This window comes from Silene latifolia, chromosome X (assembly GCF_048544455.1).
Source record: "Silene latifolia isolate original U9 population chromosome X, ASM4854445v1, whole genome shotgun sequence".
Lineage (NCBI taxonomy): Eukaryota > Viridiplantae > Streptophyta > Magnoliopsida > Caryophyllales > Caryophyllaceae > Silene > Silene latifolia.
In genome coordinates, this window is record NC_133537.1 from 32,743,133 (window position 1) to 32,815,221 (window position 72,089).

Here is a 72,089-nt window from a genome sequence, read left to right on the forward strand (position 1 = left end):
AACAATCAAGCCTACCCATTACCCATAAGCCTTTAACGGCTAGTAGAGAACAATATGGCAACCAATTCTCCTTTGCCATATTTGATATATTCCATATAATTGTTTATAGCTTAGTATCTTTGTATGTATATATACTTGAACTTGTGTACATTGCATCATATAATACAACGCAGCGATTCTATTCTCTGCATCACATCCTCTATTATTCATTCCTAATATTACTCATTCATAATATTTTGAGAAATGGAGAGAATCTTTACTCATTTTCACCTGCCATTGTTTAATTTTACACAAACTTAAAAGATAATGGCCTTGCAGCAACCCAGCAATTCAAAGATAAATTTAGTCTACTAAATTTTGCAAGCATTGGCATACTCCGACAAGGAAGGAATCGCCACTGCCGCTAACCGTAGTTTAAGGTTACACTCATGGCTGAAACGGATCCAATCTTTCTGATTGGGCAAGTTTAATGGACAACACCACACATAGGTAAAAAAAGTCATTTATTTAACACCAACATTTCACTAGGAGTAATGACTGAATAAATGTATGTAATGACAAATTTAGAATACACAAAGACCAGGCACCACATAAACAGTTTACTTTGCTCGTCCATAATCAGCTCGAGATGTCCCCTCTTCGAAATTTCTTTTCATCTCGACGGTTGTTTCGCAAACTGTGTGCGAAAAATGTAAAATTGATAGCAAAATGTCTACTGAAGGATTGAAACTAAAAAGAAAGAAAATACACAAGGAGAGATAGAGAGTATAAATTTGTCGAACTAAACCTTGTAAGAGCATCGAATAGGTGCCAAGATGTGGTACCGGTTGGAGAAGTCCAGTCTCCAAGTCCATTTTGTAAGCCGGTTTTTTAAGCAATTCTTGACCAATTTTCACCAAACTTTTCCAAGTTTTCCTTTGTTGATATATCCACGATGTCTGTTGCTCTTGTTAAGCTATCATCCTGTTCCATTTCCACGCTTATCATACTTATATACGACGGCAGTTGACATATTTAAGACGATTTAAAGGAGAGGGGAGCGGAGGGCCGCCATCCCCTATAGGAAATACAATCATTGTAAAATTTGCGAACAACAATGACAAAAAGTTGAATAAATTTGCAGTTCATTGTTAGATTTTAAAAATGTCTTTTTCGATTGTGTCATTTAACAAAACGACAAATTACCTCAATTTCGTCTCTGGGGAGTAAGTTTCAACCAATGTTTACTATTAAAAACGAAAAAATTAACGAGTCACCGTAATTCATTCCACATTTTAGGGACTTACCGAACACGAAGATACCTATCTTGGCAACGATGAGAATGAAACAGAACATTGTTATGGTAATCAACCATGTCACCAAACCTCATTGAAATAGTTAATTATGGGACATGAGCCACCTTCAGTTAGCCAAGAAAGCAGACCCCACTTTGCTGCTTTCTTAGCGTCAAATTTATAGTCGTTCCTTGCTGATCCTGTCCCCACTGATATAACCAGCAGTTTATCATGTATACTCCTATAATATGAATCTTCTTTCATTATATCTTTTGTCACTTCACTTATTGCCATAAAGGTATGCCATAGAGAACAAAAATAAGATGAAATAAATATGAATGAGTTGACAGATAAATGAAATTGACACTTGCTAGCATCTGATACTGTGTGTAAGCGTTGATTAAATAGTTGATGAAACAATTATTATTTGGAATAGAACGTCGTGGTTGATTACGGAAAAATGAACCAGGAAATTTTTAGTCCTAATAAATTCATGGTGATCTTGGGTATACTTGCTTTGCATCTTTCGCCCAAGGTTATAAAGATTATTGGTTGTTGGACCATATAGATATATGATTAAGTTTTGATAATGACAAGTGTATGTCTTATTTTATATACTCTTGCTCGTAATTGTTTGTTCAAGTCTTTGTTAGATTAACTTAGGATTACAAGTTTAGCAAGTAATGTTATAGCTCTCTTAGCTATAACATTGAAGATTTGTGAAGAATCATTCAAGTCATGTTATAGCAGCTTGAGCTATAACATTGAAAGTTCTTAAAGCATCATAAGCAACTGTAACAAGTTTCAAGTATGATGATCATTCAAGCAAAAGGCTAGATCAAGTCTCTAACAAAGCTCAAGATGAAGAGCTTTTGGTCAAGATAAAGAGAAGATCCTTTACTGAAGATCTCCAGGAAGATTAGTTAGTATAGGTCTTTATCTAATGACGGTATCTTAAGATAAGAGTATTGGGAAAGTAAAGTTATAGCTATTTCACCTATAACTTTACTAACCAAACTTAAAGTTATAGTTGTTTCTACTATAACTTTAGGTAGCATTTTAAAGGCACGATTTTAATAGTTTTAAAATCATTTTTCAAAGAGTAAAATTCTCTTAAACTTATTTCGAAATCTTTTGTATATAGTAGAGTTGAATTATGGGTTATTATAATTGGTGATTTGTATATTCCTATTGGTTAGTAAAACGACTTATGGGTCGTCATGCTACCTAGGGTTTGCTAGTCTATCTAATCTAACCCTAATCCAAGGAGATAGGTTTTATCCAAGATGGACACGGGCCTAGGGTTTCAGCCGTGAGCTGCAAACCATTGGGGCGTGTGAGGTTGTTGAGATTAAGTAAACTATCTAATCAAATCTAGCTTATATTTATATAAGATACTTTCCTATATTTATAATATATGATTTGATTTGTTTACTTATCCTAACATTTTAAAGATATAGTTTTACTTGTTAAATAAGATTTACTTTTATCTTATTTACTTAAAACTAAATTATCTTGGATTAAATTTAGGGAAGAGATAAAAGTCTATCTCTTTTACCCTTGCCGCCTATCCCACGGCATTCTAGGGTTTCGTGCAAACCCTAGTACCCACTTCTACTATAAATACAATTGATCATTCTTCATTTATCTAAGCTTTTCGAAATACAAGAAACTTTGCAAAACATATTTGAGTTTAATTCTTAATTGTCTTATTGTTTTGTTTTAGAAAATATTTACGAAAAGTCGTGCTCTTCAAATTGCTTATCTTTCCTTAAGATTACGTCATAAGATAATAGTACTTCATATTGTTTCTTACTCGTTCAATTGTGTGAACACTTAGAAGAACAATCAAGTGCTTTCTTAGTAACTTAAGATAGTCAAATCGAATATCTAGTGATATTCAAATCGAGTTATAGTTAGAGTTAACTATACGAGTTGGGTTGATAATTTTGTAATCCGGAGTAAGGTACTAAAATTATTAATCGAGAATAGTGGACGTAGGCTTCGACGTGTGAAGCTGAACCACTTCAAATATCGTGTGTCTTTGCATCTTTCGTTTCAAGTCATTTCATTCGTTCATAATCAATTAGTTAATTAGTTAAAGTTTAATCAATAAACTTTAAGTAATTAATTACCTTGATATAAAATAAAAAGTAGGCATAATTCTTAAATACTCAATTCACCCCCCCCCCCCTCTCGAGTATTTCGGGTGTGATAGACTCTTCAATTGGTATCAGAGCCTCGTGCTCTTGATTGCCTAACCGCAAAGAGGCTAGATCCGTCTATCTTTTTATCTTTTTATTTTATTTTTATTCCACTGCCTTACACGTGTGAAATGGATTCCAAGTATCTAAAGTGTCCTGTCTTTGATGGGAAGAATTATGGACTTTGGAAAAACATGATGACACACTACATAAAAGGACATGATTGGGAGTCTTTGGACGATTATAAGGAACGGACCACACAAAATTTTGGTCGCATCTTCAAAAGGCACTACCTATGAGAAAAAGGAAGAAGACTATGTTGAGGCTGATTACAAGAAGGCTGAGAAAAACTCGAAAGCGATAAGCCTGTTACAAAACGGCATGACATCGACTGAATTCGATCGTTTTTCTTCTTGCACTTCGGCCAAGGAAATATGGGATGGTCTTGAGTTGGCCTATGAAGGAACATCGACTGTAAGGAAATATCGCATTGATTTGCTTTGATTCAAAAATATGAACTCTTGAGAATGGAAAATAATGAATCACTTGATAGCATGTCAAGACGATTTTCTACTATAGTCAATGAGCTCAAAAATCTTGGTAAAACTTTCAACTCCGAGGATATTGCTAGAAAAGTACTTAGAAGTTTAACCAAGAAATGGCGTCCCAAGGTCACGGTTATGGAAGAAGTAAGAGATCTCACTTCTCTCCCTTATGCAGAACTCATTGGTGCTCTTATGGCTCATGAACTCGTCTTGGATGACGATGAGGCCGAGTCCAAAGAATAAGAAGAGCATGGCTCTACAAGCTTCGCCAAGGAAGAAGGAGATGTAGAAATAGAGGACGAAACGGTCTTGTTTGCTAAACGATTCAACAAACGCATTTTCAGAAATAAGCAAGCAAAATCGTTCAATAACAATAATAATAAGTTCACCAACAAGAAAGTTTCAGAGTCAAAGAATACGTTTGCTAATAGAGGATGCTTCAAGTGTGGAGAATCCGGTCATATGATTAAGGATTGTCCCACATGGGAGAAAATTAAGGATAAAGCAAAACGTGAGAAGACTAAAAGGGAATTCAAGCAAGTAATGATAGCGTCTTGTTGGGGAGACCTAGACCCTGAGGACGACGAAGCATCAGAAGAAGAAGAAGAAGTTGCTAACCTATGCTTAAGCAACGTCAGTCTTGACCTCTTCTCAGACAATGACAAAGATAGTGTGGACTCCTCCGCCGCTTCCTAGGAGACTCGATTCGAGAAGAAGAAGATGAGGTAAGCTATCTTGAACTTAAGAAGAGGGTTAAGAATTTGTCTAAGAATGCCTTAATAGAATATTTTGAGCAATCTCTTGATAAGTGTCACGAACAAGAGATGGAATTGAAAGATTTGAAAGAACAAATTCTTGATATCGCTGAAGAGAATCAACTCCTTAAAGCAAAAGCCAAAAAGCTCAAATCTAAAGTTACAGCTAATACGGCTACAACTTCAGATACGACAAATGCTGAGAAGAAGGCTCTTGAGTCTAAAGTTATAGCTAATGAAGCTATAACCTCAGACCTAAAACTCAACATTAAGCATCTTCAAGCCAAAGTTATAGCTAGTGAAGCTATAACATTGGAATTGAGGAAAGTCAAAGAGCTTCTTGAGTCCAAGGCTACGGCTACAGAAACTGTAATCTCAGATCAAAAGAAGGAGATTGAATCTCTTACTCAGCAATTAAAGGAATCTAAGACCGTTCTCTCAAATACTAAAAGAACGCATACCGAAATGGTTCGAGTTCTTAATGATAGATTCCAGAACTTTCAGAATAACTATGAAGAGACTCATCGTCCCAAAGTCATAGAGTCGACCATTCCAAATGCAACAAAGAAATAGAATCCCTAAAAGAATTACTCTTGCATGCTAGAAAGGTTCATGAGAAATGGGAAGGTAGCACACGTGTTCTAAACTTCCTAACTGAGCAATCAGATAATAACATGAAAATGGGATTAGGACACGAGTGCTACGGTCGTAGAGATCACTCTAAATGCAAATCAACCCCTTCCGAACAAGACTTTAAAGAGAAAATATACAAATTTACCCGAATACTTGATTTGCAATCACCGTGGTCATACTTGGACATATCCAAGAAAATTGTGTCAAATATGCTCGTGGATTTAAGTAAAGGAATTGACTTTGTCAAAACATTTGACACTATCTTCGAGGAAAGCATAAATACCCCATCCAACCAAGTACCAGTGAAAAACGCAACAATGATCATCGTTGGTTCTACGATATGAGCTTCGATTTTAAAAAGGCTACTAAATCAAAACAAACACCTGAGCCCTTCGAAACCAGAGCTCCCCCCAAACAACCTGAAAGACCACGACATAAGGAACCCATAACTCAACCCAAGACGGTTCATAAACAAACCAATTCACCTCCAAAACGTAAAATCATAAAAAGAGTTTGGGTTAGAAAAGACCTAGTTTTTAGAGTGACTAACGTCCAAGGACCCAACTTAGCTTGGGTACCTAAAAACTGTATCTAATCATTTTGCAGATTGTGGTGAAAGAAAATAATCTATGGTACCTTGACAGCGGATGCTCGAGGCACATGACCGGAGATATAAACTTATTTCTTTCACTTGAACCCTTTGATGGAGGTAAGGTCACATTTGGTGATAACAAGAAGGGTAAGATCATCGGTGTAGGTAAAGTTGGAATATCATCCTCTCATGCAATTAGTGATGTTTATCTTGTTAGTGGTCTCAAACACAACTTACTCAAGATCTCTCAATTATGCGACAAAGGAAATAAAGTTGTTTTCCATTGATTCCGTCGAATAATAATTGAAGGAACGAGTAGTGTTGTGCTTGAAGGACACCGTAGAAGGAATGTCTATATGATTGACCTAAATAACATTCCTACTAATTCATTCACATGCATGAAAGTAACAACAGATGATCCGTGCCTTTGGCACAAAAGATTTGCTCACATAAACTCAACAACATTGAATAAGCTAAAGAAATGGGATCTGGTTGAAGGACTTCCATCAATCAAATTCGATCAAGAAACTCTATGTGATTCTTGTGCCCGTTGCAAGCACATTAGATCATCGTTCAAACCTAAGAGAATAGTAAGTACCAAGGAACCACTAGAACTCGTACACATGGATCTTTGTGGTCCAATGAAGGTAAGAAGTAGAGGTGGATCCAGGTATGTCTTCGTTCTAGTTGATGATTATTCCAGATTTGTTTGGCCAATCTTTCTAAACTCAAAAGATGAGACTTTCGAGGAGTTTGCAGTTCTAATGAAACTTGCCCAAAATAAGTATAAATCAAAATTAATTTCCATTCGTACGGATCATGGCACCGAATTTGATAATCAAGCCTTCATACAATATTGTAGGGAAAATGGTGTTGGGCATAACTTCTCAAAGACCACGAACCCCACAAAGAACGGTGTTGTGGAACGTATGAATAGAACATTGGAGGATATGGCACGCACGATGTTATTATGTAGTGGCCTACCTCGAAACTTTTGGGTGAAGCTATTAGATCGCATGCTATGTTCATAATCGAGCTTTGATTAGACCTATTCTCAAGAAGACTCCTTATGAGCTTCTTAGGGGACGTAAACCTAACATATCACATCTACGTTGCTTCAGGAGTAAATGTTTTGTCCATAATAATGGTAAAAATAGATTAAGCAAATTTGATCCGTAATGACGCGGTATTTGTCGGTTATTCTAATCATAGTAAAGCATATAAGGTTTTTAATAAAAGAACCTTATGCATCGAAGAAAGTGTTCATGTTGTTTTTGATGAGAATAACATGTTTGACAAAGCTGAACAGGATGAGGAAGAAGATTTGAACGAACTTGATTTCCGGCTATCCAGGGATGAACTTCCAGAATTGGATGAGGAAGATAAAGAAATTGAGGGCACAAATGATGAACAAGGAACCCTTTCGAATGATAAAGGAAAGAGTCGAGAGTTTAGTTGATGATACTACAACCTCTTCTCAATCCAAGCAATTGGAGGATAAAGTTATAATCGATGAAGATATAACTTCAACTTCAAATCAACGAACTAAGTCCAAAGTTATAACCGATTCTCGTTATAACCCCGCACTTGGACTCGTGGGGAACAAGGCTTGGACCCCAATCATTCGAAGAAGGCGAGACAAGTTCAGATGAAGATGTGCCTCATATTTCTAAGAAATGGAAATATAAGGATTCCCATCCAATGGAAAACATCCTAGGAAGTTTGAATGAAGGCGTTCGAACTCGGAGAAGACTTAACAATTTCTGCTCTTTCTACTCATTTTTGTCAACCATTGAGCCAACAAATATCAAAGAAGCACTTGCCGAACCAGATTGGATCGTGGCAATGCAAGAAGAGCTTCAACAGTTCGAACGAAACAAAGTGTGGCATTTGGTTCCAAGACCTAAAGATCGAACGGTCATCGGTACGAGATGGGTGTTTAGAAACAAGTTGGACGATACAGGAGTGATTGTTCGAAACAAAGCTAGATTGGTTGTACAAGGGTATAATCAACAAGAAGGAATTGACTACAATGAGACCTTCGCTCCTGTAGCCAGACTTGAGGCTATTAGATTATTAATGGCATTGGCTGCTCATAAAGGAATAAAACTTTTTCAAATGGACGTTAAAACAGCTTTTCTTAACGGTTATTTGAATGAGGAGGTTTTTGTTGAACAACCACCAGGATTTCTCGATAGCAAGTTTCAAAACCACGTTTTCAAATTGGATAAAGCTTTGTATGGTTTGAAACAAGCTCCGAGATCGTGGTACGACAGATTGTCAAAATATCTTCTAGAAAGTGGTTTTAAAAGAGGATCGTCGACAAAACCCTATTCCCGAAGACCGAGGTTTCCGATTTATTAGTCGTTCAAATTTACGTTGATGATATTATTTTTGGTTCAACTAATAATCGTCTATGCAAGTATTTTTCAGATTTAATGACCTCAGAATTCGAGATGAGCATGATGGGAGAACTCAAGTTCTTCCTTGGACTCCAAATCCAACAAACTCCTGAAGGGATTATGATACACCAACAAAAATACATCAAGGAGCTAATCAAGAAATTCGGTATGGAAAATTCTAATTCTAAGCCAACTCCTATGGGTACTGAGAAGAAGTTGACCTTAGATGAGAATGGTAAGTCTGTCGATGAAACGACTTATCGAGGTATGATTGGCTCACTTCTTTATTTAACTGCTAGTCGTCCGGATATTATGTTTAGTGTATGCGTTTGTGCTCGATTTCAATCGTGCCCTAAAGAATCGCACATGATGGAAGTTAAGAGAATCTTGAAGTATTTGATCGGTACATCTAAATTATATCTGTGGTATCCTCTTGAGTGTAATTTCGATCTCATAGGGTATTCAGATGCAGATTATGCAAGATGTTCACTTGACAGAAAAAGTACTTCCGGCATAGCCACATTTGTTGGACCATGTATCATCACGTGGGGATCCAAGAAGCAAAATTCCGTTGCATTATCTCTCTGAAGCCGAATACATTGCTGCTGGACTGGTATGTTCTCAACTTTTATGGCTTAAGCAACAACTATGTGATTATGGTGTTAATGTTGGGTGTATACCTATTCTGTGTGACAACACAAGTGCTATAATTATCTCTAAAAACCCTGCACAGCATTCACGTACTAAGCATATAGACATTAGACACCATTTTCTACGGGATCATGTAGATAAGGGCAACATAAGAATGGAATTTTGTAGCACGTAAAAACAATGGGTGACATTTTTACCAAAGCATTGGCTAGAGAACGTTTTGAGATTTTACGATTGGAAATTGGTTTAATTGGTGGCAACTAAACTTGTCACAAAATTTTATTCTCTATATGATCGACTAGATTTGACGAGATTGTATGATCGTGTCCGTATTTTTAGTTGCACCTTTATGTATGTCAACTTTATATTATATTCTGAGAATATTCCGTTTTCTAGTCATATATATTTTAAGTTTATTATGAGCCAAGAGTCGTAACCAACTACTCGTTTCTCTTGCCAAAACCGAAATTTACCCTAACCACTTGTCTATCTTTTGGTAAATCCTTTATTAACAAAAAAAAAAAAAAAAGGGAAAGTTACCTAACTCATCTCCACACGCCACCTCCACTATCCTACTTCCCCTAAATCTCTATTACCATAATGAGATTCCAACTCCCATAAATACTCCCTCCTACCGTCACCATCACCATCACAAACACAAAACCCAAAGATCACTTTTTAGACTTTTCTACACTCTTAACCTCCAAAAATCCTTTCACCATCATGACTCCTCCCTCAACCCGTTTTCACTCGCCCTCAACTCGGTCCACAACTCGGACCGGGTCATCCAAACCTTCATGCACTAAAACCTATGTCCCTATCAAGACTCCCTCACCTTCTTCAAACCAAAAACCAACTAACCCCGATCATAACCGGGTTGATCCTAACTTAGAAGGGAAAAGACGGAAGTTGAATAAAGGGAAAAAGAAGGATGTGGGGTTCGAAGACTCGGTGGAAGAAACTGAGGTTGTAGCTACTCAAGAAGGTCCTCAAAGAACAATGTTTCGGGAATATATGCCGAATGCAACATCAAAGGGGCTTGATACTCTTCGACTCACCGCGGATGAAAGAACTCGTGTCAACAATGTTATGAGATACGGTATTCATGGTGGTCGTCTCTATTCCGAAAAGTGGTATGGAAAAATCGAAGCCTTGCAATTCTTTAAGGATTTCTTGAATTTTCAAGAATGGAAGAAAGTTTGTTCCTTTGTTGGTCCGGTTTATCCTATAGAGGTAATCCAATTTCATTCTTCCGTCTCTGTCAAAAATAATGTGTTGCATGCGGTGGTAATGATACGAAGTCAAAATCTCTCCTTGCCGATTTTTGTACTGTTTTTGGTCCCGATGATGGGATCGAAATAAATCCAAGTGCGGAATGGGGAGATGTGACGGAGGAAGAGAAGCTTAAAATTAAGAAGTCGTTTGATGTTGATGCTACGGGGTCGAGTAACATGCTTGCGGGATCGTTTACCCCAAAATTGAAATTCTTTCTTAATTTCATTTGGAACACGGTTGTTCCGCGACGGGGTGGTCGTGATAAGTTGTCTAGCTATGAGATGTTGTTGTTGTCTAGGTGGCTCGAGGGAACCAAAGTTAGTCTTCCTCGTCTTGTGTTTCATAAAATCATTCAAACTAGTGTTTGTGTCACTGAGGAAAAATTCTATACAACTTTGGATTTGCCTTATGGCATGTGGGTCTCTCGACTTTTGGAACAAAAAGGGGTGATTGGGATTTCCAGTTATGGTGTAAGGGTGAAAGATGAGATGAGTGACACTCATCTTAAATTGATGAAAGTCGGTGCTATTGGACCCGACTTGGTGTTTTTGTCAAAAGGGAATGTGGTGGAGAAATCGTCTGATGTGGTCTCGGTTATTGAACAAAAATTGGAAGTGTTTATGGCTAGTATTTGTGAGAAATTGGATGCACAAAATAAGATGGTTGTGGAATTGGTCTCGGGTTTGGGAAAAGACAAGGGTGAGGCTTCGGGTTCGAAGGGTTCGGATCATGGTGAAGTCTTGTCTTATTTACATGGGCTTGAATCACGAGTGGATGCTATGGCTAAGGATGCGGCTAGGGCGGCAAAAGAGTGTGTTCGTCATTCTAGCTCGTTAGCTAATTTGGCTAGTCAAGGTGGAGCCTTGTGGAAGGAAGGGAAGGCTATGCATGAGGATATGCGGGTTGTGTACGAGGCTACTCAAGCCTTGTCAATGAAGGTGCTTAATTTTGAGCGGTGTCTCACGGCTCAAGCTAATCACGTCCGTTCATGCTTCGATCGTCTCGACTCTCTTGAGTTTAGGACCCGTCCCGGTTATGTCAACCCAAATGTCGTGAAACGTGACATTCCTTAAACCCGTCCTCTTCTTTTCCTTGCCTTTTCTTTTGTTAGACTTTATATTTTGAATAATTGTCTAATTCGGCCCATTTTGGCTTACTTCTCATTCGGCCCATTTGGCTTAAAACTCTTGTTCTTATTCGGCCCAGTTGGCAATTAGACTAATTTGGTTTGTAGTATGCTTATTTTCTATTTTGGCATGTTAATGTAGATTACTTTCTCGTTTTCTAATATCTCGTTGCATGCTTACATTGTGTCTCGACTAATATTATTCTAGTTGTTTTATGTCTTTTCTCGTCTTTAATCTTCGTGACTTAAGTATTTGCCTAAGCTTGCTCCTTGTCGGAATCTTTAATCTCTTAAGGTCCTTAGAAGCTATACTTTGTATATAAGTGATTGTTCTTGCGTTCAACTGTCTATGATTTTTTATAGTATTTTGTTGAGGGGGAACTTACACTTAGTCACAAATCTTAAGAGACTTGTCATCATCAAAAAGGGGGAATTTGTTGGACCATATAGATATATGATTAAGTTTTGATAATGACAAGTGTATGTCTTATTTTATATACTCTTGCTCGTAATTGTTTGTTCAAGTCTTTGTTAGATTAACTTAGGATTACAAGTTTAACAAGTAATGTTATAGCTCTCTTAGCTATAACATTGAAGATTTGTGAAGCATCATTCAAGTCATGTTATAGCAGCTTGAGCTATAACATTGAAAGTTCTTAAAGCATCATAAGCAACTGTAACAAGTTTCAAGTATGATGATCATTCAAGCAAAAGGCTAGATCAAGTCTCTAACAAAGCTCAAGATGAAGAGCTTTTGGTCAAGATAAAGAGAAGATCCTTTACTGAAGATCTCCAGGAAGATTAGTTAGTATAGGTCTTCATCTAATGACGGTATCTTAAGATAAGAGTATTGGGAAAGTAAAGTTATAGCTATTTCACCTATAACTTTACTAACCAAACTTAAAGTTATAGTTGTTTCTACTATAACTTTAGGTAGCATTTTAAAGGCACGATTTTAATAGTTTTAAAATCATTTTTCAAAGAGTAAAATTCTCTTAAACTTATTTCGAAATCTTTTGTATATAGTAGAGTTGAATTATGGGTTATTATAATTGGTGATTTGCATATTCCTATTGGTTAGTAAAACGACTTATGGGTCGTCATGCTACCTAGGGTTTGATAGTCTATCTAATCTAACCCTAATCCAAGGAGATAGGTTTTATCCAAGATGGACACGGGCCTAGGGTTTCAGCCGTGAGCTGCAAACCATTGGGGCGTGTGAGGTTGTTGAGATTAAGTAAACTATCTAATCAAATCTAGCTTATATTTATATAAGATACTTTCCTATATTTATAATATATGATTTGATTTGTTTACTTATCCTAACATCTTAAAGATATAGTTTTACTTGTTAAATAAGATTTACTTTTATCTGATTTACTTAAAACTAAATTATCTTGGATTAAATTTAGGGAAGAGATAAAAGTCTATCTCTTTTACCCTTGCCGCCTATCCCACGGCATTCTAGGGTTTCGTGCAAACCCTAGTACCCACTTCTACTATAAATACAATTGATCATTCTTCATTTATCTAAGCTTTTCGAAATACAAGAAACTTTGCAAAACATATTTGAGTTTAATTCTTAATTGTCTTATTGTTTTGTTTTAGAAAATATTTACGAAAAGTCGTGCTCTTCAAATTGCTTATCTTTCCTTAAGATTACGTCATAAGATAATAGTACTTCATATTGTTTCTTACTCGTTCAATTGTGTGAACACTTAGAAGAACAATCAAGTGCTTTCTTAGTAACTTAAGATAGTCAAATCGAATATCTAGTGATATTCAAATCGAGTTATAGTTAGAGTTAACTATACGAGTTGGGTTGATAATTTTGTAATCCGGAGTAAGGTACTAAAATTATTAATCGAGAATAGTGGACGTAGGCTTCGACGTGTGAAGCTTAACCACTTCAAATATCGTGTGTCTTTGCATCTTTCGTTTCAAGTCATTTCATTCGTTCATAATCAATTAGTTAATTAGTTAAAGTTTAATCAATAAACTTTAAGTAATTAATTACCTTGATATAAAATAAAAAGTAGGCATAATTCTTAAATACTCAATTCACCCCCCCCCCCCCCCTCGAGTATTTCGGGTGTGATAGACTCTTCATTGGTCTTCGCATCTCACTCGGACTAAAATAAGAAAAATTATAACTTGGTATTCTTATGATCAATCCTCAACTATATTATTTGTCGTTGTGCTTATGCTGTAGGAAAACGGAATTCAATACCAGGTTCAAATTGTCATAGAACAAATGTTAAGAACGCTGAAACTCCATACTTACCGGATTATTAGCAACAACTCCGCCATCAATAAGGTGGAATTCTCGAGTCTTTCCATCTCCATATGTGTTTTCGAAGTAATGAGAAGGAAGAATAGTCGGTGCAGCTGAAGTGCCTAAACATATATCAGATAGTTTTGCATCCAGAGAGGGGTTGCTTGCAATCTGCATAACGCCCAAATTTGCAGTCAATACTATTGTTCTAATTTTGTGTAGGGTAATTGACAAATCGAACTTGGATAACTTGATGATCACGAAATGTATCGCTTTCCTTAGAAAGTATTTCTACCCTATTAAGCCTTTGGGTTGCAAGAAATCTTTCCTAGGATAATACACCAAATTCCCTCTTGTTCTAAGGCAAAACAAGAGAAACTTATGAAGTTTTTATGTTTTATTTGTTATGCCAAAAATCTGAAAATAAAGTTTGTGTTTATTATTTTCTCTAACCCTTTCTCATGCACACTTTAAGTATATATATACTTATGCAACATAATCAGAAAAACGAAAGGTAGTTACTTTCCAAACGGAACATAAAGACAAGTATGAAACAATGCAACACGGTTCATAGAACCCGATAAATGACACTCACCCCGATCGGGGTTAGCGTCCCCGATCGGGGACGTGGTTTTCCACTTTCACGTAAAACAAAAAATTGAAAATTTTAACTAGGGAACAATGGCCCCGATCGGGGCTAGCAACCTATTTTTCAATTTTGTGCTACGATTTCATCGAATAATTTGCATTGTAACTTATTCTTTAAATTTTCTCATTCAAACTCGTTTATATGAGCGTGTACTCCACACTCCCTAACCCATATTATAACGGTCAAACTCGCTACGATTTTTTGGCCAAATCCCGATTGCATTCAAATGATATGGTGATTAACAAAAATCACCAACATTCCTCCCCCATTTAAATGCAATCCTTGATTCAAAACAACAAACCAAACCAAACTTATACATAAAACGAAAATGTCACGAAGATTGAATTTTCATCTTAGTGAATTATACATTCTGCATTCGAGTATCGGGGTGTCACAATGGATTGAACCCTTCAAAGTCATTTGAATACATGAAGATAAAACACATATAAATTTATTACAACTTCATAAGCTAATTAACCGACACTATATTACACGGCCTAGTGTCCCTATCCATTCATGAGTGCTTAAAAGCCAAGCCCGAGCTTCCTGAAGCGGCCAACTTCACCCTCACATAGGTAGACTATTTTCTTCATGCTTCTACAAAAGCAATTTTTCAAAAGATCCATTAAGAAGATGAACTTTATCCTAACATATCATGTAGGTCTAAGCACATACCTTCGGGATTATTTAAACTTGTGCTTCAACTTAAAATAGTAGGCTTTCCTCATTGAATTCTACCTCTAATGTCATATTAGAGGGGAATTGGGTGTCCTACCACCATAAGTTAAAAGGGCTTTAAACCCATCCCAATCATTGACTTGTACACCAAGTCCCTAGCCAATCCCTTGGTCAAATGATCAGCTAGATTTTGTTGAGATCTCACGAAACTCACCGATATCACCCCTTGAGTGATCAACTCTCGTACCGCGCTATTTCTAACGCCTAGGTGTCGCGACTTACCATTATATAATTGGCTATATGCCTTAGCCAAAGTAGACTCATTATCACAAAGGATAGAAACTGGTGGTATAGGTTTAGGCCACAACGGAATCTCATAAATTAAATTCCGTAGCCATTCCGCCTCTTTTCCGGCTGAAGCCAAGGCTATGAATTCCGACTCCATTGTCGAACTTGTAATGCAAGTTTGCTTCATAGAAGCCCACGAAATGGCACCTCCACCAAGCAAGAATACCCATCCACTTGTAGATCAATGATCTTCCACATTGGAAATCCAACTTGCATCCGAATATCCTTCTATAACCGATGGATGTTCCATATATGTCAAACCATAGTTCATGGTTTTCTTTAAGTATTGTATTACACGTTTAACCGCTACCCAATGATGAGTACTTGGGTTACTTGTGTATCTACTTAATTTTCCTACTGCATAGGCAATATCCGGTCTTGTACTCGTCATTGCATACATTAAACATCCAATCACTTGCGAGTACTCAAGTTGTGAAATTGTATCACCCGTATTGGGCATAAGTTTCACTCTTGGATCCATTGGGGTACTAACAGGAGAACAATTATCATACTTAAATCTTTTAAGTACCTTCTCAATATAGTGAGATTGAGATAATGCAATTCCTTTGTTCTTCCTTATAATCTTTATACCGAGTATAACATCCGCCTCCCCCATGTCTTTCATTTCGAAACTTGACGATAAAAAAGCCTTTGTAAGGTCTACTTGATTTTGGTCGGTACCAAATATTAACATATAATCAACATATAGGCAAATTATGACACCATTTCCGGCATCACCAAATTTACTATATACGCACTTGTCGGATTGGTTTAGCTTATAACCATTTGACAAAACCACTTCATCAAATTTATTATGCCATTGCTTAGGAGCTTGTTTGAGTCCATATAAGGATTTGACAAGCTTACACACCTTATGCTCATTTCCCGGCATAACAAACCCTTCCGGTTGTCTCATATAAATTTCTTCATCTAAGTCCCCATTTAAGAATGCGGTCTTAACATCCATTTGATGGATCACTAAATTATTAATCGCCGCTAGTGCAATTAATAATCTAATAGTAGAAATTCGAGCAACCGGAGCATAGGTATCAAATTAATCAATACCTTCTTTTTGTCTAAAACCTTGGATTACCAACCTTGCTTTATATTTGTCGATTGAGCCATCGACTTTCATCTTCCTTTTGAAGATCCATTTGCAGCCCAAAGGTTTACATCCATGAGGTAGATCCGTTAGGACCCAAGTATTATTTCCCATGATGGAATCCATTTCATCATTTATGGCTTCCTTTCAAAAAGCAACATCTTGAGACTTCATAGCCTCACCAAATGTCTTAGGATCTTCATCAACATGGTAGCAATACTCATATTGACATCCTACCTCCTCTCTTGATCCTTCAACCAAGTAGGTTTGAAAATCTGGACCAAAAGACTTTCTTTTTCTAATCCTTGTACCTCTACGGAGTTCGGGTGACTCATCTTGAGGTTCAACATTAATGTTCTCCTCATTTGTTCCATTATTTAATGAAACAATGTCCTTAGGTCTTGGTAAAGAAGAAAATCTATTTTCATCAAATATTGCATCTCTAGATTCAATTACGGTGTTTACCGCAATTGATTTATTAGGTTCTATAACATAAAACCTATATGCCTTGCAATGCATAGCATATCCTATAAATATGCATTTAATGCCTTTTTCACCCAATGTCTTAATTTTGGGTTCCGGTAATCTTACTACCGCCCGACATCCCCAAACTCGAATGTAATTTAAGTTTGGTGTCTTCTTGTACCAAAGTTCATATGGGGTTACTGATACGTGCATTTTATATAGTCTTTTTAGGCATATTTATTCACGTATTTCTATGCTATTATCGTAGTTTATGCTACGAAATGCCCCGAATATGCTACTTTGGTTTGTTTTGTCTTATTTGCAGGAATGAACCAGAAAGTAGTGATATCAAGCCTTTTACCGTCCGTTTAGCATGCATTTGGAGGAAGAGTGAATTTGGAGCGGGAATGTAGCTATTTTGAGATGCGCAAAGAAGAAAGATAGCTAGGCGAGCAAAGGAAGAACTTCAAATTGCTAGTGCCTACTTTGAAGAGCTATATCTCGAGTTCTACAACAGATATTCAGGTAATACCTGGATCGAAAGATTGGAAGAGAAGGCTTGCTTAATTACAATAGGTAATACCTAATTAGGGCGAAAGCTAAGTTAGGAGACCCTAGGGCGGTTTAAGGACCGAAAGGTGACGACCATAGCTCTTCTTATCAACAGTTTAATCGACTCAGTTGACCCGATAGTGTAGCTGCCACGGTAGACCGACTCCTAGCATATTCCTCTCCCTTATCTGTTAATTTCTCTCTTTCCTTTACCCCTTGATTTAATCTCTTAGTCTAGTCAAAACATTTCAAACCCCCAATAGTGACATTAGACAGATAGAATAGACAAGTAGATAGTAAACCGCCTCCCTGTGGAGATCGACCCTACTTACCGCTAACTTCTGTTAGTAGTAATCTAGGTATTTATTTTTGGTACAGAAACGACCGTATCAAATTTTGGCGCCGTTGCCGGGGAGGCAAATAATTATTTACTTGTTTAATTTTTGTCTGTTTTTAGCCTCAGGGGATTTTTCCCTTGAGGTCGTTCTAATCTTTCCTTTAGTGCTGTTTTGATAGGCCTTACAGGTTCTACCTAGACAGTTCTAGGTGAAAGATTGTCAAAGGGAAGGCTTGAGTACCTTTGACCCATCACCAATGTCCTATTATACGGAACAGCCGGTGATTTGCTGCAGGAGATGTGGTTCTGCTGAGCACAATGCAGCTGTAATTGCGCCGCCACATCCACCCTATCAATGGCCACCGCAACAAGATCCTCCTGATATACAAGAAGAAGAAATTGCGGAGCTGAAATCTTTATTGGAGACACTTCCATCTCAAATGCAAGATTATTATCGAGTGAGGCAGGATTATGATAGACGCACTTATTCGCGACTTGATAAGCTCGAAACTGACATTGCTCAGTTAGCAGCTGAGTCGAATAATTGGCAACCAGAAGAGGTATACCTTGCTGAGAGCGGTTTTTCCCCTGAGGAAACCGTGCTGCCCAATGCTGAGGATGACTTTTATGACTCGGACGACGAGTTTCTATCACATTTCACCGCCTTATACGAGGGTTTCAGCCCTGTACAGGAGGAATCACTCGATCGAGTGACTAATATTAATCGATTGAGTGGATTCCCAGAAGAAAGCGCTCGATCGAGTGAAATTTCTACTCGATCGAGTGAAACGCAGGAGAAAAGTGGTCGATCGAGTATTAACTCTACTCGATCGAGTAGTCTGGCCATTGGGAGCATTGATGCGTTACTTGGGGTCGTTTTAGACGACAATTTCGACGATAATAATGGGTACGGTGAGTCTCCCATATTCAAAGCCGAGCTGGATGCGCTTAAGGCTGAGATTTACGGGATGAAATCCATCGAGGAGGTTGATGAAGAAGCAGCTGAGTCGGTAATTACTCCTAGCACGGAAGAGGTAATAAATTCTTTTATCTATGATTCCGTCATTGAGAGCGACCAACCTGAGGTAGTAAACGATAATTTTATTATTGTTTGTTTTAATAGTATTTTGCCTCATTTGATTCGTACTTCTTCTTTTAAAGCTATACCTCCTCATATGTGGACGAATAAATTAGCGATTTCTCACTATCCTTGTCGTTTCAATTTTGTTAATCTGAAATGGAACCCCACTTTATCGTCAATTGCTCCCGCGCTCCTTTATTTTGTGGATAAATTTAGGAGCTCGCATAGGAAATTTGTTAGGCTTAAACAGTTAAATAATTTTATTTCCTATACCTGTATTCCACTATGGTGCTACTTATGCTTTTGTGTAGCACATGCGCAAGTGTACGATCTCATGCTGCGTGCTTTGAGCTGTTTTGATTGTGATTAATTTGGGAGGCTCAAAGAAAAAGAAGGTCAAGCTGGGACCTGTATGAAGCTAGCGCTACTCGGGAGGCAACCCGGAGATTTATTTTATTTTTCTATTTCATTTTAGTTGTAATAAATGGTTTTTATACCAAAGACTTTATCAGTATGCGTGTTTTTATTGCATCTTTTGCAGGAATATACTAAGGATCACTCGATCGAGTACTTTTTGTACTTGATCGAGAGCTTTTGCTGCTGAAATCACTCGATCGAGTACTTATTCTACTCGATCGAGTACCTGCAAAAAAAAAAAAAAATAATAATAATAATAATTTTTTTACTCGATCGACCACTATTCCTCTCGATCGAGCTGTTTTGGACGCCCATTGCTTGGATTAGCTTCTTGTGACGATGTTTCGGAGCTATTAGTGACCTCCCACGTTGCTGGCTGGTTTGGGGAGGTCCCTTATTTGCGTACTCTTGTAAGTTTTCCGCATTTACTCTCTTTCTCTTTTAGTTTGCATTTCCTTTCCATGTTTGGGTACAATGGGGGCATTGTACAGTTTGGTTTGGGGAGGTTATGCATCCATATCTGCGTCTGCATATTGTTTTTATTGCATTTCTGTTATCACATTCAATTTATGTATGCATTGTCTTTTATTCTTAAAAATTTAAAAATTCCCTAAAAATTAGAAAAATTCAAAAATTCAAAAAAATCACGTTTATTTTTGCATATAGGTTGAGTCGGAACGGTAGATTTCAATGTTGATATTGCACTATAATTGTCTTTTTGCTTAAGCCTTGCATGAACTATTATCTTTTAGCTTTGACTTTTGCATATCTACGAGTTTATGTTAAAATTTAGCTGAACGAATAGACTTGACCTGAAATTTTGGCAACCTACTTATAATTTCTAAGGATTAGAGCCGTATAAACTGGTGTCATTTATGACCAGTTTCATGTAGGATTGTGAGTAGTTACTCCTTGCATAGCATGTTCATTAATTTGCACGTATATGAAATTCAATTGCTTTTTGCCTTCATACATTCGGGTTAGTGGTTGGTGTCACATGCAGGGAGGTGCTTACATTTTCCCTTTCTTTCATTTTTACCCATTTAACTCCACATTAGCCAAATTTGCCTGTTGACCCTTAGCTACATCCCAAATTTAGCCTGCCTTGTCAAGCTAGTTTAGATTGTTCTGCGGTATATTGTCTATTGTATCAAGTTTGGCTTGTATCTATTAATTCGGAGTTGGTAATTTATGAAGAAAAGGAGGATGATGAAAAAAAAAAGAAATGAAAAGAAAAAAAAAGGACGTGAAAAATGAAAAAAAAAAGAATTCGAAAAAATCAGAGAAAGAAACCGGAAAAGAAAAAGAAAAGAAAATTCGAGAAAAAAAAATGTTGTTTGTTTATGAGTCGGTTTCTGCTCCTATGTTCTATCTTATATCATTTGAGGAGTTTTTGCAGTTCGGTTTGCTGAGATTTTATGCCAAATAAAGGGCATGTGCTTAATTCATAATTGAGTTGGAATCGGATGTCGATATATGGTTTTGTTTAGGTACTAGCTTGATCACCTATACCTCCACATTCCCATAAATGTTTTGCCTTTTCTTACCCATTGCCTCACTTTACCATATTTTTGTAAGCCCTCTTGTGACGGACGGACCTTGTTTGGTTGGAATGTGTACGGTAGCTAGAATTGTCTGTCATATTAGTTGCATGCATGTTTATGTGGGTCGTAGTTTAGGTGAGCGACTATTTTTCTTTCTCTCTTACATATATATGTTCACCCTTTGCTTCATGAGAGAAGAGTGACCCGTGAGAGTCCATTATCAAAGGTCTTGCAAGGTCGATTGTTGACTTTATTATAAACATCTTATAACTCGTTTGCTTACGATTTGCTATAAGTGTTAGTCTGCTTGCATTAAATTGGTTTAAGTGGGCATTTGTAGCTAGCTCTGAGTTATCTTTTCCGTTCCATTAGTTTGCATTTAGTTTACTCGAGGACGAGTAAAGGTTTGGTTTGGGGAGATTTGATACGTGCATTTTATATAGTCTTTTTAGGCCTATTTATTCACGTATTTCTATGCTATTATCGTAGTTTATGCTACGAAATGCCCCGAATATGCTACTTTGGTTTGTTTTGTCTTATTTGCAGGAATGAATCAGAAAGTAGTGAAATCAAGCCTTTTACCGTCCGTTTAGCATGCATTTGGAGGAAGAGTGAATTTGGAGCGGGAATGTAGCTATTTTGAGATTCGCAAAGAAGAAAGATAGCTAGGCGAGCAAAGGAAGAACTTCAAATTGCTAGTGCCTACTTTGAAGAGTTATATCTCGAGTTCTACAACATATATTCAGGTGATTCCAATTGGAGATGAAATATTGTCCTCTTAGCTTTCCAACGCCACAGGAATCACCCTGTTTGCCCAAGTAACGAAGAAATGGCAGCCATTTGAAGTTCAGTGCGCAAAGCAGGAAACTGTTGCTGGAAAGTACTCGATCGAGTAGAATTTTGCTCGATCGAGTCCTTTTTCTACTCGATCGAGTAGTTGCATTTATTGATTTACTCGATCGAGTAGATTTTCTACTCGATCGAGTGGTTTAAGCTCTAGTTTGCTCGATCGAGTGGTTTTATTCCACTCGATCGAGTGGATTCGCTGATGGGCTGGACTTTTAAGCTTATTTCCGTCATTAGGTTTATGAATAATCCTATTTTCTTATAAATAGGAGCTAGAACGACATAATTAGGGGGGCTTCTCCTCTGAAACTTTATCATACACTGTTACTTTGCTACTGTTCTTTCTTCCGGATCTATTTTAGTAATTAATTCTTCCCCTTTCTTTTCCTCTTTAATTTATGCTTATGATTATTGTTCTCCCTTTATTTCTTGTTTCCCCCTTAATCATGTCTAGCTAATTCTCTTAATATGTTAGGATTAGGGAAGCCGTGGTAGTAATATGATAGGATCGACTTGATTAGATTAGCCTTGCGATAAGAATTGTATTAGGCAATTTAATTGTCATCAGGTTGAATGTATGCACGCAGGAGACCAATTTATCTAGTTAACCCCGACCTGGATCGAAAGATTGGAAGGGAAGGCTTGCTTAATTACAATAGGTAATACCTAATTAGGGAGAAAGCTAAGTTAGAAGACCCTAGGGCGGTTTAAGGACCGAAAGGTGACGACCATAGCTCTTCTTATCAACAGTTTAATCGACTCAGTTGACCCGATAGTGTAGCTGCCACGGTAGACCGACTCCTAGCATATTCCTCTCCCTTATCTGTTAATTTATCTCTTTCCTTTACCCCTTGCTTTAATCTCTTAGTCTAGTCAAAATATTTCAAACCCCCAATAGTGACATTAGACAGATAGAATAGACAAGTAGATAGTAAACCGCCTCCCTGTGGAGATCGACCCTACTTACCGCTAAATTCTGTTAGTAGTAATCTAGGTATTTATTTTTGGTACAGAAACGACCGTATCAGTTACATCATTGTTCCTTTTGTTAGGAACTCTGTTTAATAAATAACAAGCTGTTAACATTGCTTCACCCCAAAAACCATCACTCAATCCCGAGTAGGATAACATAGAATTAACCATCTCCTTTAGAGTACGATTTTTCCTCTCCGCTACACCATTTAATTTTGGAGTATACGGTGGAGTAACCTCATGCACAATGCCACATGAATTAAAGAACATAGGATCATAATACTCTCCACCTCGATCGGTGCGCAATCTTTTAATCATAAGAGATTGTTGTAATTCTACCTCATTTTTAAATATTTTAAACTTTTCAAGGGCCTCATCTTTAGTTGACAAAAGATATATATAACAAAATCTGGAATAATCATCTATGAAAGTTACAACATAGTTTTTATTCCCTAAAGATGGTGAACACTTAAAGTCACACAAATAACTATGAATTAAATCCAAGACAAGTGAACAACTATGAATAGTCTTAAAAGGTTGTCTTGTAATCTTATTCATTATGCAAGTTTTACACTTTTGAACATTAGAATCAAAAGGTGGAATTAAACCAAGTTTAGACATATTAATCATCCTTTTAAAGTGAACATGTCCAAGTCTAGCATGCCAAAGATATGGAACATTTTCATTATGACTAACCATGAAATTAGAAGCAACATCATGCATTTTATTCATAATATTTAACATAAACATTCCATTACATAAATATCCAAATCCTACAAATGTACCACATTTGCTTATTACATATTTATCCGACTCAAACACTTGCCTATAATCATACTTTGACAAGAGACCGCCGAAAACTAAGTTTTTCCTAATTCCGGGTACATGAAGAACATCGTAAAGATGAATAGATTTCCCGGAACTAAATATTAACACTACTACACCACGACCAAGTATTGGAGTTGTTGATTCGTTGCCCATATAAAGAATTGAACCGTCATTAACCGGTTTATAAGTCTTGAACCATCTACGGTCCTTGCATACATGCTTTGTAGCACCTGAATCAATCCACCATGCAATCTCATCATCCTGCACATAAAATGCCTCAGAAATTAGTGGTACATAATTTACAATATGTTTAATACCATTGTCAAAATTCTGACCTTGATGAGTTGGAGGGCCTTTGTCCTTAGACACTTGCCCGGATTTGTTCTTATAATTAGAACCCTTCTTGGTCTTCTTCAACCGACAATCATTTTTAAAGTGCCCGGTCTTACCACATATCCAACAAGCACCCTTGGGTTTCTTGTTTGTGTCATCATTGGTGTTAGGCATGGGGCATTTTTTCCCCTTAAATCCCTTAGAACTTTCACCTACTTCCATCATATTGATTGAAGAATGTTCCATAGTTTCCTTGTTCTTGCCCTTAGTACCCTCTTGCGCTCTAAGAGACTCCTCTATGCGCAAGTGCCCTCCTAGTTGTACAATAGACAACTCCTCTTTCTTATGCTTGAGCATATGCTTGAAATCCTTCCAAGAAGGAGGCAATTTGTCAATTATATTTGACACCGAAATGGATTCATCCATTTCCATCTTGTGTTGGGCAAATTGTCCCAATATCCGGAGCAATTCATTATATTGCTCCATTACTGGCCTTGAGTCCGTCATCTTATAGTTCATGAAATTGCCTACAAGAAACTTCTTACTAGAAGCATCTTCGGCCATCTATTTAGACTCTAATTCATTCCAAAGTTCCTTTGCCGACTCATAATTTTGATAAACATCAAATAAAGAATCAGACATACCATTTAGAATGTGTCCCCGACAAATGTAATCATCATTTTCCCACTTGAGACGGTTGCGGGCTTCCTCCATAGTTTCATCATCTCGATGCTCCGGCATTGGGGTACTTAGGACATACACATCCTTGAGGGTGGTGAGTAGGAAATGCATTTTCTTTTGCCATCTCCTAAAATCAACCCCTTCAAATTTCTCAACTTTTCCAAACTTGGATGTCATTTTCTTAACATTCGACATTGTCAAAACAGTAAATACTTTCTAAGAATGTTCTAATTTTGTGTAGGGTAATTGACAAATCGAACTTGGTTAACTTGATGATCACGAAATGTATCGCTTTCCTTAGAAAGTATTTCTACCCTATTAAGCCTTTGGGTTGCAAGAAATCTTTCCTAGGACAATACACCAAATTCCCTCTTGTTCTAAGGCAAAACAAGAGAAACTTATGAAGTTTTTATGTTTTATTTGTTATGCCAAAAATCTGAAAATAAAGTTTGTGTTTATTATTTTCTCTAACACTTTCTCATGCACACTTTAAGTATATATATACTTATGCAAAATAATCAGAAAAATGAAAGGTAGTTACTTTCCAAACGGAACATAAAGACAAGTATGAAACAATGCAACACGGTTCATAGAACCCGATAAATGACACTCACCCCGATCGGGGTTAGCGTCCCCGATCGGGGACGTGATTTTCCACTTTCACGTAAAACAAAAAATTGAAAATTTTAACTAGGGAACAATGGCCCCGATCGGGGCTAGCAACCCCGATAGGGGTTAGCCTATTTTTCAATTTTGTGCTACGATTTCATCGAATAATTTGCATTGTAACTTATTCTTTAAATTTGCTCATTCAAACTCGTTTATATGAGCGTGTACTCCACACTCCCTAACCCATATTATAATGGTCAAACTCGCTACGATTTTTTGGCCAAATCCCGATTGCATTCAAATGATATGGTGATTAACAAAAATCACCAACAACTAGTAGTTATGATTATGATGAGACTTGCAATATGACTTCTTGAAATCACATGGTTATGCCACATGTCATTTAAAAATGTGCTCAATGTTAGCAAATACGGAGTACGTTTTATGGGACATGCTAAATGCCACACACAATTTTACTAAATCCTGCACATTTTTCCCCTTTATTCCAAGTTTACCCCTCCCATTTCTCCCTCCCACCAAAAAGAGACAAATAAAAAAAAAAAAGTAAAAAATTCCCAAACCAATTGACCACCATGCCTCGCCTGGGAATTGACGGACGGCGGAGAGAGGGGAATAGAGTCGCCGGCGGAAGGTTGACGGTGATGGTGGTCAACGGCCGTGCGTGCGTGTCTGGCAGATAATCTCTCTAATGTCTGCTATTTTGGTTCGTGGTTCTGATTTACAATTGTGCATTATCTCATCATAGTTTTGCAATTTAGAGATTTGTCAAACATGTCTCCCACTTTTCTCTTGCGAATTACTTGTTACGCACAAAATTTGGTCACTCATATTTGTTAAATTCATAATTAATCAGGTTCTTCGTAATCAATCCAACATCAATTCAAAGTTTTAAACCCTAATTATAAAAAAAATCCCCCTTTTTGGAAAAGAACATTAATTAGATCGGTTAATAGACGAATATTGATAAAATTATTGATGAAATAGAGAAATTACGTGTGATAGGTGCGAATTACGATTTATAATTGTTGAACTATTAACGAATTGGTTAGATTTCTAGAGAGAAAGGGAGAGAGAATGTTTTCAATTTCTTTTTTTAAGATGAATGGTAGTTATGGAATATTAGGGAAAAGCGTGTGGGATATAGTAATTTTGTGTGCGGAATTTAGCAAATACGTTTTATATTATTGATGATGATTCCAATCTCATTTATTTACCTTTTTATTTCCAAATGAATCTACAACCATCCGATCGAGCCCAGATTTAATCCGGACCGTTGAGAAATAATAGACCTCAATTTCTTTTTGAGAAATGGAGAGAATCTTTACTCATTTTCACCTGCCATTGTTTAATTTTACACAAACTTAAAAGATAATGGCCTTGCAGCAACCCAACAATTCAAAGATAAATTTAGTCTACTAAATTTTGCAAGCATGGGCGTACTCCGACAAGGAAGGAATCGCCACTGCCGCTAACCGTAGTTTTAGGTTACACTCATGGCTGAAACGGATCCAATCTTTCTGATTGGGCAAGTTTAATGGACAACACCACACATAGGTAAAAAAAAAAGTCATTTATTTAACACCAATATTTCACTAGGAGTAATGACTGAATAAATGTATGTAATGACAAATTTAGAATACACAAAGACCAGGCACCACATAAACAGTTTACTTTGCTCGTCCATAATCAGCTCGAGATGTCCCCTCTTCGAAATTTCTTTTCATCTGACAGTTGTTTCGCAAACCTGTGTGCGCGAAAAATGTAAAATTGATAGCAAAATGTCTACAGAAGGATTGAAACTAAAAAGAAAGAAAATACACAAGGAGAGATAGAGAGTATAAATTTGTCAGAACAGAAACCTTGTAAGAGCATCAGAATAGGTGCCAAGATGTGGTACTGGTTGGAGAAGTCCAGTCTCCAAGTCCATTTTGCAAGCCGGTTTTTTAAGCAATTCTTGACCAATTTTCACCAGCTTTTCCATGTTTTCCTTTGTTGATATATCCGCTGATGCTGCTGCTCCTGTTAAGCTATCATCCTGTTCCATTTCCACAGTTATCATACTTATATACGACGGCAGTTGACATATTTAAGACGACGTAAGGAGAGGGGAGCGGAGGGCCGCCATCCCCTGTAGGAAATACAATCATTGTAAAATTTGCGAACAACAATGACAAAAAGTTGAATAAATTTGCAGTTCATTGTTAGATTTTAAAAAATGTCTTTTCTGATTGTGTCATTTAACAAAACGACAAATTACCTCAATGTCGTCTCTGGGGAGTAAGTTTCAACCAATGTTTACTATTAAAAAACGAAAAAAATTAACGAGTCACTGTAATTCATTCCACATTTTAGGGACTTACCTGAACACGAAGATACCTATCTTGGCAACGATGAGAATGAAACAGAACATTGTTATGGTAATCAACCATATCAGCCCCAGCCTCGCTGAAATAGTTGATTATGGGACATGAGCCACCTTCAGTTAACCAAGAAAGCAGACCCCACTTTGCTGCTTTCTTAGCGTCAAATTTATAGTCGTTCCTTGCTGATCCTGTTCCCACTGATATAACCAGCAGTTTATCATGTATACTCCCATAATCTGAATCTTCTTTCATTATATCTTTTGTCACTTCACTTATTGCCATAAAGGTCTGCCATAGAGAACAAAAATAAGATGAAATAAATATGAATGAGTTGGCAGATAAATGAAATTGACACTTGCTAGCATCTGATACTGTGTGTAAGCGTTGATTAGATAGTTGATGAAACAATTATTTGGAATAGAACATCGTGGTTGATTACGGAAAAATGAACCAGGAAATTTTTAGTCCTAATAAATTGATGGTGATCTTGGGTATACTTGCTTTGCATCTTTCGCCCATGGTTATATAGATTATTGGTCTTCGCATCTCACTCGGACTAAAATAAGAAAAATTCTAACTTGGTATTCTTATGATCAATCCTCAACTATATTATTTGTCGTTGTGCTTATGCTGTAGGAAAACGGAATTCAATACCAGGTTCAAATTGTCCTAGAACAAACGTTAAGAACGCTGAAACTCCATACTTACCGGATTATTAGCAACAACTCCGCCATCAATAAGGTGGAATTCTCGAGTCTTTCCATCTCCATATGTGTTTTCGAAGTAATGAGAAGGCAGAATAGTCGGTGCAGCTGAAGTGCCTAAACATATATCAGATAGTTTTGCATCCAGAGAGGGGTTGCTTGCAATCTGCATAACGCCCAAATTTGCAGTCAATACTATGCATTTTTCACCACGGAAAAATATGTAATATATTTTTTAAATTCATACTATTTTACTTAAGTTTTTAGGAAAGCAAATGAAAAATTAGTTAGATTCACATTTAAAGGTTTAATACTTAAATTAGATGGTCATACGCTCAAATGGATACTTTAAATTTAGATGACATTGACAGGGATAGTAGTCATTCCACATGTTAACTGTTGACGAAATAAATAAATAAAAAAAGCGCAAAATTCAGCAAGACTGTAAGATGGTCGATAACGAATTGGGAGTTAGTGTCTTAGTGAGGTAGATAAGGTTTATCTCGTACAAAACCTCTTCAATGATTCAATCAAAGAATCATCAAGTGTGTGTTGGTGATTGAATCTTAAATGTCATAATAAGCTCGTCAATCCCTGTGACATACTGCATACATCATCACATACATGTAAAAACTCAATCATACATTACTGCTAAAAAATTAGATGCTAACCCTGTAAGAAGAAAATATGACTGGTTGAAGCAGCTTAATGTCGAAAGTTGGAATGACGACATTAGTAAGTGTCTGGTTTAGCCTAGTCTCTTTATACATTTGCTTCTGCGTTTCATGGTGATATCTTCCATTGTACTTTGGCCCCATCATAGATTTCACAAAACTTGCTAGTTGACCGCATAGTCCCCTGCACGTTGGACAAATTATAAGCAGTTCTGTATGCGTCCTAGCAAAATCGACCTGGCCAGATTGACCCGAACTACAGAACCCGAATAACACCCGAACCCGAAGTGACCCGACCCGGCCGAAAAATGACCGAGCTTTCTTGACCCTTAATAGACTCGACCCGAAATGACCTGATTCGAAACCACCCAACCCGAAATGACCTGATCCGATACCGCCCAACCCGAAAATGACCCGACAAAATATAACTCTAGTTGACCCAAAAAGACTCTTGAAATGACTCTTTCTCTCATACTCATTGACCCGAAAATGGCTCAATCCGAAATAACCCGACCCGCTTGACCGGATCAACAAACCCGAAATAACCAGACCCAAACCCGACTGACCCGTTTGCCAGGTCTAGTCAAGCTATAATACAACAACAACAACAACAACAACAACACCATCAGAGCCTTAATCCCAAAATGATTTGGCGTCGGCTGACATGAATCATCCTTTCGAACCGTCCATGGGTGAACGCACGCCTCAAAATCTATAATAGGAAAATGAAATGACATCATTTTAGTGGGCCTATATATTGTATGTGAGAGCGTGGTAGTAAAACAATACAATATCTTTTTGGAGTAATAACATGATGGATAATTATTGTGGATGAAAATGGACAAACAATAGCAGCATTACCCTATTACCTCCTAAAGGGCTCCTGCAATAAGAGGGGGGTAAGGAGGTTGGACTACTGAGAATGAAAATTGAATTGAGGATTTCATTGAATGACTAGTATATATTTTACGATGAAAAGAAACACTGCCAGTATAAGGAGCAATCTAAGAAATTCATATTTTCTTGGATAAACAGCGACACATCAAGTTGAACTTCATAAAATCTAAGAAAAGAAACTGATATCATTCATAGATCATTACGGAGTTTTATGATTAAAAGTGAGGGAGCATGACTTCTAAAGCAAATTATATATACTTGTCTTCCCTTGAAAGTTGAAGTCCAATATGACGTTTCTGAATCGATGATTTTGTAAAAAAACAAAACTAATGTTAGGTCGTAGTTCATACCCGTCCTGCGGAAATGACTTAGGAGAACTCTCCAAGTAGAAAGGAAGGAGATCTTTGGCATCGTACAGAGGACGATTATTCTGATTTGGTGCCGTCAACATTGAAGTTATCAAGCCTCCGGTGCTTGTTCCTGCTATCACATCAAAGTAATCTGCCAGTCGTACTTCTTCACCATCCAATTCCTACATTTATAGACGTCACACCAACAACAAAGTCTTAGACACACTGTGGTTTTATGGTCTGCTAACATAAATCATCATATTGAAAAGCTTAAATAACAAAAGACAGCAAACTCCCTTACGTACGTGTAATGAACCAAGACGCTGATATATACGCAATACGCCTCATTATGAACCAAAACGCACACAAGTAAAAAGTGTAGTTTTTCTTTTTTGAGGGGAGAAATGGTGAAGTACCTGAAGTTGTTCCTCAAGAAAAGCAAGAATGATAGCAGGTATGATGCCCCGAACGCCACCACCATCGATGCTAAGAATAGTAGTAAGCTTCCTCCTCTGGCTGTTACTCAAGGATGGAACTGCATCTACCTCCATTTCAATGGTTAGATGGTTTCTCAAAACAAATCTACTACGCGTACAATTAGACACAACAATGGGCTTATGATTAAGCTAAACACTAATGGGGATTGTAGCTCATGGATTAATACATGTATGTTTATATATACAAAATCATTGAGTTACCTTTAATATTCATTATAAAAGGTATTTTAATCAAAGGTAAACAAATGGTTGATATTATTATTATTTGATCACATTATTATAGCAGAACATGATCGCTTTCACCAGATATCGATATCAAAACAAAAGTAAATTAATTATACAATGCACGAGTATCACGACTTATGAGCTGCATATGTTGGGCCAGTATGTGATGGGAGGGGTTGAGAACATAAAATAATTAAGGTGGTTGTGTTTATTTTATTTGTAGTGACTTGTTAAATACAGTTATTTCTAAGTTATAACAATTATTGCTCACACACAATCAGATCAAAACATTATGCTATGTGAGCTGTCAATAATATTATAACGAAATCATCGAGCAGTCCCACGTCGATAATGAATAAATAATACGGAGTAATACGATATGTATTGATACACACGGGATATTAATGATCTTAACGTACCGTAACAAGGAACAAGCAAATAATAGAAGCTAAGAGCAGGTGAATCAACGAGGCAGGAAAACTTCTATGAGTGGTTTGGAAAAATGAGCTAAGCTTATAAAGTTAGGTTTCATTTTCCTTCTAAGAAAACATGCAAGCATTGAACAATTTATTTATTCATTACTTTCGAAAGAACTTTCCAAGTTTCACCCACAATAAACAGTGCAAGAATCACGATAGTACGATACTAGTATTTAGGTAACGTGCACTTTTGTTTTAACGAAAGTTAGTCGCAAAAAATGATCTCACACTAAACTATTGTAAAACATATCAGAAATAATAAAATTAAAACCAAAAGACACAAATAAAATAACCACATAAACTGTTTCACATCTATCTTACTCCCTCTATTTAACTCCACTTTACATGTTTGTTTTATCACGTTTGCCAACGCGACTTTTAAGCGGTAAATATCTTTAGCTACGTATTTGCAAAAATTATAAAAGTTAGATATTTTTAATGTACTCTTAAAGACGAATTAAATAAGATCCCACATGAATATATTTTAACTTACGTATTGAGAGAAAATTGAAGTTGAATATCCGCTTGTGAATAGTGTGTAAAAGAGAAATATGCAAAGTGGAGTTGAATGGAGGGAGTATTAATGTAGGTAAGGCATCTCATCCAAAAAGTTAAATTTTTTGTTAGGAATTTAGGATAGTCGTCAATAGGATGATCTTGTACATAAGACCGCCTATACAATGTGGATCACATGTCGATTGGCTTCACAGGTAGTCTATCAACTGGAACTAGCAAGTACCATCCCCCTGTCCCAATTTCATGGGGTATATACTCATATAAGCACATTACCCTCCCTAGGTAGGCTTTAGAGACCAACTTATGTCATGCAATCGTAAACTCACTTAGGGCCAAAAATATGATTCTTAGACGATGTTCTTTTTAATTGAAATTAACTGAACTTAATTTAACTTATACAACCTGCCGTGATTCGTGACCTAATCTAAAGTGGAATGAACTGAAATTTTGTGAATGGAAGTGAAGTGACCTAAGAAGTGAGAAATAACAATTTTCTAACATGACATCAATAGAGTTATAGCCCAGAAAAATTGGATTCTCTAAATTAACATGTGTGGGGTAAATTAATCTTATTAATGACAAGGAAAGGAAACAGTAAGATAGTAAAAATGTTAAGTTATATTTTGTGGTTAATCATTGTGTTGTCCTTCTCATTAATCATCATTGGTTTAAATACAATATCGAGACCCGAGACTACATATGTCATAGGCCGGCCCTAATACCCCCCTCAAACTGGAGTATGAAGATTAAGAATGCCCAGTTTGCGGAGGAGAAATACAAATTGAGACGATGTTAAGGCCTTTGTAAAAATATCAGCTATTTGGCCCTTAGTCGATACATGAGAAGGTCGAATCAAACGATCAGTAATTGCATCACGAATGAAATGACAATCAATCTCGATATGCTTTGTTCGCTCGTGAAAAACGGGATTTTGAGCGAGTTGAATTGCGGACTGACTGTCGGAGTAGACGTTCATGGGAGACGCAAAAGACACACCAAGACTGAGGAGCAATCCTTTGACCCATTTTAACTCGCAAAGAAGAGTTGCCATGGCCCTGTACTCGGCCTCGACTGAAGATAAGGAGACCGTTTGTTGTTTCTTTGTCTTCCAAGAAATAGGGGAGGCACCAAGAAAGACGAGCCACCCAGAAAACCGATCGTCGAGTAGAGGGATCACTGCCCCAGTCGGAGTCACACCAGCCTGTGACAACGAGCTCACTATCAGAACGAAGCAGGATGCCTTGTCCCGGGCTACCTTTGAGATAGCGAACAACACGAAGAGCAACTTCATAATGGGCCTTGCGTGGCTTACTCAAGTAGCGAGACAAGGTGTGTACAGCGTAAGAGAGATCAGGCCGTGTGACAGTTAAGTATACAAGACGACCAACAAGTCTTCGATAGGACTCGATTGTTGGAAATCTATATCTCATTACTTAACATATTCTTATATGTTTCAAATTTATCTAGTCATAAAATAAATTCTAGATCTTATGCATGCAAACTAAAAAGGTAAGAGAAGAAATCATGTTCCTTACTATGATAATTTCGGTCATCATATGGGCACCAACAAGATCTCCTTCTTGTTAGTTCTTGAGCTTTCCATTAATGGATGAACATTCATGACTTCAAATTAGAAGCCCTCCAATTAGTAGCACCCAAAACTATCCCTTAATCCCACAAACTAACATGTACTAGATATTTGTAATGTGGTTTACCTTAAAATTGATTACTAATACTCATATACTACTACTAGTATTATTAGTAATTGATTTATACAAATTAGATTCATAAAAATGAATTTTATGAAGAACAAGAGAGAGAAGGTAAGTATTTTCATAAAAAATGTAAGAGAATGAATTATTGAGAAAAATCTCTCTAATGTTGTGTATGAAAAACCGGTTGGGTGGGGGTCATTATAGGCTCTTTTATTTTTCCTTTTTATCTTCACAAGACAAAAATGTGTAAGTCTTTTGCATAGTCAAGTCACTATCAATTGTCATAGACAAATGAACAAGACAAATGAATAAGACAAAACTACTAAAAAGAGCCACCCAATTTCGGTTATCATGTAATATGAAGTCCATTTTATTTTTGTAAATTGTACAATTGTATGTCATGTGACATGTGACATGTCTAATGTCATGTTTTAATTTAAAATGCATATTTAACAAATTAAATATCATTTACAAATTAAATAAATCATATTTAACAAATTGACTAGTAATATAAAATTACTTTCTCATAAAATGGTCATTTAATTAGTAGTTAGTATAATTCACAACATCTTGTAATTATAACTAACATATCATTCTCATCTCGCGTGTTTCGCAAACACCGATTAATTTTAGTAATATAACTTCTTAAATTACTAAATAAAATCTCATTTAATCACTTTATAATAAGATGTCATTTCTCTCTTGTGATAATAATTTGTTCAATTTTAAGGAATTAATTAATCTGTATCGGCATACAACCAATTAACCTTTTCAATTAAGGGAATCGTCCTTTAGGTGTGACCTCAAGGGATCAACTGATCACCACCGTCGCACGACAGTAATGTCAAACTCTAGCCAGCCAATCGTTACCGATATGTGTGGACCAGTTGACTATATATATTATGTATCATCCCTTCCGTATTCTTGTAATGAGATTTAATAATGATATTTAAATCATGTGATCGCACTATCGTTGAGGACACATTTCCCAACAATCTCCCACTTGTCCTCGACAAGTGTGCGTCACCAATTCTCTTGTCCTATTAATATCTCTCACTCAATGCAAGGTGTCTTTCGGGTCGTACTTGCAAGCGATCATATCGAGAGTGGTTTCCTCGATCTGGAGAATAACTGATTGACCGGATTTATCTATCATAGATACCTTCCGAGCGTGGCCACGCATTTCCAGTTCATTACTCCTCGAGTGGCCCTGAGATATTGTTTTAACCCTGACAAAGGGGTGGACAATTCCTATCGCACTTATTCCCTTCGACTAGCCTGACCATCATAACCCAAAATATGCCCATTTGACCCCATTTACGAAGGTCGTAGTAACATAAATCAAAGCTAATCAAATCGTGCCATCTTAGGCGAACAGGTCTTTAGTCAAAAGAATCGACTCATTAGAATACTATAGTAGCTCTCGCCACGACCAGGCTATATAAATTTGCCAGAACTCTATAAGCGGTCACTGCCCGACAAAGTGTTCCTAACAGTCTGCCTATATATGTGATCGACTAGTCATCTCACATGACTCTATGGCACTTGAACTTGCCATCAATCGCATCACACTCTAGTCACTTCGAGACGTCACCTCATACAAGCGACTATGGGCTAATACTATGTTAATCCGGGTTCACTTTAACGGGATTCAATGTTGTCTCTACAACCCGTTTGGATGTAACAAAGTATAACAAAAGAGTTTTAAAGTAAAACTCGAACGACAAATGCGATTATCACATATGAATAGTCAATGCATCATTACTATTTCATGTTCTATAATCTAATTTGATCTTGTATGTAGTTGTTCATTTCAATTCAATTGAAATGACATGACTCATCATGTTTAGCCTTTGAGAAGGCTTTGGTTAGTAGGTTTGATCAACTTCTTGTACCTTACTCAACCTTACTACATACTCGTTTTCCTTTGTAATGTATACATTTGCATTACAAAACTTTCTCAGTACGTGTCGAGATCCAATCAAGACATATGCCCTATAGCCTAAGAATAGCTCCTACTGTTTTCACAGTGTGCGGGACTCATCCTTCTTGCACATCTCATGATTGCAAGTGTACTCAATTTCCGTTGTAAATATTTCTCATTGTTCTTTATTGCCTAGAACGATTCTAAAAAATCTATTTCTTAAATAACATAGCCACAATGGTATCTTAACCATCCTAATGTGTTTTGATTATGGTTTTGTCGGAAACCATGCGCAATCTCAATTGTCAATTGTTATTTGTGTAACATCCTTACACAAAATTGCATCAAAAACACTTTGCTTTACATCCTTAATGCTTCTCCAAGCACTTAAGGGTAATTTTTATGGCTTAAATGGTACGGCCTGAACAGAAACAAGCCGAGGAAGAGGAAGCCGGGGAAGAAAATTCAACTTGTGCAGAATACGCTCAACACTCATCGAAGGTCCATACCACGGCATAGACTACGCTGGGGGCAAATTGATGGGGCATATTCTGCACCCGCTGACCGAGTCAACATATTGAGCAAGGTCAATGACATCCACAGCAAGTCAACGTCTTGGACAAACCTAACCGACGCAAACTCGTCGGTCTGTCACTGGTCTCGGCCAGGCAACTAGCCGGCGGGACACACATCCGCGTACTCATATCCAAGACCCTCGGCATGGAGTCAACAGGCCCGCCGGCCTCGCCATGGGTCCCTCGGCCGAGGGTAGATCAGTCTTTCCACCTGCTAGCCACTTGGCCACTTGGCCACTACGTGACAAAAGGTGAAAGTCTATAAATACTCCTCAACCCTCATTGAAGAAAGGATCCGAAATATAACCTAAACACCTCATAATCTGGTAATATCTTCCTTATCTCTCTACAATATATACTTCGCCAAGTGACACACAACTTAATCCCTTTAAGTTTACTGACTTGAGCGTCAGAGTGAGTACGCTCGGTACAAAGCCGAGCCCTCAGTTTGTTCATTGTTTCAGGAGAGGCCGAAAGGAGGATTCAATCAAAGACGTCATTCTACAAGCCACGAGTGGTAACAAATAACTGCTTCAGAATTACACCCGGAACAATTGGCGCCGTCTGTGGGGATAGATACTAGAAGCTAGTCACATTCATTCCCAAACAAAAAAAAAAAACACACAAAACAAAACCCATTCGCCTAGCTAAGAAGATGTCGAAACAACCAGAGATGGTGCTTGTGGAAACTGAATTCTACCAAGATGACACATTCCACAACTCTAAAATCGGGCAGTCCCCCACCGGCCGTATCACTGATACGACGAACGGGATGCCAAAGGAACAAGATACACCGCTGCCCGCCGACCAAGTCACTATCATGGGATACGTGGTTGATGCAGCTAAACTAAAGCTACTCCTGGACCTAATGGGTAGCACGCCGACTCACACTGTCACAACGACAAGAGCGGCGGCACCCCCACAGGAGACCAGGGCCCAAAAAGTGACTCCGAGAAACTTGAACGGAGCATTGGAGGAAGCTGACCATGTCAAGACGCCGGGGGAGCCCAGAGTGCTAGTGGTAGACCTGAGTCCTTCCCGCACTCGCGGGAGGACAGCGTCGCCGCAGCACCAACGAGGCCTGCCCCAGAGGAGTGAAAGAAGTCCGACTCACCAGAGTCGGAGAAGAAGTCCGACTCACCAGAGTCGGAGAAGAAGTCCGACTCACCAGAGTCGGAGGAGAAGCCCTTCCCGCCACGGGGAGGGGAGCCGGACTAGGGATGCGAGGAGCCGATCGCCGCGTGTCATTCGATACGTGGTCAGACAGCCCCTCAGCGCCTATGTCCTAGAGGTCCCGGTGCCGACTAAACTAAAGTTGCCGCCCATATCATACAAAGGAGAAAGCGACCCAACCGACCATGCCGAGGCTTTCGAGTCTTACATGTCGGTCTGGGAGCATCCTGATGAGGTTTGGTGCCGAGTCTTCCCAACGACCCTGCATGGAATGGCACAAAGTTGGTACAAGGGGCTACCCAATGGGTCGATATTTGTTATGGCGACCTAAGGGACATATTTTTGGCCCAGTATTCTTGCAATAAGAGAAGGGCCGTCGAGACATCGGACCTCCTGACTATCAAACAGGAAGGAGGCGAGTCTCTCCGAAGTTATGTGAAGAGGTTCGACGCCAAGGTTCAGCAGATTCGTGAGCTGAACAGCGAACTGGCGGCCTTCGCACTGATGAAAGGCCTCCCAAGAGGGGACTTAAAAAACAAGCTCATCAAGTGCGGAGGCCTGAACCTAGACTCCGCCAGGAAGATGGCCGACCAAGCCATAAAGGTGGAGGACTATCACAAAACCTGGGTAGGCCACAGCGAGGCCGGGCACTCAGAGAGTAAGAGCCGCCGGGAGGACAACCCGGATGAAGGACGCCGTGACAATAATAGGTCACGGTCTGACAAGTCCGCCAGGAAATAGAACTCGGTGGGCGCCGGGGGGAGTTCGGGACCGTACTACCAAAAGCAGTACAATGGTCACACCCCCCTGGTCGTATCTGCGGCCGAGGTCTTCTCCCTGAGCAAGAACGAGGGTCGAAGTGGGAAAGGCCTCCCAAGGCGAGGGGGACGGTGACACGAGCCGATCGTGAGTACCACGGCCACACGGTCACTTAAGCGACAATCGTCGGGATCTCGAATAATGCCATTGAAGAGCGATCCGGAAGGGGAGCCTCAAGAAATATGTTGCCGGAGGCCAAAAGACTAATACCGGCGCTAAATAAAAATCCGTCTTTGAACGGATAGAGTAATCCATGTTGTCATCGGGGCAACGAGAACGGTGGGTCCGCTCATGGGCACAAACGGCACCTGAACGAGCTATATCAGGCCATCAACTTTGTGCCCAAAAAAGCGATCCCCGCTTCCAACATCCCCGATATGACTATTGGGAAGAAGGACTACGAGGAGTCATCGCCCGCACAACGACCCACTTGTAGTCCACTTGGACATAGCCAACCACCTGGTCAAGAGGTGCCTGATTGACACAGACGCCTACACGAACATCATGTTCAGGGAGTGCTTTCTCAATCTCGGTCTGAAGGTTGAGGACTTGAGCCCCTGCACCAATCCGTTGTCGCTTTTTAAAGGGGCCCGGTACCCCGGGGTCAATCGGGATGCCGGTGATGTTCGACGAGGGGAATGCGGCTAAGAATGTCCTATCCGAGTTCGTGGTCATTGACGGCTCGTCCGCCTACAACGTTCTCATAGGCCGAGTCACTCTGAGCGAGGCCGATGCGGTAATGTCCATCCGGGCCACGACACGATGTATGTCTCGGCACCGGGGAAGCGCATAAGCTCGTCTCAAAGGACGAAAAAGACGAAGTAGTCAACGTCCGGATATCCGCGGAGGGTGCAACATGCAATCCCTCAAAGTGGCGAAGAAGTCGAAGAAGGGGAAAAGCCCATCCTTACAGCGGGAGGGCGACCTCATGGATGCCACTGTCGGCATGGTCGAAGGAGCCGAGACCGAAGAAGTGGAAATTGACCCGGGCGCACCGTGAATCGTCGGTGTCAACCTGGAGCCAAAATTCAGGGCCGCTCTCCTAGACTGCCGAGGAAGAACAAAGACGTCTTCGCTTACTCAGCAGCCGAGATGCCGGGCGTGAGCCGGGAGGTAATTGTTCACAAGCTGAACGTACTCTCCACCGCTCGCCTGTCAAGCGTAAGATGAGGAACTCCTCCGAGAAGGATGAGGCCATCAAAGCCGAGGTAGATAAATTACTAGCGGCGGGCTTTATCATGCCTTGTACTTACCCTGAGTGGTTAGCTAATGTTGTAATGGTGAAGAAATCATCGGGGGCGTGGAGGATGTGTGTAGACTTTACCAGTCTTAATAAAGCGTGCCCCAAAGATTGCTATCCCTTGCCTCGAATAGATAGTTTAATCGACGCCACGGCAGAGCTACACTATCCGAGCCTGCTGGACGCCTTCTCGGGTATCATCGGTATTCATGGTCGAAGAAGACATGCCTAAATGCGCATTTATCACCCAGAACGGCACATACATGTATAAAATGATGTCGTTCGGTTTGAAGAACGCCGGTGCAACTTACACAAGACTGGTGGACAAAGTGTTCCAAAATCAAAAAGGGCGAAACATTGAGGCTTACGTCGACGATGCTATTGTAAAAAGCAAGTCTGACAGCGAGCACTTAGCCGATTTACACGAGACATTTTGTTCGCTAAGGAAATACAAGATGAAACTTAACCCAATGAAATGCAACTTCGGTGTCCGGGCAGGTAAGTTCCTCGGCGTGCTTGTCAGCGCCAGGGGAATTGATGCCAATCCGAGAAAAAGTCCAAGCACACTTTGGACCTGCCGGAGCCGCGGAATCGAAAAGAGGTTATGATGTTGACCGGGAGGATGGCGGCTCTAGCCCGTTTTATCTCTCGGTCAGCCGACAAGAGCACCCCATTCTTCAAAGTATTGAAGGGAAATAAGGACTTCAGCTGGGGGAGGAACAGAGCACGGCTTTCGTGCAATCGAAAGCCCATCTTCAAACTCTCCCAACCCCGTCCTGGCCGATCTTTGGGGAGACGCTATATCTATACATAGCGAGTTACCTCGGCCACGGTCGATCTTGCCGTGATTATCGAGAGAAGAAGACAAACAACAACACCCAATCTACTTTGTCGGCCCATACATTGTTGCCCGCCGAAAGAAATTACCCACTAATTGAAAAAGCCTTTCTTTGTCGTCGTTGCCGCAAGGAAAGCGAAACCTTACTTCGACGCACATCCCGTGACGGTCTTAACCGACCAACCATTGGAGAAAGCATTGGAAAAATTTGAGCAATCCCCAGCTCATCTAATGGGCGAGAGAGCTATCCGGCCGGCATTCAATACAAGCCGAGGCCCTCGATAAAGGGACAGGCACTTGCAGACTTCCTGGCCGAGTGCACATATCAAGAAGAGCCAAACCCCGGAGTATGGGAAGTATACACCGACGGGTCCTCCACGGCGAACAACTCAGAGCCAAGATACTTATCATCAGCCCAAACGGGACGAGTTTGAGTACGCCTTGAAATTCACCTTCTCGGCCTCAAACAACGAATCCGAATACGAGGCGGTGATAACCGGAGTCGAGCTAGCTAGAGCTGCCGGGGCGGAACACATCATTTTGAAAACAGATTCACTTTTAGTGGCTAATCAAATCAGAGGAGAGTACGAGACTCGAGACGACGGGATGGTAAGATACCTGGAAAGGGTAAAAGCTGACACTTCAAAATTGAAATCTTTCCAGATACAGTGCATTCCCAGGTCTGAGAACAACCGAGCCGACGCTCTCTCAAAGCTTGCCAGTTCAACCATCAAGAATGTCAGTCGAACCGTGCTGGTGGACATCAGGAATGCCAAAAGCATTACTGAGACCGTCGGCATGGTGGGCGACATAGAGGCCGAGACAACGTGGATGACTCCGATAATGAAGTACAAACTGTTGAATGAGTTACCGGAGGACCGCAGTCTCTCGCAAAAGATAAAAAGGATCGTAGCAAGGTACTTGGTGTTTAAAGGAGAATTATACAGGAGATCCGTGATAAGGCCACTCTTGAAATGTGTCGGCCCAGCCGACGCGGAGCTAATCTTGTGAGAAATTCACGAAGGCATTCGGTCATCACATGGGGGCAAGAACACTAGCCCACAAAGCTCTCCGAGCGGCTACTACGGCCCACCATGCTTGAGGATTCGAGCCAAAACCAAAAAGTGCAACAATCGTCAAATGCATGCTCCGGTGATACATGCACCTTCCCGAGACCGCAGCTAGGCACTTAGTCCCCTTCCTTTTGCACGAGTGGGGGATGGATCTACTAGGGCCATTTCCAACGGCATCCGGAGGAAGAAAGTACTTGATTGTCGCCGTTGACTACTTCACCAAATGGGTTGAAGCGTAGCGGTACTGCGAAGACGACGGCGCCGTAAGAAAGGTAATCTGGGAAAATGTCATAACTCGTTTTGGGTTACCCCAAGTCATGGTATTTGACCACGGCCGAGAATTTTGGAGTGACACAATAATGAACTGGTTGGAAGAACTTGGTATCAAATTTTCATACTCCTCCGTCTGCCACCCACAGAGCAACGGACAGGCGGAGGCAGCCAATAAAACAATCCTCAACGGTTTGAAGAAGAAAGTTGAAGACCTAAAGGGAATATGGACCGATGAACTACCCGGCGTCCTGTGGTCCCTTCAAACCACGGAGAAAGAAGCAACGGGTACATCCATTCCACTTAGTCTACGGGTCAGAAGCGTCCCGCCAATTGAAGCGGCGGTGCCGCATTCGTAACGGCCACCTTTAACCCGGTTGAAAATGAGGAAGGTCTGAGAACCTCCCTAGACCTGGTCGAAGAAAGCCGAGATACAAAGACGCCTCAACTTGGCAAAGATACCAAAACCGAATGAGAAGAGCCTACAACCGAAGAGTCCACAAAAGGGACTTAAAAGTAGGGGATCTAGTCCTAAGAAAGTCGGCCGCCACCAACAAAGGAAACATTCATGGTAAATTGACGCCAACGGGAGGGTCCTACAAAGTGGTTGAAGAAATGAGGCCGGGTACATACCGGGCCGACGGACATGGAGGGTGTGCCTTTGATGAGCCATTGGAACACTGACAACCTCAGAAAATACTTTGTATAGCGGCGGAGGTGTCCAAAACTGTTGTTGGCACCCCAACGCGTGTTTATATATAATGAAGAATCATCCAAGTTTTCCATCAAAGTGTTTATCCCCTCCGTAGTCATATCGAGGTAGACGCCACGGCCCAAGCCGGGCAGTCACCCCAAGAAGTAGACGCCACGGCAGTCACTACTAGCAAATAGCAGATTGATACTGCGAAAGCGACCAACATGCCTTAGGAACGTATAAGTACAGTTGAGACGCAATTCTAGCCGCCTCGGCCAACCGAAGGCCTGGCAGAGGAAGCGATCAATATGTCTACAGATACGAACGCTTTCCAGCCGTAACCTCTAGTCGCCTCGGCCAACCGAAGGCCTGGCAGAGGACACAACGGTCGATACGCTAACATGTTCACAGCGGCGGTTGGGAAGCGCAAATCGGACGCCTCGGCCAGACCGAGAGTGAAAGAGGAAGCGACCAACATGCCAACATGTTTAAAAAAACGTTAAACACAGTTGAGATACGCATTCTAACTGCCTCGGCCAGGCCGAAGGTAAAAACGAAAAAGCGCTCAATTAATAACGTAAGAAGACAAGTAAAGGATTGTGATCAAAGCCCCGGCCAAGCCGAGAGCCAATAAACAAGCTTTATTGAAAATGATTACAAGTAAGGAGAATACAGACGACGGCCGTCCCCATTGGGATAGCCTAAACATTACCTACCAAAGTTTACAAAAAAGAAGTAACAGCAAAAGGGTACAGACATAAAACTTTGAAGTGCCAAAAGATGGCAGGGAGGAAAGGCTCAATAGTTGGCCCCCGAACAGCTAAAGCTATCCGAGATGCCGGGTGAGTCTGGTAACGGCCGCCCGTCTCCCTATGCCAGTTGCTGCTCACCACTGGTAGCCGCAGCAGCATCATCTTTGATAGGCGACTCAGAAGGAGATCCGGCAGCTTCACGTGCCCTTGCCCTCTCAGCTTCTTCTTTGGCCTCCTTCGCCTTGGCATCCCGGGCCGCCTTCTCCGCAGCCTCCTCCTCCTCCTTCTTCACCTTGGCCTCCTCAGCGGCCTTCGCCTCCGCGGCCTTTTCCTTAGCATCAAGCTTGTCATCTAGCAGCTCATCAAATCTCTTCCACGGGAAGGAGCCTTCAGGAAAGAGCTCCCCGATCACCTCCCTGGCGGCTTCTTCGGCCAGGTCCCGGTATTGGGCGCACATGTTAGGAAGAATCTTGCTTTGGAGCGTCTCAATGTCCAACTCCCTCTGGGCGATGATAGCCTTCATATTCCGAAGCGCCTTCCCCTGGGCCTTAAACATGGACTTCCATTCGTCCCTCTTCCCAGCAGTGAAGTCGACGACAGCCTGAAGCTTCTCACGCTCCTCCAGCAGCTTAGGAGCTTCAGCCCCCGCAGCCTCAACCTTAGCTCTCTCAGCAAGGACCGCCTTTTCAGCGTCCTCCCTAAGTTTTGGCTCAGCATGGACCGCCTTTTCAGCCTCAGCCTTGACCCTCTCAGCTTCCTTCTTCGCAGCATCGAGCTCAAGCCTGAGCCGATCAAGCTGTGGGGCAACTTCAGCCATGACCTTTTCTTGCTCCATAATATGAGCACCGGCCACATCAGCCCACTTCGCCAGCATCCTGGACAAACTTAGGCCCTCCGACCTAATCTGGGCGGGGGTAGGCTTCGGGAAGGAGGAGACGACGGTGGCATCTTTACCACCCGTCGCGCAGTCGCTTCTCAGACGCCGTTCAACAAGTGTGTCCGGTGAGACGGCGGCGGTTGATCTACAAAAAATTCAATCAAAGCATCCATGTCAACATTCATGGACATACCAGAGAGCCTGTCATCAGGAACGCCTAATGAACCGGCTAAGTCTGAGCCACAGGATAGATCTATACCAGGCTTGGCCTTCTTGGCCGGAGGACCCATCTCTTTGCCGGCCTCGGCAGCAGTAGCAACAGTAATAGCAGCAGCAGCAGAGGCAGCAGCAGTCTCTTTTCTCTTGCGTAAGAGAGGAGATTCCTCTGCCACGGTGACCTCCTCCTCGGTAATATCAACGATCTCCACCGTCTCCTTTTAGACTGAAGGGATGGGAGGTGGAACTGAAGTTGACGCCGTCGCCACCGAAGACATTGCTTTTCGCTTTCGGCGCGGTATGTTACCGGCAACCTTCGCCTGGGCCGCCGTAGTATCTAGGCCCTTCAACTGCTGGTCCATAAGGCCGTTTGGCGCCGGTCTGCGATCACGTGCATTGGCCTTTGGATGCTTCTCAAGAACGTTCTTGTCTTTATCAAGTCCCATCTTCAAGAGGATTTCCTCAGACAGATCCGGGCCAAAACGGTCTATAAAAGAAACGAAGCAAGAGTTAAACAAAAGAAATAAATCAAAGTTCAAAAAGCGGAAACATTAAAAGCAGAGATGGGCCTCACACCGACCCCACTCACCCTGTGCTAGGGCCGGTATGAGGCCGACGTGGCAGAGCGGCTCATCTTGAAGAATGATCTGCGTCGGGGGCATCCATCCTTTCGGCGACCCATCCTTCTCAGTCTCAAACAACTTCATTGCCCGCCGTTCGTCCGGATTAAGAGGGACCTTCAAGGCGTCCATCTTAAGCTTGCCCCGGGAGACATATTTCTCACGCTCCCCTTTGCTCTCGCACCGCAAATTGACTTGGTGCTGGAAGGACCGAGGCAGTGGATAATCCCCTGGAACCTCAACATATACCCACCGATTCTTCCAGTCCTTGCAGGAAGTGAGCTTGGGGACGGTGAGATAACCTGGCTCGGCTCAGTATGCTATACCACCCCCTGCCACCTTGGACATTCAGTCGAAGGTGATGAAGCCGGCGGAATAGGTTCACCGTTTGGGCCTCCCCCTTAAACTGACATAGCCACACAAAGCCAACAAGCGTCCTGACGGCCAACGGATGCAGCTGCGCCACAGCGACGTTCATTGCCTTAATTATGGCAGCAACGTATACATTGAGAGGAAACCGGAGCCCATACTCCAGGTGTCTCATGTATACACCGATACAACCCGGGGGAGGGCAACAGACGGCCTGACCCTCTCTAGGAATAACAATCTTATACTCCCTGCCGAAGGAGAAATGATGTTCGAAAAAGTCAGGACCAGAACAACTGGCGAACTTATGGGTCCAAGCACGATCAGGGCCGATCTTACAGGCGTCGCCGTGGTCCAGGATTTGCGGCCTCTCCACATCAGGATGAGTCCTTTCCTCATCATCACCGTCATCATCACCATCGTCATCATCCGAGAAACCACCCAAATAATGATCATCAACCTCAGGAGAAGGAGACCTAGGGCCCCCAGACCTTATCGGGATGGCGGCCAGTGCCTCCTCCTCATCAAGGCGCGACGGGGAACCCCCCGGCGCAGGATTACTAGAACCGGCATCAGCAGAAGACATGTTCACAACAAAAACTAAACAAGTAAAAAGTTGGAAAATTTGTGAAGAGTGTTACGCCGAGTAACGCTTCGAAGACTAGAGAGAAGTTTCGTCAAAGAAAACTAAGCGAAAAGAAGAAAATTTTTGAGAGAATGAATTTGGAAGGCCAAATTCAGGGGCTAACTCTCCTATTTATAGGGCAAAGCCCACTCAATCCGACCAATCAGGGCAAAGCCCATGAAGCGTCAACCAATCAACAACGAGACACATGTCAAGCATGCAGCCACGGAATGTCAATCGTCACAACAGTTACCAATCTTCTTTGACACGCTACTTGGCAGAATGCCAATCGACGTATCTTCTTCAACACGCTCCTTGTTATCTACTTGCCAAACGGCCAGCTGATCAACCAAGCTTGGCAAAGACCGGCCGGGGCAATCAACGATCCGGCACTCTCAACCTTGGGCCCGCCGGCCAGCGACATCTTCTTTTCCACATCTGATGTCCTTTACACATCCATGTGGAGGGGGGATATGGTACGGCCTGAACAGAAACAAGCCGAGGAAGAGGAAGCCGGGGAAGAAAATTCAACTTGCGCAGAATACGCTCAACACTCATCGAAGGTCCATACCACGGCATAGACTACGCTGGGGGCAAATTGATGGGGCATATTCTGCACCCGCTGACCGAGTCAACATATTGAGCAAGGTCAATGACATCCACAGCAAGTCAACGTCTTGGACAGCCTAACCGACGCAGCCTGTCAGCCTGTCACTTGGGTCTCGGCCAGGCAACTAACCAGCCGGGACACACATCCGCGTACTCATATCCAAGACCCCTCGGCATGGAGTCAACAGGGCCCGCTGGCCTGCCATGGGTCCCTCGGCCGAGGGTAGATCAGTCTTTCCACCTGCTAGCCACTTGGCCACTTGGCCACTACGTGACAAAAGGTGAAAGTCTATAAATACTCCTCAACCCTCATTAAAGAAAGGATCCGAAATATAACCTAAACACCTCATAATCTGGTAATATCTTCCTTATCTCTCTACAATATATACTTCACCAAGTGACACACAACTTAATCCCTTTAAGTTTACTGACTTGAGCGTCGGAGTGAGTACGCTCGGTACAAAGCCGAGCCCTCAGTTTGTTCATTGTTTCAGGAGAGGTCGAAAGGAGGATTCAATCAAAGACGTCATTCTACAAGCCACAAGTGGTAACAAATAACTGCTTCGAAATTACACCCGGAACAGAAATAATTCATCATACTCAAAGTATATGAAGTGTTATACATCATTTCCTATTAAATTGATTCGGCAGCGGAAGCAAATGGAATCAATCAAATATGCTCAACTTGATTGAACTAGTCATGAATCTTATCAACATAAGACTTCTTATTTGACGCTAATATCATGTGGATTTATCTACATAAATCTGGATATTAAAGATGTATTATATATCTCCAAGTCTTAAATCATTCCCAATGATCAATATGTTATCCACATATTAGACTAATTAAAATTTCCGTAACTTCCACTAAAGTCCATGTATAAACACAACTTCTAGACTTATCGAGAAAAGTTTTATAACATGATCAAAATATTGATTCCAACTCATTGATGTCCTACTTAAGACCCTCTCTTAAGTTTCACATTATCTTAGGATTGCAAGAATCTACAAAACTCAAGACATGTATTGAATACATTCCTTCTAATTGAAGAAGTGGGTTTTAGATTCACTTGCTGTATATCTCATAATGAAATATAATCCTTAAGAAGATCCAAATAGACTTAAGCATTTCAACTAGTGCAAAAACCCTTTGCAACCAATCAAGCTTTGAAATCTTTCTTTATTAGTGCAAAACCCTTTGTCACTAATCAAGCCTTTTATTTCGGATTTTCATGGCTCTAAGCCTTATATTGAGTTGTGACTTAAACACTCTTATGTAAGTCATCTATTCATTACTTTCCAGAAGTAACTTGAATCAAACAATTTCTTTGTAAGTTGTAAGCTCTTTACTTTAAGAAGCAACACTAATTCATCATCTTCAACAAGTGATGACTTTAATCTCCTGGGTTTTGAAGAAACAACGTTTTACATGAAACGTCTCATGTAGCCAAGAAAGACCAGTTTCTTGCGACATAACATTCTTTTAACATTCTTTGTGGCTCTTGAATAATTTCTCCCACTCTGTCTTCTAGAAATAAACTTGTATTTTAGAAAGACAGCTTCACGAGCCGCAAACCCGTCGTACTCGTGATAATTAAAAGGGAAAAAGAGCATTTGTTTCTTGTGTAAGCTTACAAACATGGTACATATCTCATATGAATCGTTTAGTTTTAGTGGAAAAATAATTTAGACAAAATGATAAAATCCCCAAAAGGATCAAGTAACTCAAAGTGACTTGATTGAAGTCGAAACCATATCGATTAGCGTTTGAATTCTTTATCCAACCACACATTATTCTATAATACATGCTAAGAGAGATTAACTTGTGATTCTAAATCACATTTCCTTTAGCTTATATCAAAGTCTTCACTTTGATAATCCCATCACGACTAAATCGTGATTCTTTGAACACTTTGAACTTCTTCAAAGATTTCTCTATTTACCTTATTAAGTGAACATATCAGTGTCAACTTAAATCGTTGGTAAAAGAGAATGATCAACCTATTTTGGATCGATGATTTACAACCTCGATCTCCTTTTCAACCAAAAGGCACGAGATATCATGCTTTGAATACAAGATACGCATATACCATTAATAATCTAATGGTTTCAAGAGTACTCGATAACTCTTTGCGTTTATCATTCCAGAATTTAAGGTTTAATCTTGGGTTACCAATTTGAGTCTTGCATCATCTACATGATATATTATTCTAGTATGGTTTAAAATATACTCACCTTGATAATGGGCTAGCCATATATCAAATCGTGGTGTGTAGGGTCACAAAAGTGAAACCCTTTTGTATCTTAACAAGTTTATATTCTTTTTTAGAGTTTGTGCACTTAATCGTCACAATTAAGTACAACTTTAAACTCAAAAACTAGATTGAATACACAAAGACTCTATCTCTCAACATCATTAGTGCTAGTCGTCATATTCTAATCATCCTATATATCAAGTACAATGATGAAAACCTCCACTGGTTTCTAATATTGGCGAAGTAGTACTAGCAAAATGTATGTCAATTAAATAAATAAAGAACTAAGTCTTATTAGATGTCCCACAACTAACTTGCTTATTCTTTAACAACTTGGGGTAGTTTCCTTTCTAGTGTCCAACATTTAAGACAATGGAAACTTTATCGGTCGGGATTGATAGGTTTAGTATTGTCATTCTCAATAACGTTACTTTTAACATTACCTTGTATCAATTCCATTCTATTTTTACTTCTTGAACCTCGTCCTCATCTTAACGGTTTAAGAGAATGCTCCCACTCATTTTAATGAGTCTTTGCTTTGAGAAGCAAAATTGAATTCATGAAGATTACTCTTCATTTGTTCGTTTTAGTCTTAAAACTTTCATTGAAGTGGTTGCGATATTTTGGTCAATTTTGATTTCCAACAAATCTAGTTACCAAAATTAGAAACAATTCATTGTAAGTAGATATGTTAGTCAAGAATCAAAAACCTGTTTGATAATGAATAACTTTTATCTATACTCTTTACAAGAGATCCTTAGCAATGGTTCATTTGAGGTTTTAGAAGCAAATTCATATTTGTTTTTAGTTACGATGTTTTAATGGAGATTGGAATCAAAAACGAAATGATATCGTATATAAATTGTGGTAAAGAAATAGAACAATATGGTAACGGAATAATGAAAACAAAACATTCATCGTTATAATAATACTTGTAGATAACAAGTAAAACATTTACATAGTGACCTCTACCCAACTATGATAAATGATTCCGAGATCCAAATTCATATTAACTTGGGCACGGGGTAGCCGATGAAACCCTTATCAATATAATTCGGTGGATTAACTCTTTAATCGATTCTACCTTTAGAACTCTCGGTCGATAAAATTACATTAACATTTATCTTTAGCCAAAACACATCCGACAAGGGCACGGGGTAGCCGATGAAACCCTTATCAATTACTTTTGTTGAGTTCAACCCAAATTTCGAATAAATGTGTCCATGATCCAAATTCACATTAACTTGGGCACGGGGTAGCCGATGAAACCCTCATCAACATGAATTCGGTGGATAGACATTTATCACCCACTTCCCCTACGTAACAAGGTTTGTACCGGCCGAGTGCACTCCCTCGCGAAATAGGTTTTCATGGTTTCTACTTTTTGGTAAGGCTAAGTCTCAATTGTTTATTTTAGCGAGAGGTCATGTCAATTTATTATCTATCACGTTTTAAGTGAACTAAATCGGTGAACTACGATAATTGTAATTGACATGGTCGATAAAGTCGATTAAAAGAATGATGCATGTTTTAGTTATGGCGATTTAGCGATGCATGCAACATATAAATTAAATGCAAAGCATAAATTAAATCCTAGTATGGCCTTCCTAAAATAGAAAATCTAATAAACTATTACATATTCGGAAACCAACTCCATTGGTCCTTTGAACTTCGGTTTTGGCACGCATCTCGAGGCAACACCGTCTTTATGTATCGCCTTCTTGAGTGACACCGTCTTCAAGGAACTCCGAAATAATTAAATTACATAACAAATTACATAATTTCCTATTATACATTTGTAATTAAAATAAAATGAATCTATTAAATTACAAAACGGTGATACAAGATCACAATAAATTACAACCGAATCGATATTCCCATACATTTCGGGTAATACCAATTAAAACTAAGGCCATACTAAGTAAAATTACATAATTCAAAAATTACATAAAAATAAAATTATGACAATCATAAATAAAATGCAGCATTATAATATGTATGAACATGCCCAATTTTATGCTAAATCGCCTTTAAGGAGCCAATATCGTATATTAAACGGTTTTTACGGATTTGCGTGATTCAACCTTATAAAATCACAATAAAATACATAAATTCATATTTATGCACAAGTTAATTACCCTAACCATCTTTGGACTCAAAATTAGTCTCCACTAACCATTTGACTATAATTAACTTATATTTCTTAAAATTGTTCATTAATGGACTCAAAATTACAATAAAATGTTATAAACTCCAAATAAATCATAAAAATTTCAAATAAATTCAAAATTTGAAATTTAAACTCATGAACATTCTGGAAAAATACCATGACACTCATAATGTTAAAAAAACTTAGGTTAAAAATTTCGAAAATTTATCGGGAAAAACACTGTTGCGGTTTATCGGATTTATTAATTAAAATCATAAAAACATGAGAAAAATTATACACATCAACTTTTCAATTTTAGATCTGAAAAAGATAATAAAATGCAACATGTGACTTTTTCCTTAGTCATGAAGTATGTTTTAGCAATTGTTCACTAATTAAGTCACTATTTATGCTATTTTTCATCAAAAATCCATAAATCATGCATGAAAACTTCATTATAGCCTATTATTTTACACGCATCTAGTAAAATTGCATGTGACAACATACTAAATTTCTATGACCAGATCCGAAATATTTCTCATATTAACCTATTTTTCATTTAAATTCGATTTTTATCATGAAAAATCCATATTTCGAGCATAAAAACTCCAAAATTTTTGAAAATTTCCAGATCATCTAAAAATAATATATGTAAAAACATATCCAAAAACCACATGAAAATTCGAAGTTTAGCTAATTTTCGTCTAAAATTGACATTTTTATCATAAAAATCACATTTTAATGCCAATATAATATAAAATGAACAATAAAATCCATAAATTAACCAAAATATCCTAAATACATTTTAAGATCAGAAACTTTAACATGCATAAATTATTTTCGTGATATATCATAATAACACAAATTTACAAGTTTTATATGTTAATCGTATAACTCGGAAAAACTATAACCGATTTGCATGCAAACAACCTTGTGCTCTTGATACCTCTTGTTGGAAATCTATATCTCATTACTTAACATATTCTTATATGTTTCAAATTTATCTAGTCATAAAATAAATTCTAGATCTTATGCATGCAAACTAAAAAGGTAAGAGAAGAAATCATGTTCCTTACTATGATATTTTCGGTCATCATATGGGCACCAACAAGATCTTCTTCTTGTTAGTTCTTGAGCTTTCCATTAATGGATGAACATTCATGACTTCAAATTAGAAGCCCTCCAATTAGTAGCACCCAAAACTATCCCTTAATCCCACAAACTAACATGTACTAGATATTTGTAATGTGGTTTACCTTAAAATTGATTACTAATACTCATATACTACTACTAGTATTATTAGTAATTGATTTATACAAATTAGATTCATAAAAATGAATTTTATGAAGAACAAGAGAGAGAAGGTAAGTATTTTCATAAAAAATGTAAGAGAATGAATTATTGTGAAAAATCTCTCTAATGTTGTGTATGAAAAACCGGTTGGGTGGGGGTCATTATAGGCTCTTTTATTTTTCCTTTTTATCTTCACAAGACAAAAATGTGTAAGTCTTTTGCATAGTCAAATCACTATCAATTGTCATAGACAAATGAACAAGACAAATGAATAAGACAAAACTACTAAAAAGAGCCACCCAATTTCGGTTATCATGTAATATGGAGTCCATTTTATTTTTGTCAATTGTACAATTGTATGTCATGTGACATGTGACATGTCTAATGTCATGTTTTAATTTAAAATGCATATTTAACAAATTAAATATCATTTACAAATTAAATGAATCATATTTAACAAATTGACTAGTAATATAAAATTACTTTCTCATAAAATGGTTATTTAATTACTAGTTAGTATAATTCACAACATCTTGTAATTATAACTAACATATCATTCTCATCTCGCGTGTTTCGCAAACACCGATTAATTTTAGTAATATAACTTCTTAAATTACTAAATAAAATCTCATTTAATCACATTATAATAAGATGTCATTTCTCTCTTGTGATAATAATTTGTTCAATTTTAAGGAATTAATTAATCAGACGCAGATACAACCAATTAACCTTTTCAATTAAGGGAATCGTCCTTTAGGTGTGACCTCAAGGGATCAACTGATCACCACCGTCGCACGACTGTAATGTCAAACTCTAGCCAGCCAATCATTACCGATATGTGTGGACCAGTTGACTATATATATTATGTATCATCCCTTCCGTATTCTTGTAATGAGATTTAATAATGATATTTAAATCATGTGATCGCACTATCGTTGAGGACACATTTCCCAACATCGATATCCTCAAGAAATTCGCCCGTGGCCAGCCCAAGCGTGTGGTTCTGTTCAATGGGAGTGGCGACGGGTTTGGAACCCAGCAAACCGGTTTCAGAAATGATGTCAAGGGCATACTTTCGCTGACTCAAGAAAATTTCTTTGGAGTTTCGGGCAACTTCAATACCCAAAAAATATTTCAGGACTCCTAGGTCTTTCATATGGAAACAATCACCAAGATATTTCTTAAACTTCGAGATGGCCAAAGAATCATTACCGGCCACCACGAGGTCATCCACGTAAACCAAGACGTGAAGAGAGGTAGTATTTTGTGTGTAGCTGAACAAAGAATAATCAGAGTAAAACTGAGTAAAACCATACCGGCGCAAAGCAGTCCCTAGTTTGGCGAACCAACAACGAGGAGCTTGTCGAAGGCCATACAGGGATTTGCGTAACCGACAAACCTTTCCCTCCTTTCCGTTTCCAAAACCGGGGGGAAGCTTCTTATAGACTTCCTTGTCAAGATCGCCGTGTAGGAAAGCATTGTGCACATCCATTTGATGGAGCTCCCAGTTCTTTACAGCAGCAACATCTAAGAAAGCACGAATAGTGACCATCTTTACCACAGGTGCGAAAGTTTCACCGTAATCAATACCCTCCACCTGATGATTTCCAAAGATAACTAGACGAGCCTTATAGCGTTCAATATTGCCGTCGGAATTATATTTAATTTTGAAAACCTAATGACATCTAAGCGCCTTTTTTCCCGGTGGAAGAGTGGACAATTCCCAGGTGGCATTATTCTCGAGAGCTGCAATTTCATCTGCCATAGCCTTGCACCAACGGGGATCTGCGAGAGCTGCTCGAAAAGTTGGGGATTCGACACCCGTGGTGATAGCTTCAAGGAAAGCTCGATGTTTCGAAGAAAATTTGTTACATGAAACATAGTTTGCTAGAGCATAGGGAGTACCTGAGGAACGAGGTGAGTCATGAGGTGAGTCGGAATCGGAAGAAGTGCATGCGGTGCCAACAACATATCCATGAAGACGGGTCGATGGGATCTTATGTCTCTTGCCACGGCCCATTTCAACAGGAGAAAAGGTATTGTCATTAGCAGCATGGGAGTTAACCGAGTCCGAACCCGAGGGAGGACCTGAAGCATCAATGGTAGGACCCGTATCTGAGGGAGTACTTGAGGTAGTACTTGAATCGGCCCCTGAACCCGTGTCATTGTGCGAAGGCTCCGTGGAGTCCGTGGGGTCACACGGATCAGGCGATGTCAAGGGGCCATAGTCACAATTTGGTACCGAATTAGGACTAGAAAAAGTATGGGTATCTGTAATATAAGGGAAGCTATTCTCATAAAAGTATACATCCCGGCTTATAAAGATTTCCCGAGTGGCAAGATCAAACACTTTCCAGCCCTTCTTATTTTGTGGGTACCCAATAAACAAGCACTTTCGACTTCGTTTAGCGAATTTATCGCCCTTGGTATGCAAATTGTGAGCAAAGCAGAGACATCCAAAGGTGCGAATATGAGTATAAATAGGTGTCGTGCCGAATAAATGTTCATAGGGTGTTTTATTATGCAAAAGATGAGACGGGGTGCGATTAATTAAATAAGCCGCCGTTAAGATGCATTCACCCCAAAAAGAGACCGGTAAATTGGCTTGAAACATTAAGGCTCGGGCAACATTCAGAATATGTCTATGCTTGCGCTCGACACGACCATTTTGCTATGGGGTCCCGACACACGACGTGCGAAACAACACGCCATTTTTGGTGAAAAAATCGGCCATATGAAAGAACTTCGTCCCATTATCCGATTGAACCGTTTTAACAACAGTATTAAATTGAGTTTTAACAAAGGCAAAAAAACTCAAAAACATGTCTGTAACTTCACGCTTATCGAGGAGCAAATAAACCCAAAAAGTACGGGAAAAATCATCAACTATCGTGAGAAAATACTTAGCCCACAGGTAGACGGAGATCGATAGGGACCCCATAAATCACAATGAATTAACTCAAAAATAGCTGAGGCCTTATTCTCATTCAAATCGAAAGAACTGCGGCTATGTTTAGCTTCATGACAAGTTTCACAAATAAAATCCGAATGGGAACGTGAATTGCTAACACAAGGTAAAAGTTTAACTATTTTATTAGATGGATGGCCAAGGCGTCGATGCCACAACTCAAAGGAATCAGCGCTCACCCAATGGATAGTTGGCTTGACCACCGCACGCAGTAAATAGAAACCGTCCCGTTGCTCACCGACTCAAATCCTCGTCCTCAAAGACCGGTCCTGAATGTGACAAGAGGAATTAGTGAAGCTAATAACACAATCAGTGACAGCAATTAATTGAGAAACGAAAAGAAGATTGCAGGTAAGACTAGGGACGTATAAAAAATTGCGTAAAACAAAAAATTCATTCAAGCGAACCGTTCCGGCTATAGATGCCGAGACACTCTGCCCATTAGGGAGTGTAACCGGATAAAGAGGGATCGGGTGAGGATCAGCCAGCCATGTCGCATCACCAGTGACATGGTGAGAGGCTCCCGTATCAATTATCCAGGTAGGAGACATACCACTAAGACGATCGGATGACGGAACCGAAGTTGAGCCGCCTAGAAAATTGGCACGAGCAGGAGTACGTGCGGAAGCAGCCCGTTTTGCCTTTAATTCTTCGAGAGTCTAGGGTCTATCACCCCACCAATTCGGAAACCTTTGAGAGCGAATAAAACAGGAAATAGCCTCATGGCCATTAGCTTGACAATGGGAACAAAACAATTTACGCCTTTCTTGTCTCTCAGCATCACGCAAAGCGCGCCAATCCGGAATTGAACCAGTCGTGACAGGGGTCGAGGAGTCGGAACGGACTGTAAAGGCCATGATGTCCATGGGCTCCTCGACAGCAGTAGGTGAGGAAACAAGTCGTTCCTTTTGCAAGACAGAGTGATAAACACGGTTCAAAGATGGTAACGGGTCAAGGGCGAGCTGTTGGGACCGTATTGTTTTATAAAGTGTTGCATCTAAACCCATGAGAAATTTATGGACTCGCTCCGAATCTTGTCGAGCCATAGCAGTTTTAGAGATGTTACATTTACAACCACCGCATTTACAAGCGAAGGGTGGTTCGTAATTGGAAATAGCATCCCATAAAACCTTTAATTCGCCAAAGTAAGTGGTGACGGTCATACCTTTGGTTTGGCGGCAGTCGTGAAGTTTGGCCTTGAGTGCGTGAATCCGAGACCCGTCGACGACGCAGAAACGCTCCTCAAGATCGAGCCATAACTCACGCGCATCTTCAGTGTAAGAAACAGAGTTTTTAACCGAATCATTGATTGAATGCATGATCCATTGGATGATCGTACAGTGGACGACCTCCCATTGTTAGGCAAGAAAATGGTCGTCTTGAGGTTTGGTGATTGTACCATCACAAAACCCGAATTTGCGGCGAGATTTGAGGGAGGTACGTATAGAATGACTCCATTCTTCATAATTATCGCTGCGAAGACGGATGTGGGTGATGGACTGACCGGGGCCCTCTTGGTTCGCAAGAGAGAGAGGAGATAGGGGATCGAGTTTGGGTGCCTCGGTCTTTGAGCCAGAGGCTGATTGATCGGGATTGGTCATCGAGAGAGAGAGAGGAGGCGGAAGAGTGATTAGGGTTTTAGGAACGAGAAAGACACTGATACCATGTTAAGTTATATTTTGTGGTTAATCATTGTGTTGTCCTTCTCATTAATCATCATTGGTTTAAATACAATATCGAGACCCGAGACAACATATGTCATAGGCCGGCCCTAATAAAAAAGGCAAAAGCCAGAAAAATACTTTGTACAAGAGAAAAAAAGCACTCACTCTATTCCATTTATATAGTCCTTTAACTCCTATTTTTTTAATGTTTCAAAAAGAGATAAAAATAGCACCTATACTCCTTTTTTTATACACGGAATATAAACTTGAGACAATTTAAACAAAGAAGAAAAAGAGTACAATAAAAATAGGATGGAGGGAAAAACATCAAATATTGATAGAGTTAATAAAGAACAGATCAATAAGAAAAGGCAAAATAAAAATTTTGTAATAGACAAAAGAAGTGGAAAGAGAAAAACAAATAATAAGATCTCTCGCCGAATAGTTTCCTAAGTTCCACTTTTGTCATATTTCTTCGATCTCAAGTATATAACAATTTCCAACATTTACGAGAATATTTAAAATGCCTGTTAATGCTTCCCCATTCATTAAATCTCTTAACTAAAAGGTGCCGCACATTGTCAAATTACCTGATTTTTCTACATCTTATTTTAAGCGGATATCATCCAACTTTCTCCCTTACTAGCGTATTCACCAACCAATCATTTTACAACATGATAACACTGGTAGCCAGAACTAGAGTTTATGGTCATCTACCTTAGCAAGACCATAAGCATACACACAGATGATACTTTAACAATGGAGCTAGTTTTTGCAGCAGCGTGTATCAGTTTAGGTCAAGAGCTAAAAGTTGATCTGAAATCGAAGATAAGCGCAGCAAGCTGAAAATAACTTCAGCGTCAAAAAGCTAAAAGCCTGACAAAAAATTTGTCCAGCTATCAACAGTTATTAACCTCAGAAGAGTATAATGTATATGCAACATATTATAAATTATAACTGCAAAAACACCACCGGGCTTCCGAGAACACATCAAATACAAAATTTAATTTTTAAAAAAATAGAAAAAAGACCTCCTACCCAAGCGAGCTGATGAGTACTCCGTAGAAAGTAGTAACTACGAGGCCGGAGGCCGTGATAAGAAAATTAAAAGAATGCATCTTCAAACTTTAAGTTTCCATCTTGCCATCTTCGCATGGTTCAACCATATGCTTCTAGCTGCACATTATCATTATAACTCTTGCAGGGAAAAAAACCAATGAGAATAATGTCATTCTCTCAGAAAGAGTGATCAGGATCATTACGACAGATTTTCCAAATTCCCACCATAAAAAAAATGGAATTATGGTTTTCTACAAGAAAAATTCAGTTTCACAGCCAATTTCTATTTTCCACCGTATATGGAACGGATAAGAAATGAAAGCGTGACAATTAAAAGTCCATGCACTTCGAGCATAGGAATGTGACTAAAAGTAATAATCAGACTCATTTCACATGTTAATCTTTCACTCCTAATATTTTCTTTCTACATCCACCAGCTTACATACATTCCTAGCATCCTAGTACCCAAATCACTTCAGATGTTAAATTGTTAATCTTTCATCCCATCTTCCATCAAATGTTTGTAACACAATTATATTAGATATTATTCACATCCAATCGTCCACTCAAGAATATATTTAAATCATGTCCCCTTAAAATTACAATAGCTAGCAACAGATTTACTGTGATAAAGTCATGTTACTCTTGTGATGGATATAAATAGTCACCACTCGCCACCAAATAGTCCCTCCCATAATTCACAATCGTACACTAGCCTCAACAACTCTATTAGCCTACATAATTAGTTAAGGTAGAGCACTAATTCCGAGCACTACATAAATCACACATCAATATCATCATAGTACAGTATCTATACGTATTGCGATCAACACTCACTTTGCACGACTAGTATTATTATAAATACATGGGGAAATTGTTTACACTTGGGAATTCCTAAACCTTAAAAACAACATGGATCTGTCCACTAGCCACAGCCAGAATCTGTCTTTGTTATTTCAAGTTGAGAGAGACCAAGCGAAAACAAAGTTATAGAAAGATTTTTAAGGAATCCAACAATTAAAACATAGTTTAGTACAAGACACTGACCAGTGGTAGGGACCCTCCACAAATTTGGTGGTTTAAGAGGCATAGACTTGACTTCAGGCGAGAGGCGACCATAGCATGTTTATATACTAAAGGCATCCACATGAATAAATATGCATGGCAAATGCCACAAAAGGCAACAGAATCAAAGATTAAAGCATTGAAATTAAGTAAACCAGTGAGAAAGGAATTAAACTAGATGTATGCATCTGTGCATAGATATTTCACATGATTTGAGATGAAAATGATATATCTAAAGACCGGTAAACGAATGAAAAATTTATTTAATTTGTTGGTTATCAAAGGGTAGTACCGCAGTTATGGGAGGACTAAGACCTAAGAGACGTTTGGTCGGATTGAAGTGCTAAAATAAATTGAATTCTATGTGAGCGTCCTTTGAGAAGCTGGTCGACTTGATATCTTTTATTATCTTTCAGAAGATGCAAAGCTGAAGCTGAGTTTCTAATTTTTTAAGTTAACTTTAACATTTTGAAGTTTTTATTTATATATGTTGATATTCCATCTGTTCCTTTACGGCTTCTCCCTCTGAGTGGGAAAAGTGGTTAGGATCAAGCATATTATAAACTAGCAGAACCAAATAGCCTGGCTTTCTTTAACAAGTCCGACTATCAATTTCCTTCTATGACTTGGTATAGTATCGGCATAACCCTTCGCACTGTCCATAATTGTAGTTGGGAGGGAAGGATGAAATGGTACATTAATTATCAGAATTCCATGCATGCCAAGTCAGAGGTGTTCGATTAGCAAAATCTTCACAGTATTGATTAATTCATAATCTAGTTCTTATTGTTAAACTATATAAACACCACACAAATTTCATAATACACCTATAGTATAGTCTTATAGAGTATCTCCCCCGCCCCTCTTTAAAGAAGGGTTGAAATGAAAAACATCAGTAAAATCATGTAGTGTCGTATGGTCATAGCTATCTTCTAAACAGTAAGATGCTTTGACAAAGGTTAAACGAAGCCCACATTATAAACAAGTATGAACGGTACAACAGATTTCAGAAACATTAAAAAAACTGGAAGCAAACATCTTTGCTCCTAGAAAGACTAGGGATGGGTGAGGCTAAATCCGGCTTGCCTTTGCTCTGCTTGGACAGAATGTTCATGGTGTTGTCAAAAACTAAACAGCTCTGCTCACTTTGGGATAGAAGAAACTCTTTAAAATTCCAAAAATAAAAAACATTTAGGTCCACACTGAGGACAAAACCAACAACATTCAGCCATTGTTCAGTTGTTCACTCACTCGGTGAACAAATGCCGCATCCTCATGTTCATTCATTCCAACAATGGCATCTAATAAGTTCAAGTCAATTGCAAGCTATGCTTGAAGCAAAATACTCAAGAAACTATTGTTCATGATTTTATGGTCAATATAAGGGTTCGAAACAAATGGTGACTTAAAATTTAAGAAAGATATTATTAAGTTAAAATTCACAACTAGTCTGATATCTAAATCACCTTACTTCCAAAACTCTGGAAAATCGTATAAAAGAGGAAAAGAAATACCGTGGAAAGAAATAAGAATATGCCCAATGGTTTAGCTTGAGCAAATATAATCTTTGTACTTAAAATAGAAAGACGAAGGGAATCACTTTCCCTTTTAGCGGTTTAGCAATCATATGCCCCGGTCAATAGCATTAAAAAATGATGCATATAAAAGAACAAAGAAATTAAGAAAGATGTACTTCACCTTAATTATGGACCTAAATTTCCTGCCTCTGCCACCATCCATTCAAAGTTATTAGAATCCCAAATTTCTTTCAATATCATTCTGGAAGCTGGAGCCCCAATACTCAGGCAAAACAAGCACATTCTCTTAATCTATTTCTCCTCTTGCAAAGAAAAAATTGACAATTTCGCTTCAAATATGCAAAGGAAGAAGCGCTCTTTAAATTCTCAAACAAAAACCTGGACACAATATAGGATCAGAACTGCATATATTGTTCACCCTGATACTAACTATTTGTAACACTACGGATTTTCTTTGGTGACTACTCGACCGAGTAGAGCCTACTCGGCCGAGTAGTGCTGCTGTTGTGAGTTGTTTTGGTTCACTAGTACAAAAAACCCTATCACGACGCGTTTATCATGGCGGTTCTAATAGAAACGACGTGAAAAGCCCAATAAATTGACGGAAACCTAAATTTTATGTATGTAGGAGGTCTATTGTGGAGGTTTATGTAAAAACCGACGTGATAACTGATACTTTTTATGGCGGTTCCAAATAGAAAACGCCACCATAAGTCTATTGTGGCGGTTATATTAACAACCGACGTTAAAAATGACGCTAAAAGTTAATACTAAGTTACAATTTTTTAGGCTAAAAAACCGCCATTATATGTTTTTATGTCGGTTTTTAATTAAAACCGACTTTCATAATTAAAAAAAAAAAAAAAACCCTCAAAAATCATTTACAGTTCTTTTGTCATCTTCTTTATTTCCCCAACCCCCAAATTAAACCTCACAATCCCCTCAATTCAATCATCAACTCCAACCGTCAACTCCATTTTCTCACGTTGCCCTCGACAACCATCCATTTCCTTCTCACGCCGCCCTTGACAACCGTCTATCTCCTTGTTGTTTCCGGCTACATCGCACATTTTTCGACTCAATTCAATCATCAATTCAACTCTGACTCTTCATTTGTTATCAAAATCCATTTGGAAATTCAGGTATATTTCATTATCTACTTGTTCGATTTTCAGTTTTGTATATATTTTGATCAAATTGAATCAGATATTCACTTTGGAAATCTTTCGTTGGTATTTCGGTGTCAAGCCGTCTGAAATTGATTCTAAAACTGGTTTGAAATTACGAGAAGTGAAGTATTTTATTTTGAATTTAATGGTATGGATATATATATATGATTGCAAGATCCGTGGTTTGAATTTGACTGATTATGTATTTTAATTGATAGAGAACAACTGATGTTGTGATTTTAGTTGATAAAGAACATCCTTTGACAGCCAAGATCATCCCCTCATCTGCCTTTCTTCTATCCCTTTTACATGGTATAATCTCCAACTTGAATAATTTCAATTTAACTAATCAGGGTTTCTGCTAGGTAATTAATTTTTTGATTCGAAATATAGAAATTAAAATTTTGTGTGATGTTTCTACTGTTATATGAACTTGAATATACCATACTTTCTGTTGCATTATAAGTATTAGGCTCATACTCATTAGATTTGATGACTAGGGTTGATAAGATTGATTTATCTATCATTCTGTTTGATTTTTCAGAACGTAATGGCATCGTTTTAATTTATTTTGGCATGTATAGATTGAGCCTTGAGGTGGAGGAGGAGCAACTGAGGAATCTAGTTACTGGCCCTTCATACAAACTCAGCGAGTTAAAACTGCGTGAAGTAAGTCCGGACTCTACAAAATCTTTACTTCAATTTATAGAATCTTCGCTTCCTGCCTTTTTTGATGGACTGTTCCGGTGTTGCCACCCTGATGTGCTATCAATAACAACAAATTTACATAATTTGACTACTAAGGTATGCTATTTTGGTTTTCTTTTTTATATGGATTATAGTTTAAGGTAAAATATGATCCGAGTTCTTGCTGCTTACATATCCTTTGCGTAATAGAATACATGCTGAAGATCGCTTTGGTGCATCATTTTCCGGAACTGATGGCTCTTATAATTCCATTATTTCCTCATACGTCTCCCTAGAACAAATCTGTCTAGGAGATGTTTTTACACATATCTCCCTAGAAGTAATTTCTTTGTTGTTTCTTTTTTCTACTGTCGATCTTGAATATCCTGAAGCGCAAAGTCCACTACTATAAGCATCCCCTGAGAAGCATCGAAATTGAGAGTGTCAATTTCACAAGCTTTCTCTCGGAACCATTAGAGTTTGTGATCAGGTTAAGACTCTCTTAGTTCGAAGTTTAGCTTATAGAAATCTCAAATATATGTATCCACTATGATTTGATTATCTATCAGTTTTCATCGAACATTCCGTAGAAGTTAGAAACCCATTCCCGCTACCCTTATAGAATTGAGCCACAATCGAGGAAAACTTGTTAAGCAAGTTCATATACGACATGTCGTGGCTAAACTTATTCTGCAAACTTATCCTCTTCAGGTACTACATACGTAACTCGCTGCCCCATTATGCGTTTTTGTTTAAGGTGTATCAACTACTTAGTAGTTGTTTGTAAAATTGTTGAAGTCTCAAAATGATGAATATTTCTTAAGGATGTGTCATATTATTGTCTATTGCAGGAATTCAATAGTATCTAACCCATGTAATGCACTTATTTCCTAAAACGAACACATCTTCCAAAGTTGGAACTTATTAAAAGGTGAGTATATATAATGACCTGTAACTATAATATACTTGTGAACTAGATTGCTTGATTCCTTAAATTATTGTCAAATTGTCAAATCTTGCAGAAGTGAAGCAAATAGAAGCTAGCTGGTATTTGTCAAACGTGCTGTTGATTGCATTACAAATAGAAAAGGAGGTAAGTACACACAAATACCAAGGAATTTGCTAAGAATTTGTGTTTGCTGCGCGCTGCTCTTACTTTCTTCTGTTAATCATATTACGTTTGATTAGTGTCGAAATCAAAGCAAGTAGAGTGCTGATTTCGAAAAGTGATACTTGCTTTTAATTAAAATAACAAACAAAAGAGATAAACTAAACGGAGAAGAGATCAACATGACAAAATTGGCTACATAAATAATATTTGTTTCTGGGAGCCTGTTTAGCATTTCTGTTTTGGGTTGCCGTTAATTGTGAAGAACTCATATATTCTATGTTGTAGATAGCTTTGGTTTTGGCAGTATCACATGTTGCTAGGTAACTGACCCAACTGATTATGCATAGGTGAGCTAGAAATGGTTCTAGGTAACTGACCCAGCTGATTTCATATACTCCTCACTCTCGGTTGCTGGTATTGTTATATTGTATACACTTCAGACCATTGCTGAGGTTTGGCATGTTGATTGTAGCTGTTTTTTGTGAAGGTGTTTCTTATTTCCATTCTCGGTACGGTTTATTTATCTAGTTGTAGATTTATATTCTTACTAATTGTCCTATTTATTAATTATAGCTTATGACGGAATCAACCATGTCAAATGGCGATATTTATGAGATCAAAGTAGAGTGGCCAGGAAATTGCAACCTAAAAGGAAGTCTTACAATTGTCTCACCACTGTTTTGCTGTATATCTTTGTTGCAAGTGTTTCTATGGTAGCAATAGGTTGATTCTGATTGTTCATGAATGCATTCTATTTAACAAGGTTGATTTTCTTATATTAGTATGTGTCTTTTATGAAGTCATTGTGCATTTGATTTATTGTTAATCATAAGGTGAATTGATAGTTCCCTATTTATAATGTCTTATGTTGATTTTAATAATGCTGAGGTGGTTTTTCTTACTATTGGTTTGCTAAATTTATTATTGCAGATTCAACAATGTTGATTAACGAGATGAAAGATTTTAAAGAGGTGTGGGCAAACAAAAGTTTAGAGAACATGTAATGTTGATTAGTTTATTAATTAAGACGTGTATGTGATTATTTATACACTTGGATGTATATTTTTTTTAACATTAGCAATACTAATTTGCTTGGTCGAATGATACACAAGTTTTTTGGTTGCCATTCTCTTTATATATTGTTTGTTCATTTTGCTATTTTGATTGTCAAATCTCTAGGATATCGTTTCCAAAATTTTGGTAGCAAATTTTTTTTTTTTTAAAATAACTACCTATGGTGGCGGTTCTTCAACAACGAACAACCGACGTTATAATTACCTTAAATGGCGGTTCTGTACCAACAACCGACGTTATAATTACCTTTAGTGGCGGTTCTGAAACAATAACCGCCACTATGAGCGAGTTATAAGGGCGGTTCTGGTCTAACAACCGTCGTTTTATATAAGCCTATAATGGCGGTTTTGTTTAAAAACCGCCACTGTAGGTAAGCTATAGTGGTGGTTGTACAACCGCCGTAAAGTCTAAACAACCCCGTGATATACGGCGCACACAAAATTTGTAAAAACCGCCATAAAAAGGTCATTTATAACCGCCACTATAGGGGGTTTTTCTACTAGTGGTTCTGCCGATGAATACTCGGCCGAGTATAGTGAATACTCGACCGAGTAGAGGATGCTCGGCCGAGTATAACTTTACTCGACCGAGTATTCGGTCTGGCGAGTATTATTTTGACGGTTTGATTAGGGAGTGTTTAAAATTATTTTATATCGCGCATCAGTTTTCAAAACATCATTTCAACTTCATCATTTCTACGTTAACCCTAATCTCTCCCTAATCACTCCCTAATCATCCCATAGCCTTGTTGTTTGTGAAAGCTTCGGAGTCCTTGCGTATAATTCCTCATCCTACTGTTGGTAAGTCCTAATTATATGTTGTTTGTATTCGTTGGGGTTACTGTACAATTACGGAATTAGGAATATGGGGTTGTGTAATGTGTAATTGTGTGATATGATTATGGTATAGGAGAAGACTTCGTAGAGGAGCCTTTCTGATTGTTCGAGTTCATTCCACTGTTGATTGCTAAGGTAGGGTTTCCCTACTCAGTTTACTGTTCTTTAAAGACATGTTTGATGTGATTATTGTTATCTGTTGATCATCAGAGTATGGAGATTGTTGTGACGATGTTGGTGTGAGGGAATTGAGATGGCTGTGATGTCATGTGATTGTGATTGTGGTGGAGTCACTTGCGGGAGTGGCTTCACACCCTAGTTCGCCCTCCGTGGAACCCGCCACGGGAGGGGATGTGCACATTAAGGGACAGAGATTGTTGTCGCTCGTTGAGGAGCTGGACTAGGTGGGATCGGCTGCGGTCACCCACCGGCGCGAGGGTTACTGTTGCGATGGGTAACTGGCGGGGCTACACACTTTGGTGTGTAGTCGGTTACTGTGGGAGATTGGATGATTGGGCATTAGTGATGATCAGTTGATTTCTCTGTTTGTTTGTCTTAATATTTGAGTAATACTGACCCCGTTGTTGTTTGTGGAATCTGCGGTGATCCATTCGGGGATGGTGAGCAGGCTTGACAGGTATTGCTAGTGTGAGCTTGGGGACTGTCTTGAGAGATTTGCCATCACGAGTCATAGCATCACCGTCTGAGTCTTAGTTGGATTTCTTTTATTGTCAGACTATGAAGTTGTATTTTGTTCAAACAGTATTTGAGTTTGGATGTTGTAAACTTTATACTTTACAGTACTTTAATAAATGTGCTCAGTTCAGACGCTTTTGATATGTACTAACCTCGGGCAACCGAGATGGTAACACACTTTCATGGTAGGGTGGTCCTGTTAAGGCACCTTGGTATGAGGGAGTGTTACAAAGTGGTATCAGAGCCGAAGATTCCGGCACCTCAACAAATGAATTTAATGAACCTATAGAGTCTAAATAAAATGAACCCGGGGAGAGTTGTTTGGAGCTACCGCAAAGACTCGGGAGACGTCCCGGAGTCGCAAATTGGCCCTCACTAACTCGAGCCGGTAACATGGGGAAGTGTGATGAGAGCTAGGTTTTGTATGCATATGTATGTGAAGATGCATGTTGGTAATAGATGATAGTTGAAGGTGTGTGTTGAGAGAGTTGTAAATGTGGTGATGGAAAAATGGAGGATGTGACGGGTGTGTGAATGTTTGTCATGTTGGAGTTAGCATATGCATGATTTGTATGCTCATATGATTATAATGTGGCATTAAAGTTCTTGATATTTGAATTGTAGGCTGATGTGAGTTTTTTTTTTTATTGGCATTAAAGTCCTTGATGTTAAATGTTTGCTGCAGGAATAGTGAGCATGATAGAGAACTTTATACTGTATACCCGTCTACTCTGTGACTCGGCCGAGCAGGGCAGGTACTCGACCGAGTAGGGAGCACTCGGCCGAGTAACCAAGCACTCGACCGAGTATTGTTTGGCAGTGATTACCAGTGGCTACTGTATGTGATAATTCGACCGAGTAAGAAGTATACTCGACCGAGTAGTGGCTACTCGGCCGAGTGTTATTTTACTCGACCGAGTGTTGTTTTTGGGTTTTTGACGTACGCTTCTGGAGTCGAATACTCGACCGAGTATCTAAGATACTCGACCGAGTAGTAGTTACTCGACCGAGTATGGTTGTATACTCGGCCGAGTGTTCTTTTGGCGGAAAGTTATTTCGTTTTTGAGTTGTAGGCTTTTGTGTTTACGTTTCCGTGTTTCTTGTCAGTTCAGTATGCCGCCCAAAAGAACTCCCGCGCAGATCCAAGCTTCGGAGATGACTCTTGATGAGGTTGCTCGTATGATTGAGCAACAAGAGACTCTCCTTGAAGCTCTCAAAAATGTGGGAAAGGGGAACGAGAAGTCGATGGATGCAACTCACCAAGATCATCATTGCTCGCTTCAACCCTCCCACATATGACGGGGTAGGTGAACCAAAGCTACTGGAGAAGTGGCACCGTGAGATTGAAGCTCTCATGGAAATGGTTAAGTGCCCCGAGGACATGATTGTTGAGCAGGTAGTGTACTACCTAAGAGGTGAGGCTGCAGTTTGGTGGCAAAATGTCAAGGAAGATGCTAGAGCTTATTACCAGGCGGAAGGAGCTATTCCTTGGTCTGGCTTGAAGAGTGCTATGAGAGAGCTTGTGCCGGAGCATATCCGACACAAGATGAGATCTGACTTTGATTCCTTCACCATGACTGAGGAGATGACGGTCACTGACTACTATCATCGGTTTTTGGAGCTATCTCGTTATGTTGAAGACATGCAGCTAGGACAGAGAGGTTTGGCTCTCCGTTTTGAGAGGGGTTGCTAAGATAGTGAGTCGTATGCCAGCTGGGGTTGCTACTGACCTCAAGGAAGTGTACCTGAGAGCGGGTCAAGCTGAGAGAATGGTAGATCTCTCAAGAGAGATCGATGAGAGGCTCTTCTTTGAAAAGAGGAAGGCTGATGGTGGAAACAACAGCCAGTCGGCCAACAAGAAAGGGAACTTTAACCATGCTAAGGCTTTTCCTGGGGGAGCTGGTTTTTCGGGAGGATCTCGTGGCTGGGGAAAGAATGGAGGTCGGAGTGTGAGTGACAAATCTAACCTTACATGCTTCAACTGTGGTGGGATAGGCCACAAAAGACGGGAATGCACGAGCTACAAGCCCGAGACCGGTTGGGGGCTCGGTCGGGAATTTTTCTCGGGGCCGACTCGAGTTTTGCTAGTAACCGACCGGGAGGTTCATGGGGCAACAGAGGTGGACAGGTTAACCAGGGCGGTTACAACCGTGGTGGTGGTGGATCTTATCGGCGCGGAACAATAGCACCACTCGGGATTCGGCGGCCAAGCCAAGTACCTCCAATGCTTGATTCGGGGGTGGAGGACAGAAAAACAAAGTGGAAAGCTTTTCATGATGGACAAGCAGGAAGCACAAGATGATGCTCATGTAGTTACCGGTACCTTTCTTGTTCATAATGTACCGTCCTTTGTTTTGTTTGATTCCGGGGCTACACATTCTTTTGTGTCTAAGAGTCATGTTGTGTCTATGGGTTTGGGGAAGTTTGAGGTTGTAAAAGATGATGTATTCATACCCTTAGGGGAGTCTGTGTCGTGTCTCAAGCTGTATAAGGGAGTATCCATGGTAGTTGGAGGGGTAGATTTACCAGTAGACCTGTTAGAGTTTCCTATGGATGGGTTCGAGGTGATTGTCGGGATGGATTGGCTGGGTAAGTATGATGCCAGGATAGATTGTCGGCAAAAGAGGGTGTCCTTAAAGGGTCCCAAGGGTGTTAGGGTGTCCTATAGAGGGTTTGTGGTAAAGCCTAAGTGTAGGTTCATAGCTGTGATGACTTTAAAGTCATGTTTGAGGAAGAAGTGTCCCTTGATTCTTTGTCATGTGAGAGATCACCGAGTAGAGCCACCGACGCCTTCCGAGATATCGTGGTGAGAGAGTTTGAAGATGTTTTTCCGAAGAGATACCGAGTTTGCCTCCCAAGAGGGATGTTGATTTCAGTGTGGAGCTTAAGCCGGGAACGGGTCCTATATCTAAAGCACCATACCGTATGGCACCTAAAGATTTGGCAGAGTTGAAAAAGCAGATACATGAGTTGCTAGGCAAGGGTTACATCAGGCCTAGTTTGTCACCATGGGGAGCTCCAGTTCTTTTTGTAAAGAAGAAATATGGGAGTATGCGACTGTGCATTGATTACAGAGAGCTCAATCGTGTCACAGTGAAGAACAAGTATCCGTTGCCGAGGATTGATGACTTGTTTGATCAGCTAAGTGGAGCAGGTGTGTTTTCCAAGATTGATCTGAGGTCGGGATACCACCAGCTGAGGATAGCAGATGAGGATATTCCTAAAACAGCGTTCCGATCTCGATATGGTCATTACGAGTACGTGGTGATGCCTTTTGGGTTGACCAATGCGCCGACTTTTATGGATTTGATGAATCGGATCTTTACACCGTTTTTGGATAGGTTTGTGGTTGTTTTCATCGACGATATCTTAGTCTATTCTAAGACTAAGGAAGAGCATGAGGAGCACTTGAGAATAGTCCTGCAGACCTTGAGAGAAAATCAGCTTTATGCCAAGCTATCCAAATGCGAGTTCTGGTTAGAGGAAGTGGCTTTTCTGGGCCATGTAATATCTAAGAAGGGGGTCTCTGTGGATCCTAGTAAGATTGAGGCCGTTACCAAGTGGGAATCGCCGAAGAATGTTGCTGAGACTCGGAGTTTCTTAGGCCTTGCCGGCTACTACAGGAGATTTGTGAAAGATTTCTCTACCATAGCGCGGCCTATGACATCCTTGATGAGGAAGGAAGTCATATTTGTCTGGGATGAGAGTTGTGAGACGGCGTTTTAGACCTTAAAGAAACGCTTGACCACAGCTCCTATCCTAGCATTGCCAGAGGGTTGTGAGAACTTTGAGGTATATACCGACGCTTCAAAGAATGGTCTTGGTTGTGTTTTGATGCAGGGAGGGAAAGTCATAGCGTATGCTTCGAGACAGCTGAAGCAATATGAGGAGAACTACCCTACTCATGATCTGGAGCTGGGTGTAGTTGTGTTCGCTCTTAAGATTTGGAGACACTACCTCTATGGAGCAACTTTTAAGGTGTTCTCTGATCATAAGAGTCTAAAGTACATCTACACTCATAAGGAGCTTAACATGCGACAGAGACGGTGGATGGAGCTGATTGGGGATTATGATATGGAGATCATCTATCACGAGGGTAAGGCTAATGTTGTTGCAGATGCACTGAGTAGGAAGAGCGTTCATTCGCTATGTACAGTTATGTCCTTGCTGACGTTGAAGGATGAGATGTCTAGGTTGGGGATCTTTAGGAATCGAGAGGGGGATACCGTCGGGGATTTGACGATCGAGCCAGAGTTGTATGCGAACATCAAGAGTAAGCAGGAGCTTGATCCTAAGATTCAGGAGTGAAAGTCAAGGGTAGAGAGTGGAACGGTTCCCAGTTTTTCTATCCACCCATATGGGAGTGTTCGTTTTGATGGGAGATGGTGTGTTCCTGAGGATGCAGAGTTGCGGAGAGTGATCTTGACGGAGGCTCATTGCACTCCCTATTCAGTTCACCCGGGTGGTGACAAGCGGTATAGAGACCTTAAGAAGACTTTTTGGTGGCCAAACATGAAGAGAGATGTAGCTGAGTTTGTAGCCAGATGTTTGACCTGTCAAAAGGTCAAGGGTGAACAAAGGAGACCACGAGGTAAGATTCAGTCTTTGGATGTACCAGAGTGGAAGTGGGAGTCGATCTCCATGGACTTCATTGTGGGGTTACCTAAGTCACAACAAGGTAACAACATGATTTGGGTGATTGTAGATCGGTTAACCAAGTCAGCCCATTTCGTTCCCATGAAAGATACTTGGTCTAAGATGCAGCTGGCATTGGGTTACAGGAGGCATGTGGTTCGGTTACATGGTATACCTAAGGATATCGTTTATGATCGTGATGCGAGGTTCATATCCAAGTTTTGACAAGAGCTGCAAGAGTTGATGGGTACAACTTTAAAGATGAGTACAACCTTTCATCCGGCAACCGATGGTCAGACGGAACGGACCATCAAGACCTTAGAGGACATGTTGAGGGCATGTGTTATGGAGTTTGGGGGCAGTTGGGAAGACAGGCTTGATCTGATTGAGTTTTCATACAATAACAGTTATCATACAAGCGTGGGGATGGCACCTTTTGAAGCTTTGTATGGCCAGAAATGCCGAAGTCCAGTTTGTTGGGATGATAGTTCCGAGGCGGTGGTTTTAGGGCCACAACTGGTTCAAGATATGGTTGAGCAAGTCCAGTTAATTCGGCAAAAGATGCGAGCAGCTCAAGATCGTCAGAAGAGCTACGCCGACTTACACCGCAAGGACATTGAGTTTACGGTAGGTGATAAGGTTCTTTTAAAAGTGTCACCTATGCGAGGTGTTATGAGGTTTGGGAAAAAGGGTAAGCTAAGCCAAAAGTTTATAGGTCCTTATGAGATTTTGGACCGTGTTGGCGAGGTAGCCTACAGGTTAGCGTTACCACCAGCTTTGGATAGAGTGCACAATGTTTTTCGTGTATCCCAACTTCGGAAGTATGTGAGCGACCCGTCGCATATCCTTGAAATGGAGAACATCAAGCTTGATGAGTCCTTGTCCTACGACGATATTCCTAAGGAGATTCTTGATCGCAAGGTTCGTAAGACCCGGAATGGTGAGACGGTCTTACTCAAGGTCCTTTGGTCTAATCATAATGTGGAGGAAGCCACATGGGAACCCGAGGAAGCTATGCGAAACGTTTTCCTAACCTTTTTGATCAGGTATGTTTAGTTACGGGGACGTAACCGTTGTCTTTTTAGGGGGGTAGGAGATGGTCGCGGTCGTGTTTTGTTTTGTTTGTTGTTTTGCTTTGAGTCGGGGTAATGATTTTTGTGGTGACTTGTATAGTTCCTTGGTGTTGTTATATGTGGTTAGTATAGTCTTGTGGCGTAGTGTAGTGCTTTGTTTTATAGTAGAGTGTGAACTTCGGGACGAAGTTCTTTTTAAGGGGGGAAGATTGTAACACTACGGATTTTCTTTGGTGACTACTCGACCGAGTAGAGCCTACTCGGCCGAGTAGTGCTGCTGTTGTGAGTTGTTTTGGTTCTGCCGATGAATACTCGGCCGAGTATAGTGAATACTCGACCGAGTAGAGGATACTCGGCCGAGTATAACTTTACTCGACCGAGTATTCGGTCTGGCGAGTTTTATTTTGACGGCTTGATTAGGGAGTGTTTAAAATTATTTTATATCGCGCGTCAGTTTTCAAAACATCATTTCAACTTCATCATTTCTACGTTAACCCTAATCTCTCCCTAATCACTCCCTAAGCATCCCAT

The 72,089-nt window shown here is 39.6% G+C and overlaps 2 protein-coding genes across 2 annotated transcripts; both read right to left on the minus strand.

Moving 5' to 3' along the window:
- Nucleotides 1-26,589: 26,589 nt before the first annotated feature.
- Nucleotides 26,590-31,102, minus strand: LOC141623204 (patatin-like protein 5). Its single transcript, XM_074439281.1, has 8 exons — nt 30,882-31,102; nt 30,600-30,724; nt 30,184-30,365; nt 28,934-29,120; nt 28,267-28,428; nt 27,556-27,846; nt 27,055-27,230; nt 26,590-26,939 (listed from the first exon to the last, which is right to left on the minus strand). Exons 1-8 carry the CDS (start codon nt 30,892-30,894, stop codon nt 26,882-26,884), a joined length of 1,194 nt encoding a protein of 397 aa, XP_074295382.1. The 5' UTR covers nt 30,895-31,102; the 3' UTR covers nt 26,590-26,881.
- A 1,525-nt stretch (nt 31,103-32,627) lies between these two features.
- LOC141617153 (uncharacterized) lies at nt 32,628-56,270 on the minus strand. The gene is made up of 5 exons (XM_074434335.1): nt 55,625-56,270; nt 55,359-55,543; nt 53,677-54,405; nt 52,939-53,580; nt 32,628-33,155 (listed from the first exon to the last, which is right to left on the minus strand). The coding sequence occupies exons 1-5, from the start codon at nt 56,268-56,270 to the stop codon at nt 32,628-32,630; spliced, it is 2,730 nt and encodes a 909-aa protein (XP_074290436.1).
- Between the last annotated feature and the right edge of the window lie 15,819 nt (nt 56,271-72,089).

Coding starts and splice junctions, on each gene's coding strand:
- LOC141617153 (XM_074434335.1), bottom strand. CDS start 56,270: ATGCATTCAATCAATGATTCGGTTAAAAACTCTGTTTCTTACACTGAA. Junction 55,544..55,624: donor AAGGTTTCCGAATTGGTGGG/GTGATAGACCCT, acceptor CCAATTTTCTAG/GCGGCTCAACTTCGGTTCCG. Junction 53,581..53,676: donor CTCTTCCACCGGGAAAAAAG/GCGCTTAGATGT, acceptor GGAAATCATCAG/GTGGAGGGTATTGATTACGG.
- LOC141623204 (XM_074439281.1), bottom strand. Junction 27,231..27,555: donor ATAGGTATCTTCGTGTTCAG/GTAAGTCCCTAA, acceptor GAAATGGAACAG/GATGATAGCTTAACAGGAGC. Junction 26,940..27,054: donor TATTCTGATGCTCTTACAAG/GTTTCTGTTCTG, acceptor TCGCGCACACAG/GTTTGCGAAACAACTGTCAG.